The 72,089-nt window shown below is 34.7% G+C and overlaps 1 protein-coding gene across 1 annotated transcript; it reads right to left on the bottom strand.

Annotated features, from left to right (window-relative positions):
• Positions 1 to 55,227: 55,227 nt before the first annotated feature.
• LOC149246936 (putative F-box protein PP2-B12) lies at positions 55,228 to 56,976 on the bottom strand. The gene is made up of 3 exons (XM_089455796.1): positions 56,631 to 56,976; positions 56,088 to 56,206; positions 55,228 to 55,826 (listed from the first exon to the last, which is right to left on the bottom strand). The coding sequence occupies exons 1-3, from the start codon at positions 56,919 to 56,921 to the stop codon at positions 55,418 to 55,420; spliced, it is 819 nt and encodes a 272-aa protein (XP_089311922.1). The 5' UTR covers positions 56,922 to 56,976; the 3' UTR covers positions 55,228 to 55,417.
• Positions 56,977 to 72,089: the final 15,113 nt, after the last annotated feature.

The raw sequence follows: 72,089 nt of genomic DNA, 5'->3' as shown, positions 1-72,089 counted from the left end.
TTGTTAGAGAAGCATCAGCAATGTTTGTGAAGACACAGCCAATGCCACTGTTCCATTTTTGAGGCTCTGTCTCTGCGTTAATCTCCGCAAAACAACAATAGTAGCACTGTCATATCATAGCAATTCATGGTAAAAAGAAACTGTTTGCAGCTTGCAATCTTCAGTCAAACAGTATCAACAAGAGAGGAGAATATTTTAGTCCCACATCGGCAACTGTTTCTAGACCAAAGCTAAGGGAAATACATCAGTTCTTATCTATGTTTTGGATCTATTTCAAAGGCAATGCTCAAGCAACATTGTATATAATATCAAGCACGCAGAAGAAAGCAGGCAATGCTATGTATTTTACATTATTTCAGTTAAGGAGAGAGCTACTCATATTTCAAAATTTCACACTTCTAGCAGCAAGTACAAAGAAAAGTTTCAATCTACAACAACCATAGAAGATCAAGGTAGTCTAATCTGTTGTTCTTGGCTTTTCACAAGGAAAAGCCATCCCCAAGTGGAGCCACTGTTAGCCTCCTCTTGCAACAGGGGTTCATATTTCATGATTGACATTTTTACATGCCAAATATGTCATACTTTGCATGCTGCAATGCTCCATATTTCCAGAAAAGGGCCAAAGAAGAAGCCATGAAAGTGTGCCAGTCTAAATGCCACTGCTGTATTCCAATTTTGATTACTTAACCATTTTTGAAGAATGTTCTGTTAAGGGAAGGTCCAAACAACTTAATCTTGGCTTCCCTAGGTTTCAATTTCTTGTTTTAGAATATAGAGAATCATTATCTGTACAAACAGCTTAACCTTGGCAAACTTGTAGATAGGTAGAGAAACAAAGGAGCCACCCTGCTTAATCTGGGCCCTTGGAAGAAATAAGTATAGATTTAGATAGGAGGGCAGTCAAAAGAAAAATTGTAAAGCAGGGTCTGCAAGTCTAAGTGCACCCAAACCAAAAAGAAGAAAAAATGCTAGGTAAGTAGGCTGGGTAGGTAGTTTTTGAGGTTGCAGAATGTTGATATGTGATCAATTTTGTGTTTTAAAGTGATATTGTACTTCAGATCACAAGTTGGAGGCAGTTTTCCATTTGGAGGAGCTCAAACTGGACATCTCTAACCTCCCCTTCTTCCTCTTCCCCCAAATCACTTACTAACTTCCCTGAAGAGGTCAAGATCTGCTTGATAACTCTTGAGTTCATCATCTCCCATTATATTTGCCTAAGTAAAGGTCCTCTTTGCTTAGGAGCACTATTGTTTCACTCTGTGAGTCCTGTTCCCCTTCAAATAGCCTAAGGTCCCTCACCTTAGCGCTTTCTTGTCATTTTCACATTAACTCCTAACTCTATTATTTAGCTCCCTAAATCATTTCCCTATCCCCTAATATGTAAAGATATATAAAAAATCCCAAAAAAAATAATAAATACCCCCTTCCCGGCATTATAGCCATATTTTCCTAAGTCCAGGAAATAACAGTCCATCCGGGGCTGTTTTTAGCCCATCCATGTCCTAGCTGGAATTAGTCTGATATCTGGTTAGACTAACAACCTTTTCCTCTAACCCTAGCCCTACAAAACCCATGTTTCGCCCTTATTTCAAAGTCTCAAACGTAAAATATTTAACCCGCTCGCTCATAAATCCATAAAACCCACATTTCCTAAGTTTTAAACCCCCCGTAACACTATATAAAAATTCGGATATTCGCCATGGGCCCGGTCCCTTATTCCTGCACCGCCTTGTTTGTTCCGCTAGCCATCCGATTGCTCGCGCCGCAGATCAACGGTTGGCGGGTCTTTCCATCAACCGATCTGCTGATGGTTAGCACCTGGGAGATGGGCGGTTTTTCCATCGTACTCCCGCCACGCGTCACCTCCTCGGCTGTGGCAGAGCCCCCTCCTCCGAAACCCCTTCTGCTCTACGGCGGTGCGCTCGAAACTGTAAACTGCCTTCCCCCCTCCTGCATCAGCACCACGTCACCGCTGACGTCACAATCCTGTGTCAGCCTCTTGCCACCATGTCCTTGCGACGTAGTTGCCACCGTACTACCACTTCACCCGGCCGTACTGCTGACGTCACCCCGCTGACATCACCCTGCCACGTCACCATCGTACTGGGACCCGCATGCTGACATCACCGTCAAAAAGTGCGAAAGGCGCAAATCGCAGCCTAGGAAGCCCGGAATCAGAATCTGACGCATGACTACAGGAAATAGGCCAAAATGGAAAGCCCCTTCATGACTCGGCCTCCAGCATGCCCGAAAGGCGCAAAATGACCTGATTTTCTTCGTGAAGCATTCAGAAAGGGGCGAAACAGTTTTTAAAGCAACAGAGGGCCGAAAAGCTTCCATAAAGGTCGATGGGACAGTCTAAGCACTCAGAAGATATTAAAGAGGCCAAGTTCAGTGCCAAAGAGTATCAAGAAGTGGCAAAGAGTATCAGTTCAGCAACATCAAAGCAGGTGAAAATTAAAAACCTTCATCAAAGTTAGCAAAGCAATTAAGGCCATTTAAAAGCTTATCTGGTCGGGATTAGTGCACATTAATGGCACCAAGCAGCAGCAGAACCAAGTTAGAGGTGGAGGTAAAAGACAAATCACAGTTATTACAGGAGGACTGCACCGAGCCACCCAGGACAGACATTAACTCACTTTGATACAACTGCCCTCAGCACAGCTCAAAGATATTTTCATGCATTTATTTCTGGATAAGATTAGGTTAAAGTAATCATTTTCTTTCAGACCCATTTAGGTCGGTTGTAATAGATTAATCTTAGAGAATTTTCCCTATTTATATGACTCTCTGCATTGTTAAGAGGGTTGGTTGGTTGATAATCTTCATTAGAGACTCGCTCTGGATATCTGAGATATTTTACTTAATCAAAGATTGCTGAAAAGCTTTGGAGGAATGACTGTCTGCTCTTTGTCTAATGGTTTGAAGAATTGAATGCGGAATTCTTGTGCTGCAATATGAATCATTAAGTGTTCCTTACCTCTGTTATTTCGATTTCACATATGCTCAAGCCACAGAACAAAGGATTGGTTTAGAATTTGCTTAGCTGCACTCTATGCTCAGTTTCTGTGGTTTCTTAATGTTTTCCTCTTGAATTAGGCATAAATATGAATTCTGTTATGGCTCATGTTTGACCTATTTCACATATGAATGACTGTTATCTAGGAATTCTTAACTGCTCCCAGATAGGGCTCATTTATCTTCTTTATGCTAACCTGAATGAGAGATTCTTAATTTTCCCTCATTCCTTAGCCTTTAATCCATCTCTTTTAGCTTGAATGATTGTTTCATAGGCAACTAGCTTGCTCCATATTTCTTCTTATGACGAAGAAAACGCACCAGCAGTCCTACTCCTTGACTCCACGCCCAATGGTTCTAAAACTTTCATGCTATCCCTGCCTCTTTACGAGAAAGCATCATCCTTCCCACCAAAACACAAACAAAACCCCTTGAACTTAATAACTAGCCTAAAAACCTTATCAACAAAGCTAAATCAGAAAGAGAGAGCCCTCTCTGATTGCAGGTGGGCTAGAACCTGCAGTCCAAAGATTGGTTTGTGGTTACCTCGGCCGTATCCTTTAGGAGCTTAAGGACAACCTGAGTGATAACAGGTAGCAAAAGGTTATTCCCAGGTGTCGGGAATTGATTTTGGTGATATTTTTTTCTCCTGTTGCCAAGGTAACTTCTATTAGATTACTTTTATCTGTTGCTGCTGCTTTTGATTTTGAGGTAGAACAGATGGATGTGAAGACAGCACTTCTTCACGGGGATCTGGAAGAGGAAATCCACATGAAGCAACCTGAAGGCTTTGCGGCGAACAGTAAGAAAGAACTGGTATGAAAGTTAAAGAAGTCTCTGTATGGGTTAAAACAATCACCAAGGATGTGGTATCAGAAATTTAATACATTTATACGGGGACTTGGCTTCACCAGAAGCAAAGCAGATCACTGTGTTTATTTTAAATTAATTGGTGACTGTGTTATTTATCTGGTCTTGTATGTGGATGATATGTTGCTGGTTGGAAATGACAAAGAAATTATCTAGGATTTGAAGACCCAATTGTCCTCCAAATTCGACATGAAAGATCTTGGTGCTACAAACTATATTTTGGGCATGAAATTAAAAGAGATCGGGCAAAGAGGAAGCTCTGGTTAAACCAGAGGAAGCATGTCAAGACAATACTGCAGAGGTTTAATATGCAAGATAGTAAACCGATGAAGGTTTCTATTCCCGTAGGTGTGAGGTTATCTGCTGAGAAGTGTCCCAAGACACAAGAAGAGGAAGAGGACATGTCCCGTGTTCCATATGCAAATGCAGTTGTTAGCCTGATGTATGCAATGGTCTATACTAGACCAAAAATTGCACATGCACTGGGAGTATTGAGCCGGTGTATGTCAAAACCAGGAAAGAAGCATTGGACAGTAGTGAAGTGGGTTTTCAGGTATTTGCATTGCACCGGTGATTATGGTTTGTGCTACCAAGGAAGAACAGGATTGGACAGAGTGTTGGATATTCATGGCTTTGTTAATGCAGACTGGGCTAGAGATCTGGATCAGAGAAGATCTACAAGTGGGTATGTGTTTAACCTATTTGGAGGTGCAGTTAGTTGGATGAGTAAGAAAAAATCTGTAGTGGCGCTATCAACTACAGAGGTAGAATACATGGCAGCCACTCATGCAAGCAAGGAAGCAGTTTGGTTGCAGAGATTGTGTTCAAGTATGGGGTTAGTACATGAAGCTATAAGGATATACTGTGATAGCCAAAGTGCAATTTTCTTGGCAAAGAACCCTACATATCATTCAAAGACAAGGCACATTGATGTTCAATATCACTTTGTGAGAGATATGATAGAAGACAAAAAGGTGTTGCTGGTAAAGGTGGACACTTTGAAGAATACTGCAGATGCATTGACAAAATCTGTGAGCTCTAAGAAGTTCTCTTGGTGTAGAAAGACAATGGGAATTTCGGGGCTGGGAAAATGACTAAGCTCTCTTGCGGCCCCCTGTGGAAAGAAAACAACAAGTGGGAGAATGTTGGGTTGTGTTATATTCTTTCCACGTAGTTGACAGGGGGTTTGAAGGGCACCCATAACCTGACTTTATGGGGTCTGGGGCAGCACCCTAAAAAATTTTGGTTTTGGACCCTAAGTTAGGTTGGGCGGACCCACCTATGGTTTTGTGCATGATTTTCGCACATGGTTTTGGACGCGATGGTTTTCGGTCCATGGTATTGGATGCTTTGGCATGTATAAATATGTATTGTAACATTGAAAGGAACATAATGAAAAATCAAGCTGGTAGTCCTAGTTTTGGGATCCAGGGAAAAATCTCTGTGTATATGTGTTTTATGTGTTATGATATCGCATTGTTTATTTTCTATGTTTTAGAATTCGTATGCAGGTAATTTCTGTACGGGGTTAAAACCTACACATCTATCTAATGTGCACAAAGGGGATCAGTCATGAATTGACTCAATGTGTGTACTAATAGCATATATCTAGATGGGCATTCAGAAGGAACATCAGATCCCCAATCAATTGTCTATACTTGGATGAATTTTCCAAATCAGGACCTACAACTTGAATATATATCTTCTTGAATCTTGTTTAGTCTATTTAGAGATCCTTAAGGAATAACTATTTTTTAGGAGAAAAGTTAGATATCGATGTCTATCCTCATGTTGACTAATCAACAAATGTTATTTTTAGTTTGACCTCAATTTGATTATTGACATTATTCAATTATATTGGACAATCAATCCATGTTATTGTTAGTTTTGCCCCATTTTGATTATTGACATTATTCAACAATGGTTCTTTCTAGAAATTTCAATTCTTTTATTTTAATTTGGTCTGATTTTAATAGAAGCATGACCTCATGCTTAGGGACAACGTTTCTAATACATGTAACCTTTAGATGCAATGTTCTCATAAGCTGAACCAAGGTTCATTTAAAATTTATTCAATTCAGAATCATTTTGTGTAGAATACTTTTACTAAGTCTATCTCAACACAAATATATGTATAGATGCAAAATCCTACTATAACTCACTCAAGATGTGGTTTTATGTATGTTCCCAAAGCATCTTTGCTATTCCCCCAAAACTTATAAACACTAAAAAAATAGTGTCAAATTTGGGAAGTAAATGCACACCATCATTGAATTAACTGGCATAGAGTTAAGATTAAATTGTAGAAACCAAAGAGTTATAAAAAGCCATATAATTCCCAAAATTAGGGATCTTCCTCAAACATTTTAAAGGAACAATTAAAAAAATCCTTTAAATAATGATAACATTTCTATATCCATGTGAAGTGTATCCATAGGTACAAAGTTGTTGCAAGAGGCCAACACTCACTAAATATGTAAATAATCACATTTATCTCAAAAACCAAATGTAGACATGATCAACCGTTGACATTGTAATCTCCACTAACAACACCTCTTTATCTTGTCATATTATATAGGTACCAGAAAGAGGAAAAGGCTACAAATCAATTGGAATGGTAGAATCTTTTTCAATTACATCCCTAAAAGACACATGTTTCAAAATAAATTGGAAACATCCCGTACCCACTTCTCCTCCCAAGAAACACATTTTGAATATTCAACTACTTTTTAGTCAAACAAAGTAATTAGCTCCCACTCAAATTTAATTCCCCACAAAATTAAAATTGTTGATCTATTAGAAATTATGCTAATACTTATTGTTTCTTAATAACTACCACATAATTAGTAGAATTCACCCACAAAATTAAAGAAATATGAAGAAGAGTATTTATCAATATTTGAAATTTATAGGGTTGCAAGAGATGTAAGGCTTTTGTATGGACTTGAGCATGTTAAAGTTGCAAAGTATTCATGGGGCTTAGGATGCATGACAAACAACCCAGTTGAAGCTTATGCCCTCTACCAGGGATTTAATTAACCAAAGGAAAACAAGTAACTTATCTTATTGTCTTGGGAGACTCCCTCCTTCTTATTGAACATTTGTTGAAGAGTTCCTCTCTAAGGGACAATTCATTAGAAGGTCTTATGAAAAATCAAGGAGCCTAATGGTTCTACTCAATAGAATATTTCCATGTTCTTTGTGATCTCAGTGGAGATTTATATGCTAATTAAGGATGTAAAATAAGATTAGGAGATTTAAAAATTAGAGTACTATTAGACCCTCTCCTATTCTTTATAGCTAAATAGATTGGCATTACACAATTATGAAGGACTACATTATCAATCAGTGATAGTATGACATGTTTTGTAAGGTATATACCTACAAAACCTATTGTCTAGTTTTGAGTCTCTATGAAAAGTTTGTAGTTTTCCTAGATAAAATGGGCTAAGAATTCTTATTGAATATATAATTATGTACTACCACTACTACACCAAGGGCACTTTTAAGACATTTTTTAAGACAAAATAAATCTTGTCTTAAAAAATCACTCTTTTATTTTAGTTATTTTACATTAAAATTAAATATCAATTGAATTGTCTTAAATATAAACTTTAAGACAAAAATAGTTTGAGAAAAAAATATTTTAAGACAACTTTATAGTTAAGATAAAAATATTTTAAGACAAATGAAGTTTGAGACAAAAATATTTTAAGACAAAACTTTATATTTAAGACAAAAGTAATTTAAGACAAAAATATTTTGAGACAAAACTTTATATTTAAGACAAAAGTAGTGTTATGAAACCAGCTCACAAAAAGATAGAAAAGAGAGATAAACGCCTTATAATTCAGCCTCTTCGAGGGGGAAACGTCATTTACATTACACAAATGAACAATTCTTTGATGATACAAATGACAATACCTCATTTCTATATATAGGAGTCTAAGGGGTCATAATATAATCAGAGCCGACATAACTATAATAATGTAAGGGCACAATAAGAACAATAGTGGGCTTCTATGGGGCACAATAATAACAATATGGGGACTACATGGGTATAACAATATAATAAAGGGGTTGTACTAATGACAATAAGGGGTTACACTAGTAGTATAGGGGCCTAACATGCCCCTCCCCTTCAAAAAGTGTTGTCCTCAATGCTTGAGTAGCATTTGATGCTTTTGTATAAAATTATTTTTGATTCCATGTGGAATCTTCAGCGGGTAAGTTCTTCCACTTGATGAGATACTCTGAAATTGGTTGATTTCATAGCCGTCAGATTCTTGTTTCTGTGATTGCTCTAGGTTCCAATATGATTTTTCCTTCATCTTCAAGTTCTAGCAATATTGCTTGAATTGGGATCTTCTGCAACTTTTGAATGAGTGACCACACTTCTTCGTCCTTCTTCCATTCATCCCTTGCTTCATTTATCCAATCTAGTTGGATAATAGAAATAGAAAAAAACACTGCTTCCATATCCGCATCCTTTCTTGAGAGTGCATTTGCACCAAAATTTTGTTTCCCTTTTCTGTAGATGATGTCATAGTCATAACCCAACATATTTGTGACCCATTTTTTCTATTCTTCTAAAGATAATATTTGTTCTAAAAATTATTTAAGGCTATCACGGTCCATTTCTACCTTGAAGTGTCTTCCCATGGGTAAGGTCACCATTTCTTAAGTGCATGTAGTATTGCTAACATTTCCTTCTCATAAATAGCTTGCTTGAGATGTAGCCGTAAAAATACCCAATCACCTACATACAAATTTTTTTCATTGTGATGTTGATCTTCCTATCGTTTCATTCGATTCTACACCAAAGTGGCATTATCCTTTAAAAGTTGGGGAAATTGTTGTTGATGCTCGATGTGATCTCCCACTGCTTGAAACTTTTTCTTCTTGATATGTCCTTCTATCTTGAGAGTTTGAGGAGTGGTAATTTCTTCCAATGCTTTACAAGATATGGTCGGATTCATTTCTTGATGCTCGATGTGATCTTTCACTTCTTGAACATTTTTCTTCCTAATATGTCCTTCTATATTGATAGTTTGACGAGTGGTAATTCCTTCCAATGCATTACAAGATATGGTTAGATTCATTTCTTCTTTATCAATGTGATCTTTCACTTCTTGAACCTTTTTATTCTTGATATGTGCTTCTATCTTGAGAGTTTGAGGAGTCGTAATTCTTTCCAATGATTTATAAGATATGGTCAGATTCATTTCTTCTTTCTCTGGGGTGGGTTCTTGGTGTATATCCTCTTCTTTTGATGTTTCTTGATCCTTTTCTTCCTCCTCTTCATAATATATGTAAAATAATTTCTTCTCAACACACTTATGACCTTCCGTGTATTTTCTATCACAATTGTAACAAAGCCCTTTTTCTCTTTTTTCTTCCAATTGTTGTGGTGTAAACCTTGTAGGTTGTGGAAGGCTAGGAGGAAAAGCACTTCCATAATTATAGTCATGAGTGGTGGGATTCCTTTTTTCCATAATTTCACTTTCAATTTTTCTTGCTAACCTGAATGCCTTCTCCAATGAATCAAGTTCCTAAAGACGAACCTCGTGTTGAATGTTATCCTTTAAAGTCCCTATGAAGACATCAACCATTTTCTTCTGTGGAATATAATTTACCCTTATATTCAATTTTTGGAAGTCTTCAATGTGCTCTGCCATTGAACCCTTTTGTTTGAGATTTATAAACTGGATAAAGGAGGTTTCCCCCTCAAAGAGGTTGAATTCTAAGGCGTTTATCTCTCTTTTCTATCTTTTTCTGAGTTGGTTTCATAACATTTGGTATCAGAGCTTTGAATTCTAAGGTTTCGCTACTCCAAACAAGTCATCATGTAATTTTCGCTATAACTTTTTTCTGCGATGTTTCAGAAGCTAACAAAAGAATCCGTTTGAGAAGAAATCTATCTGAACCTAGGGCTGGAATTTCAGATCTTGTCTCGCTTCATTTTCAGAGATATGATCTGAGGAAGTTAAGGTTTTTGCAAGCTCCAAAATTTCATCTAAAATAGGTCATCGTGGAAGTTTCACTATAAATTGTTTGCTATGAAGTTTCAGAAGCCAAAAAAGGAAACCATTTGAGAAGAAAGTGATATGAACCTCGGGTCTGAATTTCAGATCTTGTCTCACTATATTTTCAGATATATGATCTGAGGAAGTTAGGGTTTTTGCAGAATCTCGAATTACATATTAAAGAGGTGACCTTGGGAAAATCGTCATAACCTTCTCTCTGGGTGTCAGATTGAAATTTCGTAAGAAGTTATAGAAAGAGGATGAACTTCAGTTTTCGGTGCATATTTTTCATATCCGAAGGTCAAAAAAGTGACACATGGTACTTCATACAATTTCGATCTTTTGAAATGGTATATAATCAAGTCATCTTGGGAGATTGTGCATAACTCTTCCTTGGAAAATCTAATTTCGATCAGACTGCTGGCATTGAAAAGGGGATGCAGAGGACTACTGCAGGTCATGATTTCAGAACTGGAAGATATAAAATTTCAGATTTATAGCCATTTCAAGATCGATCTCCTAAAATCAAGAAAAAGTGAGATGAGGAATTTTGATGGCAAGGATCTGGTAAATTGGATACTACAGATGGAGAAATATTTTGATCTACATGGTGTACCATTATTACAAAAGGTATGTATTGCATCTAATTATTTAGAACCGAATCAATTTTTATGGTATAAAGGGCTTTGTTCTCATAAACCACTTGTCATGTGCTCAATTTTCACGAAGGAAATTATAGCACATTATGAGGATACAAGGAGAAACACCTCCTTTAGCCAATTGATAAATCTAAAAAAGAAGGGTTTAATGGCAGAGCACATTGAGGACTTCCAAAAATTGAATATAAGGGTAAATGATATTCCAGTGAAGAAAATGGTTGATGTCTTCATAGGGACTTTAAAGGATAACATTCAACACAAGGTTCATCTTTGGGAACATGATTCATTGGAGAAGGCATTCAGGTTGGAAAGAAAAATTGAAAGCGAAATTATGGAAACAAGGAATCCCACCACTTACGACTATAATTATGGAAGTGTTTTTTCTCCTAGCGTTCCACAACCTACAAGTTTAACACCACAAAAATTGGAAGAAAAAAGAGAAAAAGGGCTTTGTTACAATTGTGATAGCGAATACACTAAAGGTCATAAGTGTGTTGAGAAGAAATTATTTTACATAGATTATGAAGAGGAGGAAGAAAAGGATCAAGAAACATCAAAAGAAGAGGATATACACCAAGAACCCACCCCAGAGAAAGAAGAAATGAATCCGACCATATCTTATAAAGCATTGGAAAAAATTACCACTCCTCAAACTCTCAAGATAGAAGCACATATCAAGAAGAAAAAGGTTCAAGAAGTGAAAGATCACATCGATAAAGAAGAAATGAATCCGACCATATCTTGTAATGCGTTGGATGGAATTACCACTCCTCAATGTTATGGAACCAACTCACAAAAAGATAGAAAAGATAGATCAACGCCTTAGAGATAAGCCTCTTCGAGGGGGAAACCTCCTTTACATTACATAGATGAACAGTTCTTAGATGATACAAATGACAAGACGTCCTTTCTATATATAGGAGTCTAAGGGGCCATAATATAATCAAAGCCGACATAACAATAATAATGTAAGGGCACAATAATAACAATAGTGGGCTTCAGTGGGGCACAATAATAACAATATGGGGACTACATGTGTACAACAATATAATAAGGGGGTTGTACTAATAACAATAAGGGGTTACACTAGTAGTATAGGGGCCTAAGAAGTAGTTTGGGACAAACATTTAAAGACAAAACTTTATATTTAAGACAAAATTATTTTAAGACAACTTTATATTTAAGACAAAAAGAGTTTGAGATAAACATATTTTAAGAAAAAAAATTATATTTAAGACAATGGCCACTTTAGATGAAACCTATTTAAGAAAATTAACAATTAGGACATAAAAATATCAATTTAATACAATATTATCTAACAACTGCAAAATTGACTCTGACAATGCACCTTAAGTCCACCAGCTTATAGGCAACTACTGTCTTGTGTCTATATCAAGGTTGTTATTTTACGTACCATTCATGTTATCTTATATAAAGACAACGATTTGTTGGTCTCTTTGTTTTGTGGGGGTAGTCGACTAAGAGGAACACGACAACTTTTACTAACAAGATTTATCGGACATCAATTCCACTTTTGTCCCCTTCATATCTACTGCTACGATTAGATACAACTTGTCTATCGTTGCATTTGGCACTGCTACACGGAGGGGGATTTTAAGACAATTTTTTAAGAGAAAAAAAATATTTTGTCTTCAAATTTTCAATACGAGGCACTAATAAAAAAAGGTAAAGGTAAAGGATTAGGGGTCCATCTTTACATTGTTGATGGGTTCTTCAGGAAGTGGATTGATGGAGGTCAACAAAAATTGATGGGATTTAGGGAGATGGAGGTCGACAACAGAGGTGTGCTTCATGAGAGGAGCAATGGAGGAACTTTTGCTAAATGTGGATAAGCAGTATCATAGTTGGAGTACTTTTCGGGGTCTCCATCAATTTTGTTTTAATATGTATTTTTTGACTATTTCATTTATTTTGAATGCTACTTCTATCTATTGGTTGCTATTATCAGTACATTATTGCGCTGGAAATGTTGACTGTCGTCGACAAAATGGATTAGATTCACCTGAGGGATTGTTGAAAAATGCAGTAATAAATTCTTAATTTGACTTTTCCTTTATTAAATTGAGAAAAAATGAATTTCCACATCAGCATACAACTTGGATGTAATTAACTTATGTGACATGCGTTGTGTCACCCAGTTTACTGAGTAAATTCGAGTTAGAGTTAGAGTTTAGTTAAGCATTTGTGATTGCTAATTTGTATCAATCAAAGTCAGTTATCTTGAGTTGTATTCAAGTAAACTAGTTATAATTGTTGGAGGAACTCATGGAAGCTTAGTTGTACAGTGGGGCTTTAGTCAAACTCAATGATCATCTAGTTAACTGATCAATCATCCCAAAATAACTAGTGCATGCAAAGAATTTGAGTGCCCCAGTTGTGGTGGAGATTCCAAGGCAGTGTAACATTAGTTGTAGACTAGTATTGAGTGTACAAGTGTTGCATGCAATCAGATGATCAACCTTGGGAATTGTAAAATCCATTTTGGAAAATTTCCTAAATAATAGGGGAATAATTTCTCGAGGAATTGTGCAAGGAAATAGGGGCTCAAGAAAAGGCATAAATTGACTATGATCTGGATTTATACAAGAATGAAACAAATTACAGAGATAACCATAAACACAGATATGCAGCAGAAATAATACTTCATTTCATTACTGTAAAATACTGAAATGTGCTAGAAAATAGAAATGGAAATAAACCAGCTAGGGCAATGGTAGCTTATCTCTGAGAAGAGATGTGGTGGCTACATGCCTTTGAGCTATGTTACAATGAGGCTCGAAGGCCTATTTATTGTTGATAAACAATGGAAAACCCTAAACATCCAAAAACCTAACCCTAGGAGATGAAACACCACAATATGGGCCCATTTTTGGGTAAATTGGTACATCAACTTCCCGGGGTCGTAACTTTGGCATACGATCCCCGTTTGATGTGCACCATAGCTCATTAGAAAGATCTATCTGAGTACTACAACTTTCGGAAGAGAAAAATTGGTCCATGGACCCATGTTGCTCTCATATTTCCAAAAAAATGTCTTTTAGGGCCTCAAAACAGCTTTGAAAGTTCAAGACTTGAAAAACTGCTAAAATCAGTAAATTGTGCTACAAATAAGGAAACTGAAAAACTGATAGAGACAGTTGAGGGGATCCAAGTCAGATAAATGGGTGGCCACCAAAATCCACCTAGATTAGACTAAGTCTGGGTGAGAGCTTTTGAATGGGTAGGGAGAGAGGTTATTCACTTGCAGGTTGTGCTAGTTGAGAAAAGAAATTGTAATACATCTATCTTCATCATATTAATGCAAGCATACATTGGGGTTTTTATTAGATTTCTTTCCCCAAGAAAGATATTGTGTGCATGTGTGTTATTTCTTATTGTGTGTTTGAATTTTTTGTTCTAATTTGGGAATTAACTTCCATATTGTAGTATACTAGGTTTTTGTCTTGTAATTTTGATTAAAACTTCATGAGAAGTTGAAAATCTACACCATAATTTCTACATGGTATTAGAGAAAGATTCACATTAGAGCAGTAATTTCAAACTTGTTTCTCAGGAGGTTCAAATTTGCAGATCAATGTAGCAGGATCTCTTTAGAGATGAGAAGATGACCATCAATGGGTTGAGGCTAGAGTATGCCTTGGAATGAAACTCTAGTTTCATCGCATGGAAGGATCACATGGAGGATGTATTCGATGACAATGGATTTCTAGAATACATCAAGGGAGATGTTGCAAAAGTAGTGAAATATGATGCCGAAAACCTTGCTCAGTGGAAGAAAGATGTAACCAAGGCGAGGAGAATAATATTGGAGGGAGTACACGTGAGACCTATTGGAGGGAGTACGAGACCACATTGTCACCAATCTCCATGGGAAAGAAAATACTTATGCAATGTGGTAGACACTGAAAAATCTATTCCAGAATAGTAGTGACCACAGGAAGCTAGAGCTCAAGGATAAACTTTGAAATATCAAGATGTAGAAGAATGACAATATCCCGTAGTATCTGAGTAGGTTCACACAAGTTTGTTATGAGCTTGCAATAGTTGGTGTTATTGTTTCAAAGGATGACTTGGTAAGCCTAGCCCTTTTGGGCCTTCCCAAGAGCTAGCATAATTATAAAGATTCAATAAATGGAAGGGGGAAACTACCAAATTGGGAACACTTATGGTCTGATTTGGTATAGGAGGAAATAAGGTGGAATACTAGAGATAGGACCTCATCCAAGGGCGAGGATAAGGAAAACTTTGGATTGGTTTGAAAGGAAAAGAAGGGAAAGGGAATAAATCTCAAACCAAACTAGAATCCATTCAAGGGGGAAAGAAGAAAGAGCTTTCAAAATTTAAATGCTTCCATTGTCATGAATGCGGGCACTATGCTATGAAGCATCCACACAAAAATGCAAGCAAGAAGTCCTTAGGAGGAGGAGCATGTTAAACCTTGACTTCATAGTTCGATATTGACTTTACCCTTATCGTATGCATGTCCAGCATAATGATGGGGAGCATGTGGTACTTGGACTCAAGTGCATCATTCGACATGACAAGGTGTAAATGTTTTTTAGTGACTCGAAGGAGAAAGATCTATAGATGAACATTAAGCTAGGGGATGAAAAAAGGTACAATTTGATTGGTATTAGTACATTCACCTTTCAAAGGGAGTTAGGCTCCCCTCTTAGGCTCAAGGATGTCATGTTTATTCTAGGCCTAAAGAAAAATCTCATCTCTGTTGCAGTTTTGGAAGACGATGGTTGTGAAGTGATATTCATCAAAGGAAAAGCATTCCTAAGACACATATCCATGGGACAAGTGAAGCAGATCAGGGTTCATGTGAAGAACTTGTATAAGATAGATGTGGAAGACTATGCCACATTAGGCACTAAGGCGAAGAAAGTGCAGGTTGCAATGTTGATGAAATTTGGCACAAAATACTTGGTCGTTTGCATCATGGTACCTCGAATATTGTACAACAAATAACCATTGGCCTCCCTCAAGGAGAACTTAAGTAGTAGGGTGTATGCAAAGGATGTAAGTTGTAGAAGTACATAAAATCCACATTCCATGATCGGGACAACAAAGCACATGTAGTCCTAGAAAGGATCCACTATCATGTTTATGGACCTTTCTCGACAACCTCCACTGTCAGACACAAATATTTTGTCCTTTTTGTTGATGAATTCTCACATAAGTGTTGGATCTTCTTCATGTGGAAGAAAGATGGGACATTCTCCAAGTTCGTAGAATTCAAGACACAAGTTGAAAAAGAAGCTAGCAAGAAGGTCAAGGCTCTGTTGTAGCTACTGCAACACCCTCCAAAATTTTGGCTTGCACTTAAATTTCGGAGCCTACTATGGATATTGTGATCAATTGTTCCTTAGTCACTTATTGGTAGGTTGATGATCTCAAGCTCCCCTTTTTAATCTTAAGTTTTGTTCATGCTTTTATATTTATATAGAATATGTCATCTTTGGGCATGGGGGTTATTGCTTGTCATGCAAAGGGAGGTTTGTTTTGCTTCAAGGGGAAATATTTATGAGAATGGGTTGTCATCACCACATAGACATGTTTCACACTCATTTCACACACTCTTACACAAGTGTCACCTTTATCCTCCCAAAGTCTATCATTGGAGCCACACTTGTTGTAAGCTGCCACAAAGGTTGTTGCATTAAGTAAAGTATGTGTTATATGTTATGGATGGTCTATGTTGTATCGCTAAGTTTTTAAGTGTGTGATCATAGTCAAGTTTTATCATTGTTCACATCAATTCCATTGATCCCACACTTAGCCAAATTTCAGAGTTTCCTTAGCAACCTAGCCTCATCCAACTTTCCTGAACTGCACACTTCACATATGTAACCCTCAAGATTTTCCATTTCCTATTGGAACTGTGCAATGCGTAGAAATCCCAACTTCCCTTAACATTCAAAACTATGCAGTGGTTTCCTCCAATCTCCTTCCGTCTGTCGTAACCCACTGTCTGCAGAAACTATGCAGGATTGTCCCTTGACTACCCAATCTACCTTGCATCCTGAAACTGTGTAGATGTGTCTTCCCAGGGCCTCATCTTATAGCAGTGCCTTGCATCCTAAAACTGTGTAAATGTGTCCTCCTAGGGCCTCATCTCGCAACAGTCACTGCCTGCTGAAACTACACAATTATGTCTCTCAGGGGCCACGAAGAAGGATGACATGATAGATGACTCTCAAGGAGCTAAGGAGAAAAATAAGTAGACCAAGGAACCCAAGGTATGATAGAATATCAGTACCGCGTAAAGACTCCATCAGATGCATAACCCTTTGGAGGCTAGGTATGGAAAAAAAAGCACATGTTTTAAAATACACCTCTTCGTGTAGATTAAAAGATTGCTTATCATTGTCCTATCCCTTTGTCTTCAATGACATGCATGGTTGCAATAACTGAAAGTCATTCCATGTGTTTCCTCTATGTGTCTTGCTCCCTTTCACTTATTTATTACATAGCTTAAAAGATGAAGAGTATTACCACTTGTTTATTTAAGCTATGGAGGTTTTGCCCAACATGACCTTATGACTGACCAGGCACGATCCAAGGCATCCTAAGTTGGATGAAAGATGTTTGATGATATGTATATGGTCAATAAAATCCTTTGAATTACTCCTTTGCATTAATCCCTACTTTGTATCTTGCATGTACCCTCACCGCTTGTCAGATTTGGCCACCTGTTGCCAGTAGTCTCTTAGCTCTTTCCTGAAAAAGCAGGGGAAGTAAGTTCCTTCAACCTGATTTCTTCAAGGCTCTTCTTAGAAAGTATAGAGCTAAGAGAAGGAGATGTGGAATCTCATTGTCAAACAATTGAAAATACTTTGCATGTTCGAATATATCCAAATGATTAAGCTGCCACTCAACAACATTGCCAATCTTGGAAGACTTAAGAAAGATAACATCTCTAGATATTATAAACTTCTTATTCACTTCATCATATAGATGGTATTCTTTGGAGGTATGAGTACCCAAAGGATATACATTTGTGACTCCTTGCACTGAGTTTTTTTATTTGTTCGTTAGGTATGAAGGCATAACAGGAGGAACCAAAAACCTTGAGATGCCTCACTGAAGGAATGTGAACATACCACATTTCATAGGGAGTCTTGTTTCGAATAGCATGAGATGGACACCTATTCTTTATATACACAACACATAGAACCACATCAGCCCAAAACCTTATGAACTTAACATGTGAACTATGCCAAGTTCATAGTGAAAGTAATACATTCTAGTGAACTATGTGTTGAAAAATGCAACAAGAAATTCTCAATTTGATTTTTCCTTGATTAAATTGAAAAAATTCGAATTTCCACATTAACAAACAACTTGGATGATGTTAACTTGTGTGACATGGCTTGTGTCACCTAGTTTACTCAGTAAATTCGAGTTGGAGGAGTTAGAGTTCAGTTCTGCATATGTGATTGCTAATTTGTAGCAATAAAGGTTAATTATCTCAGGTTGTTGTTAGTTAAACTAGTTCTAACTTTTGGAGGAACTAGTGGAAGGTAATTTAAGCAATCGGACTTCAGTCAAACTCAATGATCATCTAGTTAATCTAGTGATGATTGGAAGGAGAGCAAGTAACACTCTTAGCTAACTTGCAATTAGAACTCAAGTTCTAAATTTGGAACCGGGCCTCCTTGCATGTTCGAACTGGGCCTATGAAGGAAGGATGAAGGCATAGGGATTAATAGATTACGAATTAGCAAATTACCTTGAACTAGTAGTGGAAATCTGGTGGTCGGTTTGTTACTGAACCGATCGAGCCAGTCATTGACTCGGTCAGTTCGGTAACAAACCAGGTGGCTCAGGGGATTCTGAGTTAAACCAGCCATATCGACCAGTGGTATCTTACAAGGTTTGGTTACTTTACTAAGACTGATACTTTCACTACAACTGACTGATATAAATGAGTAGTGGTTTGATCTAGCATAACAGTGGTGTCTTGAATTGTTCTTGAGAACTAGCCTTGGATATTAGGCATTGCTACCTTTCTTTTGCATCTCGGGTGATTAATCTCATAAACTGCTTTGCAATTATCAACTGATACATGCATAAGAATAAGCTACAACAATTCACAAATTTTTTGGTAGTGGCATTTTCATAGTATGGTGACTAGTGATGTTTTATAGTTTACTTTTGTGGTATAGGCCATTTGGAACCTCCTTGGTTATGTGTTTTTGTTTTGATCTCTAAATCATGTATGTACTAAATTCTAATTAGTCATAACTATGTATTGGATAGTGCACTGGGTGCCATTTTGATATAATGGATATATTCATGAGCCTACTTTGATCTATGTTATCTTCTCTTTATATTAGTATATTCTAATGCTTTGAGTTTGGAAACATGAATTTTATTCAGGACTTCATTGGTCATGTTGCCTCATTTCTTCAAAAGTGACAACATCAAGAATAAAGTATAATGTGAATGCATACAAGCAACAACAAAGAAACTTCGTTTTATTAAACATGACATGTTCCCCAAGACCTACGTGTATTTACGCCACATGTTGGAAAAGTACCCTAACATTTCATAGGGGAAGATGGAAGTATTTAGAACGACATATCAAGACAAAGCATCCCTTGATGGGGTGGAGGAGGGCTCAAATAGTATCCATTGGCACTAGTAGATTCATAAGCTATGATGTTCTTAGAGATAGGGGAATTAAAAATCCCTATGATCAATGGGGAACCCTTAAGTTAGTGTGTTTTATTTTATAGTAGTTAACTATGACGGTCTCCTCTCATGTTAATTTATCCTCTTATTATAAGAAGAATTGGAGGACATAAATGAATTTTCACACTTTGAATAACAACAAACCTGAGAAATCCATATCTAAAACAATGTTGTAAGTGCATGCCAATCTCTTCCTTTGTATTTAGAAAATACAAAGGTGTGAGATGTATTTTCTAATGATATGTTTTTGTATAGCAACATTGAGTTAGTATTAGCCATCTTGGATCTTAAAGATCCAATGCTAAAGCCGGTTGATTTTGATGATGATGATGATCCTCTTTAGATGTCATCGTCCACACCAACAAATGTAGACTTTGGATTGGATATAGAGGAGGAAGAGGATGGGGGAGAGCATAGTGGCAGTGGTGGTGATCTTGATTATTGTAACATGAACGATGGCTATTTACGAGCTATCAAATTCTTCCATCTATGGTTCTAGTATCCACCATATTTTGTATTTCCCATTTGTTTCCCATTTACAGTATCAGTGCTTATGTAATATACTTTGATTTTGGTGACATAAAATCAGATGAGAAAATTATAATTAGTGTTTCTTACTACTAACCTCTATTTTTTGTATTGAATATTCTAACTTCATGTGCGTGTCATATCGTAACTAGTTGTAACAATACTTTGTAAATGTATTTAAAAACTCAGATCTTAATGGCTATATTTCATTTTTGTATTTGTAATTCATTGAGTGTGTATAGAGAGAGAGTGAGAGAGGCCCTCACTTAGGCATCAACATTCTTACTCTAGTCATGAAATTGAATCGCATGGTCAAAGGGAGCAGAAGGAAAAAGAAGATTTTGGATAACACCAAGACAAATAATTGAGATGGCATGTCCAAATATTCTCATTTCAAACTAATCCCACAAGGGTTTCTTCCAAATTTGTTGAGATTATGAAAAAGTTAAGCGAACTCTTGATACCAAGGTTAGCCTAGAAACTGCAACCAAATGATTGGGATTAATCTAGAATGGGTAAAGGTTCTCATATGGTTGACAAGTACAAAGAAGCATATGAAAAGGTTGAAATCCCCAAATTCATAGAGAAAGTTACTCCTAAATACAAGCCAAAGTTTGATGCCCTAAATTATCTCTTGCACCTAGAGGGCTCTGACAGTATGGACATGATGCAAACTTGTGCACAAGAGCTAGGGTAGACATAGATTGAAGATTTCAGGGTGATTGGTCTCTATGGCACGACTCTTAATCTATGCCCCAGGTTGCCCTCTTTTAAGCATCTAATCACTCTGGTAAGCTTTGCTAACAACTCCATGGTGGCAGATCCTATACAAGAAGTATTTAAATAAAAAATGGCATCTCGAAAAATGTTTAAAAAAATTCCTATGCACAACCGAATGAAGCCATTGTGTATATTTGATGTTATATGCCAAGTGTATGATGGTTTGAGTGCAGGCCATGTATTTGAAGAAATGTTAGACCATCAACCATGGTTTCAAAATATGTTGCACAGCAATGCCCACCCCCCCCCCCCCCCCCTCACAAGGCAGTGCAACATAGGTTTCAAAACATCACCAAATCACACTCAAGTAAAACTTTGATGATGTGGATGCATTATAGATAGTTTTTGGTCGATATAAACCTAAAGTTAAATCATATGCAAAAGACTGGTAGAACAACAAGAACTTTTGTTTGAAGGGAAACATATTGAGGATCAAGCACTATTATCACTATAACATATACAAGGATTACTCTCTGGTTTTACTCATGCATCGAAGGGCAATGGGCAACAATGCATCTTCTTCCTCCATTTTTTTTTTAAATATGTGGTCAAAAATAATCCACCCACTCCATATGCATCAAAATTTCCCATGCCTAGTGCATATACTATGGAGAAGTCAGAAGAGGTGGACTGCTACTGGTGGAGGTCTCAACATCGAAGGTTACATAACTCTACTCAATCTTTACAACAACAACAAGCATAAGAAGATTTAATGGTATTGCCCCCCTTCATCAGATTTAATGGGTATTTTCCTCTTCATCAGACTGTGAATATGTTAAGTCAACACATATAAATATTAATATATTAATGTCATGTAATGTATTAAAAATCGTCATGTAAACTTGCATGGATGCAATGTATTCAATGTTCATAAGCCAGCAAAGGAAATATGTATCGAACATGATAGTTTAGAAAAGGAAATATGTATCAAACAGGACAATTTAAGGTTAAAATATTGTAGCATATCTCTTCTAGAGATTGGTCGGACAACACTGTCTTGGAGGATCCATATCATCTGATCGTAACCTTCTATTGTTCCTGGTGTTTTTCTGTCCAATCGGGCGGCAAGAAAAAAGGGTCAATTCCCTATGCCAATTCATTCCTCCCATGAAGTGAAAGAAAAGAAAAGCAAGGCTGATTCGTTGTGCCAATTCATTCCACCCGTGAAGTGAATATAAATATGATCCTTTGCATCAGTCTTCTAGCATTTACATCAATCTTTTAGTTTTATGGCGAAGGCACCCCACATTGTTTTTCAAAAAATCGCAAATTGTAAACCCACAACATAACTACTAATTGCATATGTTGTTTGAGCAAAATCCAAAAAATTAACTCAAAAAAAGCCTAAATGTGACGAATTTTGGCTGAAATGGCCACAAAATGTTGTCGTCCATACCGTACAGATTTTCAGAATCATGAAACACTATAAGGTATGGCCAGTAGGATTTCTGGCCCATTTCAATTGCATTTAAGCATTTCCAGCACTAATATGGCCCCGACTAGGCATTTTGTACAACATAGTCTAAACCTCTATTTTATGTGCACTGTTTTTGAATAATCTAAGTTCTTTTGTGTTTGATATAGTAACCAGTTGTATCAGTACCTTGTAAATATTCTAAAAAGTTTGGATCTTTATGTTTACATTTTATTTTCAATATCTAATATATATATCTATATCTATATATATATATATATGTATATATGTACATATGTACATATGTATATATATATGTATATATACATATATATGTATATATATATATATATATATATATATATATATATATATATATATATATATATATATATATATATATATACATATATATATATACATATATATATATACATATATATATATACATATATATATATACATATATATATATACATATATATATATATACATATATATATATATACATATATATATATACATATATATATATATACATATATATATATATACATATATATATCTTGAAAAGTGTATTTTGGCATATTGGGATTATCCTAGAGGATAGATACAAAACAGCCTTTGTAGTACCAGGAGGATAATATCAATGGACTGTCATGCCTTTTGGTTTGAAAAATGCTCCCTCAGAGTTCCAGAAAAGAATGGAAGACATATTTAAAGATTGTTCTTTTGTTATTGTATATATTGATGACCTTCTTGTGTATAGTAGAGATATTGCAGAACATAAAATCCATTTGGAAAGTTTTTATCAAACAGTCCAGCAACATGGACTCGCTCTCTCTGATTCATCTTATAAGTTCATTATTGCCAAAACTTGTATTGAGTATTTGGGGCTATTTATATCTCAAGGGAAAGTAAAATTACAACCTCATGTTTTGCATTCCCTAGCCAATTTTCCTAATATACTCCCAGACATTAAGACTGTACAAAGATTCTTGGGATGCTTGAATTATATAAGGTAGTTCTATCCTGAATAAGCAAAAGATACAAAAGCTCTACAATAGTGACTAAAAAGGGAAGCATTTTCACTGATAAAATGACTCAAGAAGTCAAAAATATCAAACAAAAGATTGATCAACTGCCACCTCTCACTCTTCGTCAAGAAGATCTTCCTTTTATACTAGAAACAGATGCATTAGATTTCTGTTGGGGGGGAATTCTTTTATAGAGACATGGGAAAAGAGAAGAAGTTTGTACTTATACTTGAGGCACATTTTCCGGTCCAGAACTAAATTATCCATCTTCACACAAAGAAATACTTGTTGTTAAGAAAGAAATTAAGAAATTCAGGCTATTTCTTAAGAGCACTCATTTTACAGTCAAGACTGACCTCAGGCATATGAAAGGAATGCTCCAGAACAAAAGACTTCAAGAACAAGGTAATTGTAGAATCATGAGGTGGGCTCTTTGGCTAGATGGCTATGACTTTTATATAATCTATAAAGTAGGCAAAGAAAATTATCTTGCTGATCTTATGACAAGAGAAGGGTCTGAGAAATCAGAGGAAATGATGATCAAGAAAATTGAGTTTGGAGAAAGCTCATCCTCCTCAAAAATATCTTGTGTTGAATTATGTCCCCAGTGTCATTATTCATTTTTCACAGATTTCCTTTTATTTAAAATCGAAAGACTACCTACTGAAATTCAAAAGGTAATTATCGAAAAATGGTTCTGCACCATTGATGCAAAGATGGGTTATAGTCTTCCTCTTGCCAATGTAAATAATGTTCATATTTATTTTGGTTCAGTTATGCATCCATATAGAAGAATTGTATATATTTTTGATCCAGCTTTGAATTGGTCATATTAGTACTGTATTCTTCAAACTGCCCGAATCTATGAGAGAGTATATGTAATTATGTATTGTGAAGACGTTGCTTCTCCATTTTCTTTATGGAGCAACTGGATGAATTTATTAATGGCTTCATTCGTCCCGAGAAACTAAGACCAGGGAAGGCTAACTCAGTTTATAGCTCTATCAATACTCCACTAGGACATGAAAGATGGGGCTGAGAGACATGACATATTTCAGTTTGATTTGCTATACAAAGGAATAGATCTAATAGAACTTGAAGATGGTTCTTTTAGAATGCAGTTAAATTATTTTGGAGAAGTTGGCATCCCTCCAAGTTTTTTAGATCTGCACATGGGATTCTCTGCTTTTTCTACCAGCTTTGGTAGCAAACCCCCATGGTTGCAAAATCTACCAGGATTAGATTTAGATAGTTTTGTAGAAGAATATGATTATAGTCCTGACAACAGTGATTATGACATAGACTGAATTCCTAAAGGTGAATGGTAACATTTGAAGATCTCTTTTATATAACTTAATAAATTTAGGCTTTTGTGGGTTCCCCTTGTCAAGAATCTTCACTTTGTATCCTATTAGTTTAATTTTTGTAAATATGGTACAGGCTTTCATGGGATCCCCTTGTCAGGAATCTCCACTTTGTATCACATCAGCTTAATTTCTGTAAATAATCTACTTTATGGTACAGGCTTTCGTGGGTTCCCCTTATTAGGAATCTCCACTTTGTATCATATCATTTTACTTTCCGCCAATAATCTACTTTATTGTACAGGATTTCGTGGGTTCCCCTTATCAAGAATTTCCACTTTATCTCATATCATATTACTATTGAAATCATTATGAAAGATCGGGAAGAGAAAAAGGATGATTGGGAGACCTCTTTGTTTCATACATATGGAAGTGGGAGCCTTTTTCCAAGATATCTTTTGTTTCACCAAGATTTTCATATAATAGATTCTGCATCTGCACTTTGCATTTTGGATTTTAGTCTTGTGGTTATCTATCTGTTTTGTTGGGTTGGTTATCTATCTTCGCATGTGCATTTCTCATTCTGTTATCTATCTCCACTGCATCTACATTTCTTGTTCTATTATCTATCATTATGGTATCAGAGCCAAGTTACATATTCTTTCAGAGTGAAGTAAAAGAAGAATCAGTGCGTAAGAGAACACTCAGGAGCTCGTAAGTCCGCGATAAGTCCCACTATTGCCCAAGGATAAGTGTTAGGGCATTAGGCAGATTACTCCTACTATTTCTCTATCACCAGGTGTTTCTATTTCCTTTATTCTCATCGATATGGTTAGTAGTTCAAATTTTGATTTCTCCTCTGAATCACGGAAAGCAGCTCATGAGAAAAGATGGTCATGGTTAACTAAGTACACTAGTAATGATCAGAAATATGTTTTGTTTGATGATAAAGTAGTTGAGCAAGAGTTCAATCCTCAACCCAATTAGGAATTACCTTCAATTGAAACCTGATAAAATTTACAAACTACCCATCTTCTAGTTTCGTACTGCTACTCTTTTCAAGTTTTTTTTTGTAAATTTTCCTGTTTCAGTAGGAGAGAGTGTCTATCAAATTCCTTTGATAAAAAAAGATGATATTGAATGGGGATTGTGTCATGGATATAAATACATTCATACTGGACTCATCCAATTTGGTATCAACCCTTTATTCAGACCAGGTTTGAATAATTCATGTGTTCTTGACACGAGACACAATAAGTTTGAAGATGCTTTAATTAGTGGGTTTCAAAGCCCCTTAAATAATGGTCCTGTCTGGTCTTCAGTGGTTCCTCGATACCAGGTGTCATTGACTGACCCATATATAAATGATTTTCTGGAAGCATATATTCAGTTTCATGGTTATGACACTGCCCCTTAGTCTTAGATCACACAGTTATAGTCACATGTATGTATCCGATTTGTTTCTTCAAGTATGCCTCCTCCAAATCCTAGTTTGTCTCGAAGAGCTTTAAAAGAAGGAGTTATTATTGGCTCTGGAAACACAACTCCCTTGCAGGTAGGGTTTTGTGATTTAAGTCTACCATCAGAATGGAATATTCAATACACCTCGATGTCACAGAAATATACTCAATTGGTTGATACTTCCTCCTCCAGATTACCTCGCCAAGTGAATATTTCAGCACCCGTTTCTAAGTATTTGGATAAGTATAAAAATAATCCATTAGTAGACTGAATTTACTGTGATGGAGATAAATAAGATAAGACAAGAAAGAAATACCAAATAGTGGTGACAACTCAACATTTAGGACAACATCCAAATTTTCCTGAATGTATCATGCCTCCAGCAAGAGATCTGTGCATGATCTCCCTTCCCAGACAAAAGCCAGGAAATAGGATGGAGTTACGAGAAAGAAGATTAGAGCCAAATAATAGCACACCTAAATTCAAGGATGGTGTCATTTAGAGTGATCTTCAGTTTTTGCATTACAGAACAGTTATATATCCAAAACTCTTCGAATTCACTAAAATGAAAAACTATGGTAATTATTAGTTAGTTTGTATAGCCCATAACATAGATGACTTAGCCAGGGAAGTGGTTGAAGTCAAGTAACATGTCAGGAAAATTCACCATAGCATTGATACAATGCATGCTTCTCAAGACATATATGAAAAATAGCTCAGGATAATCAATGATCAGTTAGGAGTAATAAGTAGAGTTGTAAATAGATTTGAAGCATCGATGAAGATCTTAATCAAGAGACTACTCTAGCCAATCTAAGTAAAATTCAGAAAATTGTTAAGCATGCTGATACTCATGGTGTTAGTGTTCTTGTAGATATCACTTAGAAAATCAAGGAAAATTGTACTTCTGACCACCCTGATGCATTTTGGTCCAGATAAAAATATTTTGTCTCTCTTCCATTTAAGAAAGAAGGCACAATTATGGCATAGAAAGCATCTGCAAATCATATGATCCCTTCAGAGTAGGAATTATGCAATAAAGAGATTCAAGATCTACTGCTCATAACACTTATTAAACCTTGCAAAAGCTCATGGGCTTGTCCTGCATTCTATGTCAATAAACACTCTGAGAAAAAACGAGGGAAAAAGAGACTGGTTATAAATTACAAGGCGTTAAATGAGGCATTAATGCCAATCAGGTATCCTCTTCCAAATAAAGAATTTCTCTTATCTAAAATTGCTAAAGCAAATGTTTTTAGCAAATTTGATTTGAAAAGTGGATTTTGGAAAATTGGGATTTCCCAGAGGATAGATACAAAACAACCTTTGTAGTATTAAACTGATAGGATACAAAGTGGAGATTCCTGACAAGGGGAACCCATGAAAGCCTAAATTTATTAAGTTATATACAAAAGATACAAAATTTCTACAACAACGGCTAAAAAAGGGAAGCATTTGGACTAATAAAATGACTCAAGCAGTAAAAAATATGAAACAAAAGTTTGAGCAACTACTGCCTCTCACTCTTCCTCAAGAAGATCTTCCATTTATACTAGAAACAGATGCATCAGATTGCCGTTGGCAGGAAATTATTTTACAGAGACATGGGAAAAGAGAAGAAGTTTGTGCTTATACTTCAGGTACATTTTATGGTCCATAACTAAATTATCCCTCACACAAAGAAATACTTGTTGTTAAGAAAGGAATTAAGAGATTCATGTTATTTCTTAAGAGCACTCGTTTTACTGTCAAGACTGACCTCAGGCATATGAAAGGAATGCTCCAGAACAAAATAATTCTAGAACAAGGTAACTCTAGAATCATGAGGTGGGCTCTTTGGCTAGATGGCTATGACTTTGATATAATCTATAAAGCAGGCAAAGAAAATTATCTTGCTAATCTTATGACAAGAGAAGGGTTTGAGAAATCAGAGGAAATGATGATCATGAAATTTTAGTTTGGAGAAAGCTCATCCTCCTCAAAAATATCTTGTGTTGAATTATGTACCCAATGTCATTACTCATTTTGCATAGATTGCCTTTTATTTAAAATCAAAAGATTACCTATTGAAATTCAAAAGGTAATTATCGAAAAATGGTTTTGCACCATTGATGCCAAGATGGGTTATAGTCTTCCTCTTACCAATGTAAATAATGTTCATATTTATTTTGGTTCAGTTATGCATCCATATAGAAGAATTATATATATTTTTGATCCAGCTTTGAATTGGTCAGGTTACTACTATATTATTCAAACTACCCGAATCTATGAGAGAGTATATGTAATTATGTATTGTGAAGATGTTTCTTCTCCATTTTCTTTATGGATCAAGTAGACGAATTTATTAATGGCTTCATTTGCCCCGAGAAAATAAGACTAGGGAAGGCTAACTCAGTTTACAACTTTATCAATACTCCACCAGGACATGAAATATGGGGCTGAGAGATATGACATATTTGAGTTTGATTTGTTGTACAAAGGAATAAATCTAATAGAGCTTGAAGATGGTTCTTTTAGAATGCAATTAAATTATTTTGGAGAAGTTGGCATCCCTCCAAGTTATTTAGATCTGCACATGGCATTCTCTGCTTTTTCTGCCAGCTTTGGTAGCGAACCTCCATGGTTGCAAAATGTACCAGGATTAGATTTAGATAGGTTTGTAGAAGAATATGATTTTAGTCCTGACAACAGTGATTATGACAAAGATTGAAGTCCTAAAGATAAATGGTAACATTTGAAGATCTTTTGTATATAACATAATAAATTTATGCTTTCGTGGGTTCCCCTTGTCAAGAATATCCACTTTGTATCCTATTAGTTTACTTTCCATAAATATGGTACAAGATCTCGTGGGTTCCCCTTGTCAGAAATCTCCACTTTGTATCATATCACCTTATTTTCCGTAAATAATATACTTTATGATACAGGATTTCTTGGGTTCCCCTTGTCATGAATCTCCACTTTGTATCATATCATTTTACTTTATGTAAATAATCTACTTTATGGTACAGGCTTTCGTGGGTTCCCTTTGTCAGGAATGTCCACTTTGTATCATATTAGTTTACTTTTCATCAATAATCTTCTTTATTGTACAGGCTTTCGTGGGTTCCCCTTATCAGGAATCTCCACTTTATCTCATATCATATTCCTATTGAAATCTTTAGAAAAGATCGGGAAGAGAAAAACGATGATTGGGAGACCTCTTTGTTTCCTATATAAGGAAGTGGGAGCCTTTGTCCAAGACATATTTTTTTTCACCAAGATTTTCATATAATAGAATCTGCATCTGCATTCTGTGTTTTGGATTTTAATCTTGTGATTATCTATCTGTTTTGTTGGGTTGATTATCTATCTCCGCATCTACATTTCTCATTCTGTTATCTATCTCCATCACATGTGCATTTCTCATTCTGTTATCTACCATTCTAGTATCAGAGCCAAGTTCCATACTCTTTCGGAGTGAAGGAAAAGAAGAATTAGTGCATAAGAGAACCCCCAGGAGCTTGTAAGTCCACAATAAGTCCCATTGTTGCCAAAGGATAGGCGTTAGGGCGTTGGGCATATTAATACTACTATTGCTCTACCACCAGGTGTTTCTATTTCCTTTATTCTCATCAATATGGCTAATAGTTCAAATTTTGATTTATCCTCTGAATCACGGAAAGAAACTCATAAGAAAAGATGGTCATGGTTAACTAAGTACACTAGTAATGATCAGAAAGATGTTTTGTTTTATGATAAAGTAGTTGAGCAAGAGTTCAATCCCCAACCCAATTGGGAATTACCTTCAATTGAAACTGATAAAATTTACAAACTACCTATCTTCCAGTTTCGCGTTGCTACTCTTTTCAGGTTTTCATCTGTCAAATGTTCCCGTTTTAGTGGGGAAAAGTGTCTCTCAAATTCCTTTGATTAGAAAAGATGATATTGAATGGGGATTGCATCATGGATATAAATACATTCATATTGGACTCATCCAATTTGGTATCAACCCTTTAGTCAGACCAGGTTTGAATAATTCATGCCTTACATGTGTTCTTGACACCAGACATGATAAGTTTGAAGATAATTTAATTGGTTGGTTTCAAAACCCGTTAAATAATGGTCTTGTATGGTCTTTAGTGGTTCCTCGATACCAATTGTCATTGACTGACCCATATATAAATGATTTTCTGCAAGCATATATTCAGTTTCATGGGTATGACACTGCTCCCCAGTCTTAGATCGCACAGTTACAGTCACATGTATGTATCCAATTTGTTTCTCCAAGTATGCCTCCTCCAAATCCCAGTTTTTCTCAAAGAGCTTTAAAAGAAGGAGTTATTGTTGGCCTTGGAAACACAACTCGCTTGCAGGTAGGGTTTTTTGATTTAAGTCTACCATCAGAATGGAATAGTCGATACGCCTCGATGTCACTGAAATATCCTAATTGGCTGATACTTCCTCCAAACAGTTAAAAACTATAAAAAAATCAGATGGTATCACAAGTCTCGGGTTTCAACTAGATTCCTCACAAGAAAAGTTAGTTAGAAGTCAGTCCTCCAGATTACCTCTCCAAGTGAATATTTCAGCACATGTTTCTAAGTATTTGGATATGTTTAAAAATAATCCATTAGCAGACCACATTTACTGTGATGGAGATAAAGAAGATAAGACAAAAAATCAATACTAAATAGTGGTGACAACTCAACATTTAGGACAACATCAAAATTATCCTGAATGTATCATGCCTCCAGCAAGAGATCTATGCATGATCTCCCTTCCCAGAGAAAAGCCTGGAAATAGGATGGAATTACTAGAAAGAAGATTAGAGCCAAATAATAGCACACCTAAATTCAAGGATGGTGTCATTCAGAGTGATCTTTATTTTTTGCATTACAGAATAGCTATAGATCCAGAACCCTCTGAATTCACTAAAATGCAAAACTATGGTAAATATGTGTCAGTTTGTATAGCCCAAAACATAGATGACTTAGCCATGGAAGTGGTTGAAGTCAAAGAACATGTTAGGAAAATTCACCAGAGCATTGATACAATGCATGCTTCTCAAGACATATATGAAAATTAGCTCAAGATAATTAATGATCAATTAGGAGTAATAAGTAGAGACGTAACTAGCTTTGAAGCGTCTATAGTTAAGTCTGACAGTCCTCCCCATTACTCTGAGATAGAAGAAGAAGGCCCAAAATTCACATTGGCTAAAGCTATTGGATATTCACAACAACTTTCACTTAAAATGATGGATAAAAATGATAGCACGCTATCTGCTTTAGTTCAAGGCACTAGCTTAGCTCGTGAAAAGCTAGATCTATTAAAGCAAAAAAATGAAAATTTATGTGTTATATAAATCAAGATGGCAAGTCAGTTAGGAGATGAAAGATCATAAAATCCTCCAAAAAACAAAAGAAATGAAAAATTTAATTTTTCAAATAAAAATACAAGAACAATAGGATTTGATATTGGATCACAATCAAAGAATAGTCATTTTGATACATGGAAAGAAAATCTTGCTTCCACAGAATTCAGCTATGATCCATCTTCTACACTCAAGTCTAATAAGCAGTGGAATACTTTCTTCATAAATTTTGATTGTATGACAAGGGATCAAACCCTTATTCTTTTACAGCAAATAAATGCTTGGGCCTCACAAAAAAAAGCTGATACAAAAGATTCGTGGAAATCTATTGTAATCCTCATCACATGGAATTTGATTGGAAATGCAAGGTTGTGGTGGGAAAGAGTTAAAAAGGATGAACATGATGAAATCCCAGAAAGTGATGATCCACTCCAAGCAATACTCATGGCCCTCTCCCATGAATTTTCGGGAGTCATATATTCTGATAATGAGCACTTTGCACAAGTGTTTATGAGTCAAAGATTGTGTAGCTTAGATCTCTTTTCAGAATATTATTGCATCACGCAAAATCTGTATTATAAAATTCCTGATCATCATAACTCTGCATATCTCAGACATTATATAACATCCATGCCAGGTCAGATTCCAGAATTAGTTCATCAATCACTCACTACCAAGCATATTTCTATGGATACATTATCATTAGCAGCTTTGCATCAACATATCCTCACAACATTGAAGAATGAATGTGCATCTTATAAGATGAAGAAAAATATCAAAAAATAGTTACATTTTAGTCCTGCTATTTGTGATTCATTATCAGAGACATATCATTTTCGATGTTATAATAACACCTCCAAGAAGTGTTCTCAAAGAAACCAAATTGATAAATGTCAATGCAAAACCAAGCAATATTCCTCTACATCAAAGAAATGATACTCATCACCAAGGTGAAGATCTAGATTTGTTTTAAGAAGAAGGAATAAACCAGCCAAACAAACGAAATGTTTATCTGTGGTAAGCTTGGTCATTGGGAAAATAATTGTCCCAATAGTGAAAATAAAAAGACTCGAAAGAAAATTTCTTCTATATTTAAGTCATCACATGATCCAACAGAATGGGATCTAGTTTCTCAATCTGATTCTGATTTTGAATGCTTTTCTGTTACTCAGATAGATAGTTCATCAGATCTGGATGAAGATTTCAGACAACTCTGTTTAGATTATAATCAGAGTGATTGTACATATATTTCTGATTGTTTGATGTTCATCCTCTCTACTCTTAAACAACAATTGGAAGAATTAGAAAGAGATAAAGCATCTCTACACCCTAGTTTACTCATACCTAGAAGAAGAATACAAGAAAAGATAGATCATTTGAAAAATGGTCTCCCTCAAACTTCTATTCAAATAGAAGATTTCCAGGATTGGGATCCTCCTCTGTCCACTAATACCACAGAGGAAATATTGGATAAGATTCACCAAGTGGAAAAAATCTTAAGAGAAGATAGAACGCAAATGAAAAATCTTGCACAAAAAATTAGAACTCAAATGCAAGAATTAGATGATTTAAACTCCAAATTTGTTTTTCTCCCTTTTGCAGATTCTCAAACAACTTTGACTACAAAAATTCAAGACAACAATAAAAATATCCAAGATATTAGTGGGATTAATGACAGGATGGTAATCCCTATAAAAATAAAAACCCCTGGATATAAAGAATATACTTTGGATGCTCAGATTGATATAGGTGCTATGAGTAGCTGTTGTAAATGCAAAGAAATTCTTGCCTACTACTGGAAGCTCACTCAAATCCAATTCTGGGCAGTCAATAAATAGCTTATCCAGATTCCATACATTGCTCCGGATTTTCCTCTACTATTGGGAGGAACATAATTTTTTGTGACTCTGTTTAATTATGACACAGGGGAAGACATATTGCTTGGACAAGATTTTATGAAAAAGTTCATGCCCATTACGATTGACAAAAATCTAATCATTTTTAATGTGCAGGGGAGTAAAATTCTAGTTCCAGCCAAAAAAAAATATACTCTAAGGATTAAGCCAGACGAAGCTCTTAATCAAGAGACTACTCTAGCTGATCTAAGCAAAATTTAGAAAATTGTTAAGCATGCTGATACTCATGGTGCTACTGTTCTTGCAGATATCAGTGAGAAAATCAAAGAAAATTGTACTTCTGACCACCCTGATGCATTTTGGTCCAGAGAAGAATATTTTGTCTCTCTTCCATTTAAGAAAGAAGGAAAAATTATGGCATAGAAAGCATTTGCAAATCATATGAGCCCTTCAGAGAAGGAATTATGCAATAAAGAGATTCAAGATCTACTACTCAAAAACTTATTGAAAATTGCAAAAGTTCATGGGCTTGTCTAGCATTCTATGTCAATAAACACTTTGAGAAAAAATGAGGGAAAAAGAGATTGTTTATAAATTACAAGGTGTTAAATGAGGCATTAATTCCAATCAGGTATCCTCTTCCCAATAAAGAATTGCTCTTATCTAAAATTGCTAAAGCAAATGTTTTCAGCAAATTTGATTTGAAATGTGGATTTTGGAAAACTAGGATTATACCAGAGGATAGATACAAAACAACCTTTGTAGTACCAAGAGGACAATATCAATGGATAGTCATGCCTTTTGGTTTGAAAAATGCTCCCTCAATGTTCCAGAAAAGAATGGAAGACATATTTAAAGATTGTTCTTTTGTTATTGTATATATTGATGACCTTCTTGTGTATAGTAGAGATATTACAAAACACAAAATCCATTTAGAAAGTTTTTATCAAACAACCCATCAACATGGACTCGCTCTCTCAGATTCATATGATAAGTTCATTATTTCCAAAACTCGTATTGAGTATTTGGGGCTATTTATATCTCAAGGGAAAGTAGAATGACAACCTCATGTTTTGCATTCCCTAGCCAATTTTCCTGATATACTCCCAGACATTAAGACTATACAAAGATTCTTGGGATGCTTGAATTATATAAGGCAGTTCTATCTTGAATAAGCAAAACCCCATGTTTTGTTTAAAAGGCCAACAACGTCCCATATCAAACACTTGTATCTGTGTGTTGCCTGTCCCTCTGTCATATGACTTAGCATCTAACCAATATGCAACCACCAAAGGTAAGGTTAATGCTAGGTGGTTAAACCAACCATTACATTAGGAATTCTATGGCACTATTTGAATCGTATGAGATGTATTTGTGTGTAGTATATACGCCTACATATCACAAGCCTACCTCAGGTTGGCCTTCTATTGTGCATTCACTATAGCAATAATATAATGTTGTCTTGTATTTTCTCTCCACTCTCTCTTGTTTACTATAAACATGCTTGTACTCTTCATAACTTGGAAATTTAATGCTCATATCCATATCATTTAGCAATTTTACAAGTTGTGGTGGGAATATTTATCAAATAATACATGATGCATTGGTGCACCTTTTGACTTATTCTTTCTTATATAACTTCACGCAATCACTAAATAGTAAAAATATAGAATTAAATACAAATTCTGCCCCATAGTTTATAGCGGTAAGATTCCAACTTAAATCTTGCATAGGATGAGGGTGATTAAACACATTAAATAAGAATAATAGAGATATTGAAATAAGAAACTTCATATATTGTCAGAACAATCCAAGTAGATAATATTATGCTTTTAGCATCTAAAAGCAGACCACAAGAAAGAATATTCAACAAATTAAATTTCTACCCACTCAGGCATCTCTTTTGCTCTTTGATTTGGTACCTGCAAGAATATAACCATTAAAATTTTAGTATTTTTCATGAGGTAAGAAACATGATATATCAAATGATCACACTATTCTAAATCTTTAAACATGTCAATTAAGGGTACAACTTTAGTGAGCCTAAGGGCTATGAACATGTGTTTCCTTCTACCAGGTTATAGGTCTAAATCAACAATGAATCAGAGTATGTACACCTCCGTAGATTTTAGCAGTCAAATCACTACACGGAAGAGGATCCCTCGTCCCAGAAACAAAGGGGTCTCATATACCAATTTATTGTCTGGCTTTGCTGTGACCTTAAAATTAAACTATTATTATCGTTGTTGTTATAATTATGTCTACAATTAAAACTTAGATATAGGTCCTGATCACTCCTTTATTCTCCTTAAATTGGGGAAACTGGATGCAAAGCTGGACATTCATTTCAAACTCAATCCCATATGGTTCGATGAAGATGATTTTTAGGAATTAATCAATGAAGAGTGGGTGGGGTGGGGTATGATAGGATTGCTAGCAAAAATGTTGATGTTAGCTTTCAGTTTGCAACTTCACTAAAGAAGCTAAAAGATGTTGCAGCTTCCTTAGCCTTTATCAAAAACGAAAGAATGGACAAGGAACTAAAGTGTGTTGACAAAGAAATTGCAAAGATCTTTGAGAAGAATGAGGAACACATTCTCAGGGAGAAGAAGTATGCAAGATAATAGAGGCGGAGAGAAAGAAGAACATGATGTTAGAATGGAGAGAGGCTGAATGGAGAATGAAAAGCAGAGTTGTGTGGCTTGAAAAAGATAATAAAAATATAAAACTCTTTTATAACTTTACTAATCATAGAAAGTGAGCAAATATTATTTGGGAAATGCAGAATGAAGAGTGTATCATAGTCAGAAAGTTCACTAATAAAGAATACATTAGATTCAAGCCCATTCAGCTAATTTACGAGCTAAAGAGGGTAAATCTAGATGAATCTTGTAGTTATCTATATATTTCCCCAGATATGTGACAGAGGAGGATAATCTGATATCAACGGAGGAAGTTTCAAAAAAGGAATTCAAAGGCATTTTGGTTTCTTTAAAGAAAGATAAAATCTGGGGTCGAGATGGTTGACCTATGGAGATAGATTAACATATAATGGCAAATTACCTTGAACTAGTAGTGGTCTCCCACCTCAAATGTTGTTCTCTTTGCAGGAAGACGAAACATCATTTGATATCCAAACAAATAATTTGTTAGAAAATTATATATTACAGAGCAATGAAACACATAAAATATATTACAGAAATACAAACACAGAAAACATATAAAACAAGAGAGACATAGATATACGTGGTTCACCCAATTTCGGTTATGTCCACGGAGAAACAGCCAGTCCTTCCTTTTATATTATCCATCAAACTGAAGAGATACAACCTACAACAAATCTGTTGTAATTCCCTCTTCTCTCTCACTCAATATCCTCTCTCTTATCGCTCAGACTACAGATCTACGTAGAGACAATACAATTCTCTCATATATAGCGAGGGGTTTCCTTCTAGGGAAAAAAGCCCTAAATTAAACATAACTTCTACTGTCAGATCTCTGCCTAATGAATGGCCCAGATTGAGTACAAAATTACAAAATTTTACAAGGCAATTTTACATCTATTTTTAGCTTTGGGGGTGCTACCCCTGATCCCCGCACCAGGGGGGCCTCCCAAAGATTGCAACCACCCCCCGGACCCCCCCTGCAGCGTATATTTTATGGGTTTTGTTGCCGCTGGTGGTGGGGGGCTCCCAAAGGTTGCAGCCATGCCCCGGACCCCCCCTGCAGCGTATATTTTACGGGTTTTGTTGTCGCCACATTAAGAACTAGGGTCCAATGTGGAGATACCTCTAAATAAAGAAGAGAATGAGGCTCCACACCTAATAGAATTCAACTTTTGCATGCCTTGAGGCATTTAGCCAAAGTTCTTAGGTAAACTTTGCTACCAAAAAATTCCATCTGCACCATCTTTGATCTCATTATTGGGTTTTCACATGCATCTAACTTTATGAAATTCCCCGCCAATCACCTAATCTGTGCTCCCCTTGATTAATTTTATGTGATTCTTCCACCTCGATATAAATCCTAGAAAAATTCTGTTAAACTATAGGTGAATAAGGCAAGAGACATTGAAGGCTTATAATTTGAGTGTTTGACTCATGGCGTGAAACCTCTTGCCTCAACCACAGCTAAGCTATTTTCCTTTTCTCCCCCATCTTGGAGAAATGATATTATTCATCCCATCCATAAGTTCAATGATGCATTAAACACAAGTACCTACACATTGCAAAACCATTATAATAGGACATATATTAGGCGAGCTTCACTCCACTCTCTTAAACGCTCATATATCAACGTATGCAGATATAGATAAGTTTTAGGGAATTATTATTGATTTTTTCTTGAGATTATCAAATCCTTGACTACATTCTCACTTTGAGGAGTGTTATTTTGGGTATGGAGCATTACCACACAAAAGCATGTTGTTTTTTTGTGGGTTTTAGGAAGGTTTTGATATTCCTCAACATTTGTTGATAGAGTGGCAACTGGCTTTAATAGTTGGGTTTTTCTAGAGATGTTCTTTGGGTAGTTATGGCCTATATTCCCAACACTATGAGTTCTACATTGACGAACTATTTTATTTGTAACATTGATACAAAGGATGGATGTTTTTTATTTGTAGTCTTGATGTTTATACTTGTAAGTCTGCAACTAATGTAGAGAATATTGATTTTTGTTGGAAAACGAGTTCAACGGTATTATTAAGAATGGTATGAAAAATAATGTACATAGTAGATATAAATATGCATTATATACAATAGGTAAACTGTTGATTCATTTTCCTAAGTTTAAACGATAAATAACTATCCACAAGAACCCTAACTGAATAAGGGTTAACAATTTTACCCAAATTCACTTCATTCATTGTTTGTAATTTTCTCATCCCTTCATGTTTTTATCGCAGTGCTAGGAACTACATTTGCTCTTAACATGTTGTTCCATATACCTACATGGTCTGGTGTTCTTCTAACTGGATTCAGCACACTCACTCTCATTGGAGTGCAGAGATTCGGGGTGCTCCATCTAATCCTTTTGACTATACTCTATGCATCTATTTCAAGACAAAATGAAAATTCATTTTTCTTATGTAACCTGGTTACTTCAAACTCTTGCTTTGCTCTATGTTGCAGAGATGTTGTACTAGGCAACAACGTTGAATTTATTTCAAATTCTATGGTGTTGTCTCTATTAATTTGCAGTGATTTGTTATAGCTTCAGCCTCAAAGATGAAGGTGAACTCGATGTTTGATGTTTTCTTTTGCAGTTTAAAAGCTTTAAGATCAAGGTGGTCAGTGCAAAATCATCTTTGTTAAAGTAGTTCCAATATTTTCTAGATTGTTTCAATCAAGGAGAGATATAATCCCAGTTTTTTTTTTTTTTTTTTTCCTCCTATAAAAGAAACTTTTGTAATTAGAAATGTTTGTGATCTCTAATCAAACCATAAGATAAAATAGTTGGTTGGCGTTATGTTTTTTTGATGCACTAGGCTTTGGATAATTTATACTCTTATATGCAAGGTGGGTAAAATGTGAGGAAAACAGTCACTGCCAATGTTGACTTGTGTGTCCTTGGGGACAATTTCCTTTTACAGACTTGTGAGCCTTTACATTTATTATTAGTTCAAAGGAATTACAAAGGAAATTTTTTAGGCATGATATGATCATGTTCTTGTCATGAAATCGGGACATGAGTTTGCTTCTTTTTCACATTTATTGGTAATCGGCTAGCTGTTGATTCTGTATTCAATTTAGATTTATTTTGTTACAATGCATCCTTTTGTTTCCCAGTAATAAAACTTGATGCGCACATGGCTTTCTATATCATGGAAATTGAATACTTTTGCAGTGGGACTAGGAAATGTACAAAGTTGGCTATATGGAATTAGTATGAAGAATATAGACAAACACCTACAAGGTAGCATCAACATCAAGGATTTGTAATTGCATAGAGAAATCACATAAGCAACAGGAACATAGCCATAACCCAATATTGTGGAATGTAGAAAATTTTCATTCTAAAGTTGCAGAAGATGGGCGAACTGCAAAACATGCCATCCAATATTGTGGAATTTAGAAATTTTTCATTGTAAAGTTGCAGGTTATGGGAGAACTTCTAAACCTATCTTTCTGAAAGATGCCTATAACCTACCATTATGCAATTCAAATGCTCACAAGCACAACACCCTGAATTGCAGAATACAATGGCCTGCGTTAAGGAGTTGCATAACAAGAATGCATAGACAGGCATCATAGAAAGCAACATTCTAAATTGTAGAATACAACACCCTTCAATACGGATTTGCATTTCCAGTCAGCAATGGCCTTGAGAAGCTTGGAAATAAGCTTAACCAAGTCATTCACTATAGAAGGGAAATTGAAATTCCTCACAGTTGTGATCTTGTCACCAATGTATATACTCATCCAATAGGGGATTAATTTTGGGTAGTCACTGAAACTTGAATTGTATTTAGGATATTGTGTGCATTAAGCTTGGTAAAATCACTATAATCTAAAGAATATAATCTAAAGAAGTATGATAGTATAACTGCTATATTTTTGTCTAATGACTCTTAAAAATGTTTCTATAGATTTCTACCTACATTTATGAAATAGCACAATAGGTACACTAGTGTTAGAGGTTTATTATGCATTAGTAAAATATGGAAGTGAAAAATAGAGGCAACATCCCACATCTATTGGGCATTGAGCAATGAAGATGACAAGAAAATCCCTACAAGGTAGCATCCACAACAAGAGCTCATAAGGCGATGAACATCCCTATAACCAGATATTGTAGAATTTAGAAGATTTTCTTTCTTAAGTTGCAGAATCCAAGAAAACTGCTACCTACATTTCTAAAAGCAATAACCCTATAATCTAGCATCATGGAATTCAAATGCTTACAAATAGAGATTGTGTAGATGGAAAGACCATAAAGGCATTGCAGAATATAATAGCCTGAATTGTAGAACACAACACTTTGCAATAACGAGTGGTATTACCATTGAATGATGACCATGAGAATCCTATAAAGAAGCTTAACCAATTTATTCATTATGGATGGCGAGTTGATATTCTTTGCAGTAGTAACAAACATATCGTGTAACTGATGCACATGAATATTTCTATGTTCCACCAAGTTTCCAGGATGGGGGGGTGTGGAAGTGGGGGGAATTAAAAGGGAGATATGTGGGAGCATCCCTAAATTTTAAAGACATTCAGGGAGGATAGGGGGACGTTAGGGTCCCTAGCATAGGGGTCCCCATCTCCAAAATTTAAAAAAAAATATATATATATATATATATATATATATATATATATATATATATATATATATATATATATATATATATATATATAAAATCTCAACAATAACAATTCATCCCATGCAAATTCATCATTGTGCAATCTAGTGGAAACACTATAATGTTTCCAATCCTGAAATCTATTTAGTCTGCTGAATTCTGAATGGGATATAAAATTCTACATTCTCCATATGATGTCTGATGAGGTTGGAATCACCCTCAAACATCTCGAAACAGTTTAAAGTAGACTGTGAGATAAAGGAGTGTCACTTGAAAATTTTCACCTTACTTCAAGAATGTAATATTACTATTAATTACTAAAGTCACAGAGTCCTCAAAGCTCAATCTCCTATTTTTTCGTATCTTCATTTTATTGAACAAAAAATTTGATGCGAGGGGGTCTAGGCATTCCTGTTCTGGGGGAGGGGCCACCAAACATCCCCTTTTTGGTAAAATGCTTCTCTCACACCAGGGAAATGTTGCCCCAAGTTTCCCCAAAAGGGGGATGTGGTGAAATGTTTTTCCAGGAACCCCCATCTCTGGAGTGTGTGGTAAATGTTGGGGGTGTGCTCTCCAATCTGGGGGATGCATCCCCATGTAACACTGGAATATTCAATAGGGGGATTAATTTGGGTAATGACTAAAACTTAAATTGTATTTAGGATATTGAATGCGTTGTGCCTTGACATTCACTATAATCTAAAAACGTATGATATTGTTATTACTGCTATATGTTTGTCCAATGATTTTTTGAAATTGTCCATGTGGATTTCTACCTGCGTTTGTAAGCATAGCACAATAAATACGGTAGTGTTAAAAGTGTTAGTATGCAAAGTTCAAAGCCTTTTATCCTGTGTTATATCATGGGACATTGTATATGAGAAATTTGGAGGTGATCATTTCCTTTCTTGTACTTACAATGTTTGGTTGTTTCGTTGGAGAGCTGGCATAGGCAAAGCCTAAAGCCAATGAGGTGTTAAAGGGAATGTTCGTTCCTAGTTTAAGAGGAGGTGGAGCAACTGGTATTTCCATTTCTCTTATTGGAGCTTTTCTCACACTGTAAGCCTGTATCACTTGTCCGTTTCGTTAATTCAATTCAATGAATATGTTTCATCAGTGCAAAGTAGTAATGATTAGAAAATCTAGCCAAACATTTTCCCCTATGATTTAGATGAGGCGTTTAGAATTTAGTTGCACAATAATAAATGGATTAGTTTTAAGTGTGATTTTTTTGGAGTTTCTAGTAGTTTTCTGGTCAAAATTTTGTGAAAACATTTGTGGCCAAATTTTGATTTGTGTTGTTTAAACTAGTTTTTTTGACTACATATATGGATTCAACACCCTCAAAAACTTTTGAATCACTTCGATTGTGAAGAGTTCACCTGTCACACTTGTGATTTCAATATATTCCAGCCAAAACAAACAAGATAGAAAAATAAACTAGAAAAATTTCCAAAAAGCACTGGAAAACTACTAGGTCATAAATCCCTCAAATGATGTGTATCTTATCATGTACAAAATTTAGTACGATGGTACCGAGTGTTTATTAATTACTTTCATAAAATGTAACTGATCATGTCATCCACCATATCCAGATACAATTTATTTCTTCAATCTACCTTGGTTCTCTCCCGGAAAGTACCATCCACTGTTTCTGGAGTTAATGTAATTACTCTTCCATAGTTTAGAGAATTCTTAAAATAACTGGAATAGATTATTTGTGTACTTTTCGTTGTGCTTTATTTACAAATTAGATCGATTTTCAATTGGTTATTGAAATTACAAGTTTTCATTACGGAAATTACGAAATGTAGTTATTCCACTCAGAATAAGGTTTAATAGTCCCATCTATAAGAAGAAAATTTGTAAAAGTACATCGAAAAACATGCTTCTTCAACCCAAACTATCATAGTAATATAGTAATATATAGTAATATTGGATTCTTCTGTATTGGTCTATACTTGATTCTATATCATCAAGTATGTGAAGCAACTACAGGATAGGATCAAGGCACTCAAGGAGTGAGGTCCCAAATAAAATTGTGTAGTTAGTTGTGTATGTGAAGAACACGGAGCTCTACACTGATGATCAGGATGCAATCATACTTTCCTCTTCTTCCATTAATTCCTCTTATCAAATCAACAATTCTTCCTCACACAGATTCTTTTTGTATTACAGAAAGAGATTTTGTGTATTACAGTTACAGTTTGTTGGAATTACAGTTAAAAATTAAATCATAAATTGAAAGGACAATGAATTATAACAGTTCCAAATAATACTTAGCTTAGCTTATCCTATTTTTATCTTCCAATGACTTTGGAAAGGAAAACACCCCCCTCCCCCATAATTTAGTGGTAACATTAGTTTCTATTTTCTATATATATTTCCACTTCATTGAAATTTCTTTAGTGATTGGATTGAATTCTTCGAGGAGTACAAAACCTGATCTAACAACATTGATTGCGTCTTCCTTTGATAGCCATAAATATATAACCTTCTCTATGTGCTTCTACGTCTGCAAATGCAATGGAAAACACACCTCTAAAACTTTCTTATGTGTACCAATGTATTGGATGTGATTCATTCCATTTGCAACCTCTAGCATGAACTGTCAACATGGTATGCTTAACTTGCCATTTTAAAAAGATGATGATACCTCTTCAATTTTTTTAGGCACAAAATAAACTGCACAGAAGGTTCAGATCTTCAAATGTTTTTAGAAACCCATTTTAACAATGTACACCAAAGTAATGAAATCATTTTTTTTAAAACTATGTTGTAAAATATATGCAAGTTTAGTCTTGCTTCAAATTTAGTTTATACTTGCAACCCATGGCCTTGGCATGCTCAAGAATAATAGTGTACGATATGCACCTGTTGTGGCCCAGCTGTTCCTCAAGAATGCAACGATTGTGGCAAGAAATTTAATATGGTTGGGACCATATGGTCTACCCCAATTCATGATCCTGACTGGGTTTCATCCATATTATCAAATGTTGTTGCCCTCAAATCTTGCTATCCTACATACGAAAAAATATATGATGTCTTGACCTCGATTTCTAAGGTAAGGATCTTTTCAGTAAGCAATGAAGCATAACATGAAAAAGTTAATATTGATTTTCCACCGCATACAATGGTATAATGCATACAACTTACAATGATGTGATAAATGTGGGGAATTAATTTTGAGTAGCAACATTTCATGAACATAGCAAGATAACATTCCCTTTGTTTGCATTTTATTTGGAAGGTTCATTTCTTAAGTACATGTGATCATATCACAGAGTATTTATCCTACTGTATCTGGATGGAATTTGGTGCTTTCTATTTGCCATTTCTTTTTTATACATTATATTAAGTATCAACTAGATAGACAAATTATTGCTAGGGGCCTTTATTGAGAGGGGCTAGTACGAGCACTCAAACAGATAAAGATCTTAGCTGCCTCAATCAATCCTTAAGCATGGGTTTACTTTGCACAAGAGATTCTCCTGAAGGATGACCTACTATGATGGACATTGTGGGCACACTCCAATCCATTAGAGACACTTTTCAAGGCATTGGTGGCATTCCAAAACCGTAATCAGATTTCACATGTTTGTTGGGTGATGCAAGTACAACTCACAACAACAACGCTAGCAGAGGCCAAAGCTCTTCTACATTCTAGAGTGTTGTAAGAGAGCAGTGACTGTGTCACTAGACTATATAATATTTTGAGTCCATTTCCATTAGCTACATGTAGTGTGAGTTTTATTTTCCTCTTTATTGTTGCAAAACTAGTCTTATTCCCCTCTCCTTTTCTATGGATGTCTATTGTTGAGCACATGTGGGTCTAAATATAAAGTTACATTATCCATCCCTTGTTGACTTGTCTCAACTTGCCTTTTACTGCCCCATGAAACATTGGGAATTGACATCCTGTATACATCAATGGCTGAGCTATGAATGTCTTGGAATATAGTCACTAATGTTCTTCTTTTCAACAAGTAGACATTATAATTTTGTAACTTTATCTTCCAAACCTATTGACAGTGCGAGTATATCATTTTTTTTTTTGCAACTAGAACATCCCTCTGATTTAGATTTTCATATACATCACATACATTATTGGTAGTAAATTGGATCGATATATAACCTTCACTATTGGTTTTACATTGTAGAAAATTGATAGGTTTGCTATCCTGAGATTTATTGTCTTTTACTGAAGAATTCAACTCTGCAATTTTCTCGCAATGGCATGGGCACAAAGATCTTTTTGGAAGGAAAACACGTGCCACATCTAAGATGCCGATTCTTTCCCATGGAGCCTTTTAATGTATAACCATACAAACTATCACTTCAAACGACAACACCGAATTCCCTGAAATAACAAATGAATCAAACCTAAATTAGAATGAAGCGTGTGGTTGTTGGGTGATGATATTCAACTCCTATCCATGCAAGCTCATTTATCCTTCATCTAAACTCAATCTGATTTAGATACTTCATTCATCCTTTAGTTTAGTGTATGAGTTGAGACTGTTTTCATTGAATTTAGCCTTCTATTTTCCCTTATGGTGTGCCTTTTTATGGGCCAATTCAATTATGTGGGGATGCATTATGTGATTTTGTAAGAATAACAATGAGATTTTTTATAGTGGAAGTTTTGAAATAGTTTTATGAATATCTATTTTTAATTAACTTTGTATCACAATATTGATAAATTTGAAAGTCGTGCTTTCTTCAATCAAGCTTGCCACTTTAAGATAACAATTATAAATTTATTATGCAATTTGCACTTTAGAAAAAATGTAAGCTTTATTGTTTTATCTATGATTTTTGTTTATTCTTGTAGTGTGTTTTGGTTCCTTTTCTTATTGCATTAACGAATCCATTGTCTCTCTTTGACTTTCCAAAATATGTAAGCTTTATGTTTTTATCTATGTTTTTTGTTTCTTTTTGTAGTGTGTTTTGTTCCTTTTCCTATTTCATTATCAAGTCCAATATCTCTGTAGTGTGTTTTGGTTTCTTTTCCTATTGTATTATCAATTCCAATATCTCTCTACTAGTGAAACCCCTTTACAATCAATATCTCTCTAGATTTTCTACTTCTCCAATGCTTAATGCATGATAACTTTGGCATAATTGCATATGAAAAGTACATCTTTCCACTTAAGTTTTTAACAAATTACTTTGATGTGAAGCAAATTCTCAACTGATGTCACTCATCATAAAAAATTCAAAACAATTTATAAATCCTTCATAATCCAATGGGATAACTCAAAATAATATAAATGGGGTCTACATTAGAGTTTCTTTTCTTGGGATAGAGCTTTTAATTCTCTCTTATGAGATCCTCCCCTCTTTTGGCACTACCAACCTGCCTCTTAGTGTGGCCTAAATCTTTAGCGATGCACTCAATATAGAGTCTATCTTTATAGATGCCTGTATACATGAACATTTAATTGTATATTAATATAAGATTTTGAATTTTTTGCTAGAGATATAATCTGCCTCTACACATTTTGGGGCAATTTCTAGTTTTAGTAAGTTAAAAATATGGTCTCCATGATTATAGTTTTTATAAAGATTATAGATCATGTGTTAGATTTTTTTATTTTATTTTTTGTTGTTGTTTAAATTAATGGTCGTAAATGTAGTTTTCAGGATTGCCATAACTCTTCACATAATTCTTTAAATTGTGCTATCTCAATGGAAGAGTGTCTGCCTTACAAGTAGGAGGTTGGTGGTTCTATTCCATTGTGCTAACATGAATTAATCAACGATTTTATAGTTTATTTTTAATTAAATGTTTTTTTATATTGATTTATTTCAATGGTGAGATATTTTCCGATTCATTGTTTTATATAGTCTCTAGAAAGACAAAACTGATCTTTAAATAAAAAAATTATAGCTAGTATTAAAGACATAGTGTCTCTAATCCGAGTGTTGTCTCTAGAGATACAAAAATGAAATTGTCTCCTAAGAGACAATAATGCTTGTGTTATGTATTGTACAATTTTTTAAGACAATAATCTTTAAGACAATATTTTTAAGACAATAATTTTTGAGACACCCGCTTAAAGACAATACACAAGATTTTTTTGTCTCAAGTTAAGACAATTTACCCAAAATTTGTCTCAAATATTGTCTTAAAACCCCCCTTTTTGTAGTAGTGTACCTATATATTTCTTACAATCCAGGCAGAGATTTTCATATAAACACAAAATTCTCACGAGATTACATCTAACAATTGATAAAAAAACCTATCTTCAAGTAATCAATCATCTATTAAAATTGTTACTTCTAACATTTAATACTAAAAATGAAATCTACACATACTTGATGATTAAAACTTTCACCAAACACTTAACATTCAATATATATTATCATTTTTTTTACACAAAAATAAGTGAGCAAAAATTTCATTCCATATTTAACCAGAAACCTTCAAATCTAATTTTTTAAGTATTTGGCACTCACATGTCGCAAATCAAATTGGAATGTTATAATTGTTTTCAATTAGAAACTTAATATAAAGGCTTTTTTTTTTATCCATTGAAATTGAAAACATTTAATGCCCACCATTCCTCCAATAAAATAAGGGTTAAATCTTATAATATATTCAAACGTTGAATTGCTCTCTTTCATATATATAACTCTCATTATTGATTCACAAGAATTTTGTGATGAAATAGGAACCACGTATCGAGTGAAATTCAGCCACAAAATTAATGACTTCTCGAAAAGAGTATGTATAACTGAAGACATTTTAGTGCCCACCATTCCTCAAATAATATAAGGTTAAATCTTTCGGTATCATGTATTCAAACAAAGTAATTAGGTCGTTGAATTGTTGTTATATATATATATATATCATTATTGATTTACAAGATTTTTGTGGTGATAGTATTTATTTTTTATTAATATCCACCACGTATCTAGTGAAATTCAGCCAAAAAAAAGTTAATGACTTCTCGAAAAGAGTCTCTATTACTATCTGGAAATTAATAACTAATATCAACGAATGCATTTGACTGTGGATGAAACAACGTATCTTTGGCCATGAAACCTCTACTAAAATTTGGTGCGTTTGACCTTCAATGAAAAATAACTCTTCAAACATTTCGACGAACAAAACTTTTAACAAACAATTGGCCTGCAATATCTCTTAACGTGTCTTCTACAAACAAAAGGAAAGCAAGAATTTCATCAAATGTTTGTAAAGAAAATCTTTGATATTCGATGTAGTGTGAACATCTGAAGCATTTGACAACTGACACTTCACAAATGGGAAATTGTCAAGCACTTAACTAACATGTCCTTCGAGAAGGAAACCCAAATTGACTTCTTACCAATAATTAGCCCATAGGTTACTCATATCTAGACATCCACCTATAGTTTGAGAACTCACAAAACATCTGATCTACAAACTATGCGTAAACCAACATTTCTTCAATCCCAAGAAATTACAAAACTTTTGCGATCAATATCAAAACCTCCATCATTTATCATTCTGTCTATAATCAAATCCACCACCCAATTAAAAAAAAATTAGGAACCCTTTTTCTCATTTGCAATCTATAAGAATACTTTCTAAAAGCTCTAATAGTTTTCCTTTGGTTAGGGAGTGGGAGTACCACAAATAGTGTAATATCATTACAAAATAGACAAAAATGAACATTCTTTGCATGAACCTACTAAAATGGGCCTTATTGTCAAATTTGTTACTTGCATTTAATAGTTCATGGGAAACGAAAATCATTAGTGTCCTCTTTTGCATTATAATTCTTTATAGTATTGATGTGTTACCTGCTGTCAAAATGAAGCTATCCTTAACTAGCTAGAATATGCATTCGAGGTCTTTGTTTATTTTTGGCTATTTTTTGTTTTCTAGAACTTAAACTTGGCATACATTGTATTCATGATGGTGATATATGATGCTATTAATTATCAACCTATTTATTTTAATTTTGGTTTTTCTAATGTTAAATGAATTATTTTTTTATGAATGCACAAAAGTTGCACACATTTTTATGGTGAGATATTTGAGAAAGAATTTGATCTCAAAATATTTATTCCTAAATGCTTATTAAATCTAAAATTAAGTATACACAATTACATTTATTTATTATTATTTTATCAAATCAATTTCTTTTATTTTAATTTTGCCCACAGAAGCATATATGGGCTTGATGTTACAATCTCCTCAATAGTAATTAATAACTAGAAAAGATCCATCCTAACTCTAAGTCTACCAAACTCTGAGAGGGATCAATTATCTCAAGATGCAAACCTCTTTTTAAGTGTAAAAGATTTGGAATTAAGATAGATCTATTCTAGTTCTTAATAATAATATTCAGTTTTATATAAATTTTGTATCTCTAAAAATATTTTTATTTTTAACTTTATTAAAACCCTAAAACATTTTTCTTTGACTTGTTTATAAATTTTCTAATTTTATTTTCTAATATTATATATAGAGATATTTATGTTTCTATTAAATATGAAATTCATAATTAAAATAGATCTTATTTTATAGCTACAATTTATATTTTACATGTATTTCACATCTCTTGATATAAACATTATTATTTCTAATTATATGTTATTAGTTAATTTATTAAGATTTTATTTGTTTATTGATTAAATTGATGAGCTTCATCATTGCAACAAGATTGTTACAACTACCAAGACTACTAACTTTAATTATCAACTCGGGGTTCTTACAAACTTAAGAGATGATAGTGTTGTATGCACAGTAGGCTAAGATCTACTCAAGTCACTTTGAAGCAATGGACAAGAACAAGGTATACATATACCACTCTATCAATTGAATCTAGATTTACAAGGAAAGAAATTGCATGAAAGGAAAGTCCTAATCTACTTTGCAGAAATGAAAATGTTACGCTAATTGCAAAAATGGGAATTTTATTTGCTCAAATGTAAGGGCTAACCTATTTGCAGAGATATAAAGGCCCCACTATTAAATTTTCCAATTGTTTTATGTTGTATCAATTACTTTAGCCCAATTTACTTCTTTATTAATAATGCATCCAATTATTAGCAATATAACCAATCATAAACGTAACTGAAGAAAGAACAATATATGCAGTGACAAAGAAGACATCATCACAACCATAAGAGACAACAGCTTGGTCCAAGACTAGCGAAAAACCCCACAAGGGTGAACCCTCTCAAATCTTCTTCTTTAATAGATCGTTAAAAAACATTTCCAACAAAGAGTACAATGAGCCTAATACATATGTTTGCAGTGGATATCTACAAATCATCTCTACACGTCTATATAACAGCAGAGACAAACCTAGATCCACTAGATCACTGAAGCCAACTGAAGACAAATGTCAAACCCTAGATCAGAACCCTCGACGCTCTCATCAAAACTGAATGTGTTCATCTAAAACTCCCTCAACACTCTTTGAGATACTTTGTGAGGGTGTTTGTAACTGCTCGGACGCTCTCAGGAAGATTTTGTGCATGCGTTCAGGGTAAAACACACCAACAAACATTATAGACTCCCTTACAATTATTGTGTGTGCATCTAGGAAGGTGTGGACACTCTCAGGACTACTCTGTGCGGGTGTCCAGGGACTAATGCAACCCAATCTATCTCTGAATCTCTGGACACTCCCATAAGCCCATGTGTGAGTGTTTAGGGCTCTTTGGATGCTTTCTTTTCCACTATGTTCCAATGTTTAGGGAATAAAATGTCTAGTTCTGTGCCAATTTCCAGGAAACGTAATGCCCTAAGTTTGAGTGAGCCTCACATCTATAACTTTGAACCCTTACACGAACTCCTTCCATTGAACTTGTGCGAACGAAGACAAAAGGGAAGAATATAAAATGGCTTGATCATTGTGATGAAATGAGATTGAGGCCACTTCTATTTATTTGCTTTCTTGAGGGTCCACTTGGGGTAGAGTTCAACCTAAGAAGTTACACATGTGGTTAGGGTTGAACCATTCCATAATGCATGTATGAATAAAATAATTCAAAACTCAAATTTTGCTTGACCAAGTTGGGTGATATTTAGGTTGATTTTGGTTCTCTCGAAAAGAGGAATTTAATGAAAGCATCATCTCAGTCATCTTGGTTGTCCAATGTGGAATTTGTCCCTAGTTGCAAAAATTAACACTCATTCTCAACTAGGAAGAATTCCGCCTACCAATATATGGTAGTTGATCTTCACATCATTGTGTCATGTTGTTGTAATACTTTGATTGTCTCTACTCAAACTTTCTCGTATCTAAAAGAACAAGAATCGGGGAGAAATAACTTACACGCATACCGAGAAATATGATAACTCATCATATAGCAGAGCACATCTTCGACCCTGGAATCTCATCGGGGAGCTTATCCTCAACTCGGAATCTCAAAAGGGGAGAACCATCTCAACCCAGTCTTATTTCCTACCGATCTTCCCAATAATGAATCTCAATAGTCATGTGGTAGAACACTTGCATCATAATCGAATTAGGTTGTACAACCCAAGTACACTCTCAACCCGTTGGCCAAACGAGGAGTAGTATTCCCAACAAGCCCTACCTATGAGTATGATGCCAACTGGGGTATACTCTGCAAAGACCAGACAGGGGAGCAACATTCTCTTCCCCTATGAAGTTAGGGGAGAAACATCTTCAACCATATGGGTAACAGATAGGGGAGTACCCTATTGTCTAGAGATCCCTCTGCCCCAGGAGTTCTCTATCTCAATTCCTCACCCTAGGAGCTCAAACAGTGTAGGAAGAGTTGGCTTAGTGTGCTTGATCAGCATTGCCCCTTATCTGAAGGGGCCACATCCATTAGTCCAAGCTACTCTTTGAAGACCAAGAACTTTACTTTCAGTAATTCCTTGGTGAGAGTATATGCAATACATTCATTTGTCGATATGTGATGGAGTCTAACAACTCCTCTTTGCACCATGTCACGAATAGAGTGATATCGAATCTCAATGTGTTTGGACTTGTCATGGAACACAAGATTCTCTGCCAAATGGATTCCACTCTTGTTGTCATAAAATATCATTGTATTCTCTAGGACCTGCTGAAATAGCTCTCCAGAGAGCTTTCTCAATAAAATTGCTTTGCAGCTAGCCATATTAGCGTTGATGTATTCTGCTTCGGTAGTGCTCAATGCTCCAAACTTTTGTTTCCTACTCATCCAGGATATCATGGCAGATCCAAGCCTAAGACAACATTTAGATGTACTCTTCTTGTTGATAAAATTTCTAGCCCAGTCAACATCAGTGTATCCATGAAGTTGAACATCTCTGACAGAATATTTGATGCCAAGTGTGATCAACCCATGCAAATATCTCAATATATGTTTAGCAACTATCCAATGTGTGTGGATGGGATCGGCCATGAATTGAGTCAATGTGTTTACTGCATAGCATATATATGGACGGACGTTCACAAGGAACATCAAAGCCCCAATCAGTTGTCTATACTCGGATGGAATTTTCAAATCAGGACTTGCAACTTCACTACATAACTTCTTGAAGTTCATTTTCATCAGTGTAACCATGGATTTTCATTCAGTCATTCCCAATCTTTCCAGCAGCTTCACAACATATTTTCCTTGTGAAAGGAAAATCTCATCAGGCCTTTTCCACACCTCAAGACCTAAAAAGTAGTGCATGAGACCAAGTTCTTTCATCTCAAATTCAGAGGCTAGATTCCTCTTACACTCGATCATCAGAGGCTCACTACCTGTCAAGAATAGATTGTCATGTATAAAACCAAAATCAATGGAATATCTTGGAGAACCTTGAAGTAGAGGTTGGGATCGACATTGCTTCTTGTGAATCCCAACTTCACTAAGTAACTATCAATGCATGCATACCAAGCTCGAGGAGCATGCTTTAAACCATATAATGCCTTTTTCAACCTACAAACATGTGTTCTTTGATCTTCCACTTCAAGTCCCTATGGCCTAGCATTTCTGCAACCATACATTCAATTTCAATCTTTTGGGCATAAGGATATCTGTAAGGCCTGATGTTTGGAGGAACACTTTCTAGAATCAAATGAATAGCATGATCATGATCACGAATAGGTGGGAGCTCTTTGGGAGTCTCAAATGCCATGGAATGATTGTCCAAGACTTTTTGGAGATTTGCAGAAATAGATGATTTCGGTGTGGGAACCTCTAGCGAACATAATTGTGCAATTATGCCACGTTTTTATTTCTTTAGAATCTTTGTCATTCTATTAGAGTTGATTATATTTCTTGGTTTCCCTGTCATACCCCTTAATTAAACTTCATTTCCTTCTGAAGAAAATTTTATGAAAAGTTCTTGAAAATTAAAAGCTATTGTACCCAAGGATTGTAGCCATTGGATTCTTAGTACAACACTAGCACCACCCATTGGAATGGAAAGAATTGGGCTATTCAATACATATTCTCCCATGGATAGCTTGATATTATGGCACTTTCTAAAGAAATTTATGGTTCCTCCACTTGCAACCATCACTTAACACTCTGGTGTTGGATATAGGAAGCAATTCAATTCCTTGGATATCTTACAATGAATAAAATTATGGGTACTGCTCGAATCAATCAACACTATTATCTTTTTCTTCTTGATATGTCCTTCTATCTTAATAGTTTGAGGAGTGGTAATTATGGCCAATGCATTACAAGATATGGTTGGATTCATTTCTTCTTTCTCTAGGGTTTGTTCCTAGTGTATGTACTCTTCTTTTGACATTTCTTGTTCATTTTCTTCCTCCTCTTCAAAATCTATGTAAAATAATTTCTTCTCAACACACTTATGACCTTTAGTGTATTTGCTATCACAACTATAACAAAGCCCTTTTTCTCTTTTTTCTTCTGATTGTTGTGGTGTCAACCTTGTAGGTTGTGGAAGGTTAGGGGAAACAACACCTCCATCTTTATGATTGTGAGTGGTAGGCTTCCTTGTTGCCATAATTTTTCTTTCCAACTTGAATGTCTTCTCCAATGAATTAAGTTCCCAAAGGCAAACCTCATGTTGGATGTTATCCTTTAAAGTCCCTATGAACACATCAATCCTATGCTCTTTTGGAATATCTTTTACCCTTATATTTAATTTTTGGAAGTCCTCAATGTGGTTCATCATTGAACCCTTTTGTTTGAGATTTATCAATTGGTTAAAAAAGGTGTTGCTTTTGTATCCTCATAATGTGCTATCACTTAATCAGTAAAAATTGCCAAAGTGACAATTTATTTATGAGAGCAAAGCCATTGATACCATACAAACTGATTTGGTTCCAAACATAAAGTTGCAATGCATATCTTTTGTGTGTTTTACACATTATAGAGATCGACATATTGCTCTATTTGTAGTATCCATGTTACGAGATCCTTGCCATCAAAATTCCTCATATTGATCTTTGGAACACAGTGGATCTTTGATCCAATGTTAGAGTCTATGATATCATGACTAACATTTATTTTGTTCTCATCGTGAGTTTCCTTTACTACTCTTTCACCATTAGTAAGAATTTATTGTAGAAAATTTGTCAAATCTGTCTTCAGATCTTCCGTGTTGCCTTTAATTTTTTCTTCTAAACCATCCATCTTAGCTTCCACATCATTTATCTTAGCTTTCACATCATTCATCTTAGCTTCTACGTCTTTCTTTAAACCATCCATCTTAATTTCTACGCCTTTTTTTAAATCATCAATCTTAGCTTCCACTCCATCCATCTCAGTTTCCACTTCTTTCTTTAACCATCCATCTTAGATTATGTTACTTTTTGTGAGAGTGAATTTTGTTGCACTTGGCCTCATAATATTGATATATCTTATTGTATTTCTTCCTTTTCTTCATAAGTCATGCTAGAGCTTTCATGTTTTTTACTAGGGGTTTCCATTTTCTTTTTTTGGGGCATCAATTAATGATAATTATGCTTCACTATGCCCTTTGAATTCCTTTAAACTAAATTTTCAAGCAAACTTATGCAAAATTTTAAAAAACCTACACACCTTTTTTCACTTTGTAGGAGCTCGATACTGCATTTAATGTATCTCCCAAAATTTCGGATCTCCAAGTTTTGAAATTGCAAACTATAGTAGCCCTACGAGTCCTCTTTCTAATGCCACAAGTATGATCAAAATTAGATTCTCCAAGAAAGAGTTATGCCCAATCTCCCAAAATGACTCGATTATACACTTTTTCAGTAAAGCAAACTTGTACAAAGTGCCATGTGTCACTGTTTCAACCTTTGGACCTGAAAACGATGTACGAAAAACTATATTATGTTCTCTTTCTATAACGTCTTACGAAATTTCAATATGATACTCAAATAACATAATGACGATATTCCCAAGGTCACCTATTTGTGATGTAATTCTGGAGTCTGCAAAAACCCTAACTTCCTTGGATCATATCTATGAAAATATAACGAGATAAGCCCTGAAATTCAGACTTGAGGATCACTGAGATTTCGGCGCAAATGGATTTTTTTTTTAGCTTATGAAACGTCGCAGAAAAAACGTTATAGTGAAAATGCCATGATGACCTGCTTTGGAGCACCGAAATCGTAGAATCCAAAGCTCTCATACCAAATGTTATGAAACCAGTTCACAAAAAAATAGAAAACACAGATCAACAACTTAGAATATTCTATTGAACTCAAATCCCAACCATCCACTTAATAATTATTGATAATCAAAACAAAATTCTAGAATAGATAGACATATCGACATTATTATTATGGAGGTTTTCGATTACACCAAAACTCGCAGGTGTTGATAAACGTTAACTAAAATCCCCAAAGTGGAAATTACTTTCATTGTTACAATCTTAAATGCCATTTCTAACCAATATGCCAATCAACCAACCAACCAATCAACCTGAACCAATCAACGAATTTTGACTATTATCGAGATTACGGATTCGTACAAAAAGGGCTATTTTGACTAATTTGCCCTGTTCCTCGGTTTCATCCCGGCTCCAAATTTGTTTAAAGTATACAGTTAAAATCCTGCATAATTTACGTCAGTGGAAAAAATACGAGAAAGATCTCTGCAATCCGCTGGGCGGAACAAAAAGAAGACAAAAAGAAAGATCTACCAAATAAATAAATGCAACTAAGAAGTCAAAGGTTCAATTGTCACACCATCTATAAGAAGTCCACTTTTCCACCAATTCAATTTCTCGTCATTCATAGCAAATCTGACGACAGAAAAATTTTCATCACCGTTATCTTCCCCCGCACGCACTGTGAATTCTCCTGCAACCACTTCCATCCATCCGCTCGCATTTACACGCTTCCTTTCCTCTACTCCTTCCATCAAAAACTCCTCCAATTCCATCTGATTTCCATCTGGCGTTATAACCGAAAACCTAATGGGCACTTCATTCCACCCACACGATTCTTCACCAAATTTGAGAAGAAACACCACTTTGTACAAGGTATTAGCTGACAAAAGCCTGCAGTCGATTCCACCTCGGACCTCCAACCAGCAAACCATTAACGATTCCGCAACCTCTTCAAATCTGAACACAATTTATATCAACATTATACTAACTTCAACAAAATCCAGCTGGATCTCTAGTATGAAGCTTAAAGCCTTCCATTATGCGAAATAATATGTGAATCATCTAAACCAAAATCCTTTTTCATATTAGACATCAGCAATTAAATCATATTGTGAGAAGGTTAGTATTTTCTCTATAATATCTGGTATAATGATATTTTAAAAATAAATTATTGTAGTCAATAATAGAAAAATAACAAAATTGGTAATAAAATCTCACCCGGAGTCCTCTCTAAATGGCCAATGCCAATAGCGTTGATCTTCTCCACAAATGATGTCTAAGTGCCTTGCAGATAGCATGTAACCTATTTTCCCTGTGGATCTTTCCAGCCAAAATCTCTATTGCAACATCAATGAAGAATATGAAAAAATGAATGGTCAATTTTATAAACCAAAATCAATCAATCATCATGTATGAGTAATAATAGAGTTTTTGCGCATTTAAATGTTCAGCGTTTCATCATGCCTATTTATTTCTTAATTTCTGGAGATAAAGTGTTTGTAGGAGTAGGTTTTTATTATTTTTTGTTTTGTTTTAATTTGAATGTGGTTTATAGTTTAATGGCCATTAAGGAAACAATTCTGGTAAGTTTAAGGTAAAGAATCACTTACAATTTTAGTAAGTTTAAGGTAAATATTTGACTAACTTAATCTTAAGTAAAGAGAATTGACCCATAATTTATACCACTAAACTCTACCAATTAAACCCAATTAAAATAAGCCATTGGGCTACATTATATGGCACTTATGTATGTATAAATACCTTTGTTCCTCCATCTATGAGAATCGATTTGCAGAGGCGAAAGTAGAGTTCTCTCTTTGAAGAGTGTGCAACGGGGATAACGGCCCTGAGCAGGACCTGGTAGCATTTCTGAGGAATGAATTTGTTCCAGAGCGAGTCGTCATAGGTCGCAGATCTGAACACTTTGGAGACGGCTGAGAGTCTACAGGTATCACGTGGGGTAGTGAAGGAAAGAATAGCAGATATACAACTTTCTGGTAACTCCACCAGATTTTTTTGATCCTCATGTGTACTCGATTTATCCATGCTCATGGTAGCAACTCCACCAGAATTGTCTCGGGTAGCAGAATTGTCTCGGGTAGTTAAATTGCCCATGATTGCCTCGCCACGAATCTCATGTATCTACCAACACTTTAATATTGCGGTACAGTGAAGTCGGAGGAGTATTTGTCAGCTAGAAATTTGGAACCGAGTTGTCATACAGATGTAATCATTGCGTGTGAATCGAGAGAAATCTGTGAGCTGTCAATTAGGCCATTAAAACAAAAGTGTAAACATATGTTTTGCCCATCGCCACCAACAACAATATCAAGCATTGTTACGTTTAGGTACGATTTTCCTGATATAGAGGTCTCTAATGGGGTTGACATTTTCCTTGTCCAGAAAATCAACGTGAATAGCGTTGGGTGAGGTTGGATTCGTTGAGCCACTAAGACGTGAATTAAATTCTATGGGTCATTAATTTAATGCTAAAAACAATTAGGTGTATCATGTTATTTGTATAAAATTAAACAAACTACGATTTTCCTGATATAGAGGTCTGTAATGGGGTTGACATTTTCCTTATCCAGAAAATCAACGTGAATAGCGTTGGGTGCGGTTGGATTCGTTGAGCCACTAAGACGTGAATTAATTTCTATGGGTCATTAATTTAATGCTAAAGACAATTTAGGTGTGTCATGTTATTTGTATAAAATTAAAGAAACCCTTGCAAGAGAGCATGTTTGTAATGCAGTTATATATATATATATATATAAAAGAGCATGTTTGTAATGCAGTTATATATATATATATATATAAAAGAGCATGTTTGTAATGCAGTTATATATATATATATATATATATATATATATATTTTTAGTTAGATTGATGTATTATAAATTATAAGTTTTAAAGTTAGGATTCATAGAGAATGATTTTTTTATTAAAAATATCAATTTTATGAAGCTTTTTTAATTTATTTAGATATTTTTAAGAAATAATTTATTTATTTTTCAAAGGCTTTTTTAGTCTATCTAGAGATCCTATATATATCCATGTCTATATTCATGTTGAATAATATTGTTAGTTTTATCTCAATTTGATTATGGACACTATTCAATTATATTCCATGTTATTGTTAGTTTACTTCTTTTTTATTATTGACATTATTCAATAATGTTTTTTTCTAAAAATTTCAATTTATTTTATTTTATTTTAATTTGGTCTCATTTTAATAGGACGATGACCTCATGCTTAGGGAGAAGGTTTCTAATACATGTAACCTTTAGATGCAATGTTTTCATAATCCAAAACAAGGTTCATTTAAAATTTCTTCAATTGAGAATCATTTTGTGTAGAATACTTTTACTAAATCTATCTCAATGCAAATACAAGTATAGACGCAAAATCCTACCATAACTCACTCAAGATGTGGTATAGACGCAAAATCCTACCATAACTCACTCAAGATGTGGTTTTATGTATGTTTCCAAAGCATCTTTGATATCCCCCAAATCCTATAAAAATTAAAAAAATAGTGTCAAATTGGGGAAGTGAATGCACACCAGCATCGAATTAATTAGCATAGAGTTAGGATTAAATCACAAAAACCAAAGAGTTATAAAAAGCCATATAATTCCCAAAATTAGGGATCTTCCTCAAACATTTTAAAGGAACAATTAAAAAAATCCTTTGAATAATGATAACATTTCTATATCCATAGGGACAAAGTTGTTGCAAGAGGCCAACACTCACTACATATGTAAATAATCACATCTATCTTAAAAACCAAATGTAGACATGATCAACCTTTGACATTGTAATCTCCATTAGCAATACCTCTTTATCTTCTCGGATTATATAGGTACTAGAAAATGGAAAAGACTACAAATAGATTGGAATGGTAAAAATTTTTCCAATTAGTTCCTAAAAGACATATTTTAAAATCAATTGGAAACATCTAGTACCCACTTCTCCTCCCAAAAAATAATTATTGAATATTCAACTACTTTTTAGTCAAACAAAGTAGTTAGCTCCCCCTCAAATATAATTCCCGAAAAAATTAAAATAGAAGTTACGCCAACCGTTATTTTTTTTTAATAACTACCACATAATTAGTAGAATTTACCCACAAAATTAAAGAATTCTAAAGAAGGTTCTTTATCAATATTTGAAATTTATAGGGGTTGCAAGAGATATAAGATTTTTGTATGGCCTTGAGCATGTTAAAGTTGCAAAGTATTCATGGGGCTTAGGATGCATGAAAAACAACCAAGGTGAAGCTTATGCCCTCTACCAGGGATTTAGTTAACCAAAGGAAAACAAGTAACTTATATCATTGTCTTGGGAGACTTCCTCCTTCTTATTGAATATTTGGTGAAGACTTCCTCTCTAAGGGACAATTCATTAGAAAGTCTTATGAAAAATTAGGGAAGTAGCCGAAGGGTTCTATTCAATAGTATATTTCCATGTTGTCTATGATCTCAGTGAAGACTTATATGCTGATGAAGGATGTCAATTAAGATTAGGAGATTTAAAAATTAGAGCACTATTAGACCCTCTCCTATTCTTTATAGCTAAATAGATTGGCATTACACAATTATGAAGGACTATAGTATGACATGTTTTGTAAGGTATATATGTACAAGACCCCTTGTCTAGTTTGGAGTCTCTATGAAAATTTTGTCGTTTTTCTAGATAAAATGGGTTGACAATTTTTTTTGAAGATATAGTTATGTCTACCTATATATTTCTTACAATCCCCGTAGAGACTTGCATGTAAATACAAAATTCTCACTGGACTACGTCTAACAATTGACAAAACAACCTATCTTGAAGTAGTGAATCATCTACTAAAATTGTTACTTCTAACATTCAATGGTAGAAATGAAATCTACAAATAGTTGATGAATAAAACCTTCATCAAACACTTAAAATTTAATATATATTATCATGTTTTTTTTACACAAAAATAGATGAGCAAGAATTTCATCCAATAATTAGCAAGAAACCCTGAAATTTGATACCTAATATAGCCTAAACATTTGAAGTATTTGGCTCTCACATTTCGCAAATCAAATTGGAATGTTATAATTGTTTTCAAATACAAATTTAATACAAAGGGTTTTTTTAATCATCCATTGGAATTGAAAGCATTTTAATGCCTACTCTTCCTCCAATAAAAAAAAAATTAAATCTTATATATATATATATATATATATATATATATATATATATATATATATATATATATATATATATATATATATATATATATATATATATATATATATATATATATGTGCCCTAAGGGTTAGCTCAATTGGTCAAGTTGGGGCCTCGCCAGATGGGAGGTCACAGGGTCAATTCCTGAAAGCTCTTGGGGTCAAGGCTTGCAGTAGGCCGATGGGCATCATCCCAGATTTTTCCCGTGGACGTAGTGTCACCCGCTGAATTTTTCCCATGGACGTAGTGCCACCCGCTGACCAGAAGCGTCCGTGAACCACTTAAAAGAATTTTGTGGTGATAATATTTATTTTTTTATTAATATCCACCACGTATCGAGTGAAATTCAGCCACAAAATTAATGACTTCTCGAAAAGAGTCTCTATTAGTATTTGGAAATTAATGATTGATATCAATGAATACATTTGACTATTGATGAATGATTGATATCAATGAATGCATTTGACTGTTGATGAAATTTGGCGCGTTTGACCTTCAATGAAAAATAACTCTACAAACAATTGGCCTGGAATATCTCTTAACATGTCTTTTACAAACAAAAGGAAAGAAAGAATTTCATCAAACATTTGGAAATAAAATCTTTTATATTCAATGTAGAGTGAACATTTGAAGCATTTGACAACTATCACTTCACAAATGGGAAATTGTCAAGCACTTAACTAACATGTCCTTCCAGAAGGAAACCCAAACTAACTTCATACCAATAATTAGACCATAGGGTTACTCATATCTAGACATCCACCTATAGTTTGAGAACCCACAAAAACATCTATTAGCAAACCAACATTTCTTCAATCGCAAGAAATTACAAAACTTTTTGAAATCAATATCAAAACCTCCATCATTTATCATCTCATCTATAATCAAATCCACTACCGAATAAAAAAAATAGGAACCTTTTTTCTCATGTGCAATTTATCAGAGTACTTTCTAAATGCTTTGATACTTTTCCTTTGGTGAAGATAATAGTGACTATCACAAATAGTGTAATATCATTACAAAATAGGCATACATTAACATTCTTTTGAAGAACCTACTAAAATGGGCCTTATTGTCAGACTTTTTATTTATTTAATAGTTTAGGGCAAACAAGAATCATTAGCGTCCTCTTTTGCAGTATAATTCTTTATAGTATTGATGTGTTAGCTGCTGTCAAAGTGAAGCCATCCTTAACTAGCTAGAATATGCATTCCAGGTCTTTGTTTCTCTTTAGGCAATTTTTTTTTGTTTTCTAGAACTTAAACTTGGCATGTATTGTATTTGTGATGTTATTGATTATCAACTTATTTATTTTAATTTTGGATTTTTTCAATTTTTTTTTTTTTTAATTTTTAATTTTTTTTTTGAATAATGAATGCACATATTTTATAGTGAGATATTTGATTTCAAAATATCTAATTCTTAGATGCTTATTAAATCTAAAATTAAGCATACACAATTGCATTTATTTATTATTATTTTATCAAATAAAATTTTCTGTTTTTTCCCACATAAGCATATATGTGTTTGATGTTACAATCTCTTCAATACTAATTAATAACCATCAAAGATTCATCTTAAGTCTAAGTCTGCTAAACTCTCAGAGAGATCAAATATCTCAAGATGCAAATCTCTTTATAAGTGCAAAATATTTTAAATTAAGATAGATTTATGCTAGTTCTTAATAATAATATTTTGCTTTATATAAATTTCATATCTCTAAAAATATATTCATTTCTAATTTATTAAAACCCTAAAACATTTTTCTTTTACATGTTTATAAATATTTTAATTTTATTTTCTAATGTTATATATAGGGAGATATTTATGTTTCTATTAAATATGAAATTCAGAATTAAAATGGATCTTAATTTATAGCTACAATTTATATCTACAATTTATATTTTATATGTATTTCGCATCTCTTGATATGGATATTCTTATTTCTAATAATATGATTATTAGTTAATTTACTAAGATTTTGTTTGTTTATTGATTAAATTGATGAGCCTCAGCATTGCAACAAGATTGTTGCAACTCCCAAGACTACTAATTATCAACCTGGGGTTCTTACAAACTTAAGAGGTGATAGGGTTGCATGCACAATAGGCTAAGATATACTCAAGTCACTTTGAAGAAACGTACCAGACCAAGGTATACAGATACCACTCTATCAATTGAATCTAGATTTGTAAGGAAAGAAATTAATTGAAAGGAAAGTCCTAATCTATTTTGTAGAAATGGAAATGTTACATTATTTGCAAAATTGGAAATGCTACTTGCTCAAATGTAAATGATAACCTATTTGTAGAAATGTAAAGGCCACACTATTAAATTTTTTTTATTGTTTTATGTTGTATGAGTTACTTTAGCTCAATTTACTTCTTCATTAATAATGCATCCAATTATTAGCGATATAACCAATCATAAATGTAAATCAAGAAAGAACAATATATGCAGTGACAAAGAAGACAACATCACAACCATAAGAGAGAGTAGATTGGTCCAAGACCAAGGAAAAACCTCACAAGGGGGAAACCCTTTCAAATCTTCTTCTTTAATAGATCGTCAAAAAACATTTTTAGCAGAGAGTACAATGAGACCAATACATATGTTTGCAGTGGATATTTACAAATCAAATCTATAGATCTATATAAAAAAAGAGAGAAACCTAGATCCATTAGATCACTGAAGCCAGCTGAAGTTAAAATGTCAAACCCTAGATCAGAAACCTAGACGCTCTCAGCAAAACTGAATGTGTGTGTCTGAAACTCCATGGACGCTCTCTTAGACACTATGTGAGGGTGTCTGTGACTACTAAGACTCTCTCAGGAAGATTGTGTGCATGCATCTAGGGCAAAACACATAAAAAACCCTTAGATACTCCCTTAAAGTTACTGTGCTTGTGTCTGGGATGACCTGGACGCTTTTAAGACTACTCTGTGTAAGTGCCTGGGGACTAATGCAACTTGATCTGTCACTGAACCCCTGAATGCTCCTATAAGCCTACGTGTCAATGTCTAGGGATCTATGGACATTGTCTTGTCCACTATGTGCTAGCATACAGGGACTAAAATGCCCAGTTCTGTGCTAGCGTCTAGGAACCCAAAAACCCTAAGTTAGAGAGAGCCTCACGCCTGCAATTTGAGACCCTTACGTGAACTCCTTCCATCGAACCTGTGCAAACCAAGACAAAAGAGGAGAATAGAAGATGACTTGATCATTGTGATGAAATGAGCTTGAGCCCACTTCTATTTATTAGCTTTCCTGAGGGTCCACTTGCGGTTAAGGCTTACCTAAGAATTTACACATGTGGTTAGGGCTAACCCATTCCATAATACATGTATGAATAAAATAATTCAAAACTCAACTCCCACTTCACTAAATTGGGTGATCTTTAGGTTGATTTTGGTCCTCTCAAAAAGAGGAATTTAATGCAAGTGTCATCTCGATCATCTGGGATGTTCGATTTGGAATTTTTCCCTAGTTGCAAAAATTAACACTCCTTCTCAACTAGGAAGAATTCAACCTGCCAATATATGTCAGTCGATCTTCACATCATCATGTCATGTTGTTGTAATGCATTCAATGTCTCTATTAAACTCTATCTACTGAAATTGTCTTGTGTCTAAAAGAAGAATAATAAGGGAGAAATAACTTCCACCCATAACGAGCAATAGGATAACTCATCATACAAGGGAGCATATCTTCGACCCTAGAATCTCATAAGGGAGCTCATCCTCAGCCCGAAATCTCAAAAGGGGAGCACAATCTCAAACCAGTCCTATTTCCTACTGATGTTTCCAATAATGACTCTCAATAGTCATGTGGTACAATACCTACATCATAATCGACTTGGGTTGTACAGCCCAAGTACTCTCTCAGTTCGTTGGCCAAATGAGGAGCAATATTCCCAACAATCCCTACTTTTGGGTATGATGCCAACTAGGGTATACTCTACAAAGACCACACATGGTAGCAACATTATCCAGCCCTATCAAGATAGGGGAGCAACATATTCAACCCTATTGTAATATATAGGGGAGTACCTTATTTTCCAGAGATCCATCAACCTCAGGAGTCCTTTATCTCAATTTCTCACCCTAAGAGGTCGAACAAGGTAGGAAGAGTTGGGTTAGTTTCCACGATCAAAACTACCCCTTATCCATAGGGGCCCCATCCATCAGCCCAAGCTTCTCTCTAAATAGAAAGAAATTTATTTCTCGTAATGCCTTGGTGAGAATATTTGTAATATGTTCGTCTATCGATATGTGATGGATTCTAACATCTCATCTATGCGCCATGTCATAAATAAAGTGATATCGAATCTCAATGTGTTTGCACTTTTCATGGAACACGGGATTCTCTACCAAATGGATCCCTCTCTTGTTGTCACAATATATCACTATAGTGTCTAGGACCTACTTAAATAGCTCTCCAAAGAGCTTTCTCAATCAAACTTCTTCGTAGCTAGCCATGTTAGCTTCTATGTATTCTTCTTCAGCAATGCTCAATGATGCAGAATTTTGTTTCATTCACATCGAGGGTATCATGGCAGATCCAAGACTAAAACAACATCTAGATGTACTCTTCTTGTTGATAACATTTCTAGCCTAGTCAACATCAGTGTATCCATGAAGTTGAACATCTCTGACAGAATATCTTAGGCAAAGTGTGATCGACCCATGCAAATATCTCAATATGTGTTTAGCAGCTATCCAATGTGCGCGAAGGGCATCGGTTATGAATTGACTCAATGTGTTGACTACATAGCATATATCTAGACAGGTGTTCACAAGGAACATCAGATCCCTAATCAATTGTCTATACTTGGATGAATTTTCCAAATCAGGACCTATAACTTGACTACATAACTTCTTGAAGCTCTTTTAGTCTATTTAGAGATCTTTAAGGATTAACTATTTTTTTAGGAGAAAAGTTAGATATCGATGTCTATACTCATATTGAATAATCAACACATGTTATTGTTAGTTTTACCTCAATTTGATTATTGACATTATTCAATTATATTGGACAATAAATCCATGTTATTGTTAGTTTTACCCCATTTTGATTATTGACATTATTCAACAATGGTTCTTTCTAAAAATTTCAATTCTTTTATTTTAATTTCGTCTCATTTTAATAGGATCATGACCTCATGCCTAGGGACAAGGTTTCTAATACATGTAACCTTTAGATACAATGTTCTCATAAGCCGAACCAAGGTTCATCTAAAATTTCTTCCATTGAGAATCATTTTGTGTAGAATACTTTTACTATGTTTATCTCAACACAAATACAAGTATAGATGAAAAATCCTACTATAACTTACTCAAGATGTGATTTTATGTATGTTCCCAAAGCATCTTTGCTATCCACTAAAACTTATAAACACTAAAAAGATAGTGTAAAATTGGGGAAGTAAATGCACACCATCATTGAATTAATTGGCATAGAGTTAAGATTAAATTATAGAAACCGAAGAGTTATAAAAAGCCATATAATTCCCAAAATTAGGGATCTTCCTCAAACATTTTAAAAGAACAATTAAAAAAATCCTTTGAATAATGATAACATTTCTATATCCATGTGAAGTGTATCCATAGGTACAAAGTTGTTGCAAAAGGCAAACACTCACTAAATATGTAAATAATCACATTTATCTCAAAAACCAAATGTAGACATGATCAATCGTTGACATTGTAATCTCCACTAACAACACCTATTTATATTTTCGTATTATATAGGTACCAGAAATAGGAAAAGACTACAAATCAATTGGAATGGTAGATTTTTTTTCAATTACATCCCTAAAAGACACATGTTTTAAAATAAATTGGAAACATCCTGTACCCACTTCTCCTCCCAAGGAACAAATTTTTAATATTCAACTACTTTTTAGTGAAACAAAGTAATTAACTCCTCATCAAATTTAATTCCCCCAAAAATCAAAATTGTTGATCTATTAGAAATTATGCTAATACTTATTGCTTCTTAATAGCTACCACACAATTAGTACAATTCACCCACAAAATTAAAGAATTCTAAAGAAGAGTCTCTATCAATATTTGAAATTTATAGGGGTTGCAAGAGATGTAGGGCTTTTGTATGGACTTGAGCATGTTAAAGTTGCAAAGTATTCATGGGGCTTAGGATGCATGACAAACAACCCAGTTGAAGCTTATGCCCTCTACCAGGGATTTAATTAACCAAAGGAAAACAAGTGACCTATCTCATTGTCTTGGGAGACTTCCTCCTTCTTATTGAACATTTGGTGAAGAGTTCCTCTCTAAGGGACAATTCATTAGAAGGTCTTATGAAAAGATAGGGAAGCAGCCTAAGGGTTCTATTCAATTGAATATTTCCATGTTCTCTGTGATCTCAGTGGAGATTTATATGCTAATTAAGGATGTAAATTAATATTTGGAGATTTAAAAATTAGATCACTATTAGACCCTCTCCTATTCTTTATAGCTAAATAGATTGGCATTACACAATTATGAAGGAATGCATTATCAATCAGTGATAGTATGCCATCTTTTGTAAGGTATATACCTACAAAACCTCTTGTCTAGTTTGAAGTCTCTATGAAAAGTTTGTAGTTTTGCTAGATAAAATGGGTTGAGAATTCTTATTGAATATATAATTATGTACTACCACTACTACATCAAGGGAACTTTTAAGAGATTTTTTTAAGACAAAAGAAATCTTTTGCCTTAAAAAATCACTTTTTTATTTTAGTTATTTTACATTAAAATTTAATATCAATTGAATTGTCTTAAATATAAACTTTAAGACAAAAATAGTTTGAGACAAAAATATTTCAAGACAAAGCTTTATATTTAAGACAAAAATAGTTTAAGAAAAAAACAATTTGAGACAAAAATATTTGAAGACAAAACTTTATATTTAAGACAAAAATAATTTAAGACAAAAATATTTTGAAACAAAGCTTTATATTTAAGACAAAAGTAGTTTGAGACAAACATTTAAAGACAAAACTTTATATATAAGACAAAATTATTTTAAGTCAAAAACAATTTAAGACAAAAATATTTTAAGGCAAAACTTTATATTTAAGACAAAAAGAGTTTGAGACAAACATATTTTAAGACAAAACTTTATATTTAAGAAAATGGCCACTTTAGATGAAACCTATTTAAGACAGTTAACAATTAAGACACAAAAATATCAATTTAAGACAATATTATCTAACAACTGCAAAATCGACTCTGACAATGCACCATAAGTCCGCCAGCTTGTAGGCAACTACTGTCTTGCGTCTATACTGAGGTTGTTATTTTACTTACCATTCATGTTATCTTATAGACAATGATTTGTTGGCTCTTTGTTTTGTGGGGGTAGTCGACTAAGAAGAACATGACGACTTTTATTGATAAGATTTATCAGACATCAATTCCTCTTTTGTCCCTTTCATATCTATTGATACGATTAGAGACAACTTGTTTATCGTTGCATTCGACACTGCTACACGGAGGGGGATTTTAAGACAATTTTTTAAGAGAAAAGAAATATTTTGTCTTCAAATTTTCAATATGAGGCACTAATAAAAAAGGGTAAAGGTAAAGGATTAGGGGTCCGTCTTTACATTGTTGATGGGATCTTCAGGAAGTTGATTGATTGAGGTCGAAAAAAATTGATGGCATTTAGGGGGATGGAGGTCGAAAACAGAGGTGTGATTCATGAGAGGAGCGATGGAGGAACTTTTGTTGAACATGGATATGCAGTATCATAGTTGGACTACTTTTCAGGGTCTCCATCAATTTTGTTTTAATATGTGTTTTTTGGCTGTTTCATTTATTTTGAATGCTACTTCTATCTGTTGGTTTCTATTATCAGCACATTATTGTGCTGGAAATATTCACTGTCATAGACAACATGGATTAGATTCACTTGAGGGATTGTTGAAAAGTGCATAAATAAATTTTTAATTTGATTTTTCCTTTATTAAATTGAGAAAAAATGAATTTCCACATCAACATACAACTGGGATGCAATTAACTTGTGTGACATGCCCTGTGTCACCCAGTTTACTGAGTAAATTCGAGTAAGAGGAGTTAGAGTTTAGTTAAGCATTTGTGATTGCTAATTTGTATCAATCAAAGTCATTTATCTTGAGTTGTATTCAAGTAAAATAGTTATAATTGTTGGAGGAACTCGTGGAAGGTCAGTTGTGCAATGGGACTTCAGTCAAACTCAGTGATCATCTAGTTAAATGATCAATCATCCCAAAATAACTAGTGCATTCAAAAAATTCGAGTTCCACAATTATGGTGGAGATTCCAAGGCAGTGTAACATCAGTTGTAGACTAGTCTTTAGTGTACAAGTGTAGCATGCAATCAGATGATCAACCTTGGGAATTGTGCAATCCATTTTGAGAAATTTCCTAAATAATAGGGGAATAATTTATCGAGGAATTGCACAAGGAAATACGGGCTCAATAAAAGGCATAAATTGACTGTGATCCAAATTTATATAAGAACGCAACAAATTACATAGATAACCATAAACACAGATATGCAGCGAAAATAATACTTCATTTCATTACTGTAAAATATTGAAATGTGCTTACAAATAGAAATGCAAATAAACCAGCTAAGGCGATGAGAGCTTATCTCTCAGAATAGATGTGGTGGCTATATGCCACTGAACTATGCTACAATGAGGCTCGAAGGCATATTTATTGTTGATAAACAATGGAAAACCCTAAAAATCCAAAAATATAACCCTAGGAGATGAAACACCACAATATGGCCCCGTTTTGGGTAATTGGTACATTAACCTTCCGGGGTTGCAACTTTGGCATACGATCTTCATTTTATGTGCACCATAGCTCATGAGAAAGATCTATTTGAGTACTACAACTTTGGGAAGAGAAACATCGGTCCACAGACCCATGTTACTCCGATATTTCCCAAAAAATGTCGTTTAGGGCCTCAAAACGGCTCCGGAAGTTCAGGACCCGAAAATCTACTAAAAATAGTAAATTGTGCTACAAATAAGGAAATTGAAAAATTGACAGAGACAGTTGTGGGGGTCCAAGTGGGATATATGTGTGGCCACCAACATCGACCTCGATCAAACTAAGTCTGGGTGAGAGCTTCTAAATGAGTAGGGAGATAGGTTATTCACTTGCAGGTTGTGCTAGTTGAGCAAAGCAATTGTAGTACATCCATCTTCATCATATTAATGCAAGCATACATCGGGGTTTTTACCAGATTTCTTTCCCCAAGAAAGATATTGTGTGCATGTGTCTTATTTCTTATTGTGTGTCTGAAATTTTTGTTCGAAGTTGGGAATTAACTTCCATAGTGTAGTAGAATAGGTTTTTGTCTTGTAATTTTGATTAAAACTTCATGAGCAGTTGAAAATCTACACCATAATTTCTACATGGTATTAGCGCAATATTCACATTAGAGCAGGAATTTCAAAGTTGTTTCTCAGGAGGTTCAAATTTGCAGTTCAGTGTAGCAGGATCTCTTCAGAGCTGAGAAGATGACCTTCAATGGGTTGAGGCTAGAGTATGCCTTGGAATGCAACTCTAATTTCATCGCATGGAGGAAGTATTCGATGATAATGGATTTCTAGAATACATCAAGGGAGATGTTGCAAAACTAGTGAAATATGATGCTGGACATCTTGCTCAGTGGAAGAAAGATGTAACCAAGGCGAGAAGAGTAATATTGGAGAGAGTAAACGCGAGACCTATTGGAGGGAGTACGAGACCACATTTTCACCAATCTCTAATGGAAAGAAAATACTTAAGCAATGTGGTATACATTGACAAATCTATTCTAGAATAGTAGTTAGGATAGAAAGCTGGAGCTCAAGGATAAAATTTGAAATATCAAGATATAGAAGAATGACATTATCCTACAGTATTTGAGTAGGTTCACACAAGTTTGTTATGAGCTTGCAATAGTTGGTGTTATTGTTTCAAATGATGACTTGGTAAGCCTAGCCCTTCTGGGCCTTCCCAAGAGCTGGCATAGCTATCAAGATTCAGTGAATGGAAGGGAGAAACTACCGAATTGGGAACACTTATGGTTTGATTTGGTACAGGAGGAAATAAGGTGGAATACTAGATATGGGACCTCATCCAAGGGAGAGGATAAAGAAAAATTTGGATTGGTTTGAAAGGGAAAGAAGGGAAAGGGAATAAATCTCAAACCAAACTAGAATCCAATTAAGGGGGAAAGAAGAAAGATCTATCAAAAATAAAATGCTTCCATTGTCATGAATGTGGGCACTATGCCATGAAGTGTCCACACAAAAATGCAAGAAAGAAGACCTTAGGAGGAGGAGGATGTTAAACCTTGGCTTCATAGTTCGATCTTGACTTTACCCTTATCGTATGCATGTCCAATGCAATGACTAGGAGCATGTGGTACTTGGACTCAAGTGCATCATTCCACATGACAAGATGTAAATGTTTTTAAGTGACTTGGAGGAGAAATATCTATAGATGCACATTAAGCTAGGGGATCAAAAAAGGTACAATTTGATTGGTATTAGTACAGTCACCTTTCAGAGGGAGTCAGGCTCCCCTCTTAGGCTCAAGGATGTCATGTTTGTTCTAGGCCTAAAAAAAATCTCATCTTTGTTGCAGTTTTGGAAGACCATGGTTGTGAAGTGATATTCGTCAAAGGAAAAGTGTTCCTGAGACACATATCCACATGATAGGTGAAGAAGATCAGGGTTCATGTGAAGAACTTGTATAAGATAGATGTGGAAGACTGTGCCACATTAATCACTAAGGCGGAGAAAGTGTAGGTCGCAATGTTGATGAACTTTGGCACAAAATACTTGGCCATTTGCATCATGGTACCTCAAATATTGTACAACAAATAACCACTGGCCTCCCTAAAGGAGCACTTAAGAAGTAGGATGTATGCAAAGGATGTACATTGCAGAAGTACATAAAATTCACATTCCATGATCGGGACAACAAAGCACATGCAGTCCTAGAAAGGATCCACTATCATGTTTATGGACCTTTCTCGACAACCTCCACTGTCAGACACAAATATTTTGTCATTTTTATTAATCAATTCTTACGAAAGTGTTGTATCTTCTTCATGTGGAAGAAATATGAGACATTCTCCAAGTTCGTAGAATTCAAGACACAGGTTGAAAAAGAAGCTAGCAAGAAGGTGAAGGATATGTTGTAGTTGCTGCAACACCCTCCAAAATTTTGGCCTGCACTTAAATTTTGGAGCCTACTATGGATATTGTTATCAGTCATTCCTTAGTCACTTATTGGTGAGTTGATGATCTCAAGCTCTGCCTTTCGATCTTAAGAGTTGTTCATGCTTTTATATTTACATAGAATGTGTCATCTTTGGGCATCGGGGTTATTGATTGTCATGCAAAGGGAGGTTTGTTTTGCTTCAAGGGGAAATATTTATGAGAATGGGTTGTCGTCACCACATAGACATGTTTCACACTCATTTCACACCTCTTACACAAGTGTTGCCTTAATCCTCTCAAAGTCTAGCATCGAAGTTGCACTTGTTGTACGCTGCCACAAAGATTGTTGCATTAAGCGAAGTATGTGTTATATGTTCTGGATGGTCTATGTTGTATCGCTAAGTTTTTAAGTGTGTGATCATAGTCAAGTTTTTTCATTGTTCACATCAATTCCATTGATACCACACTAAGCCAAATTTCAGAGTTTCCTTAGCAACCTAGCCTCATCCAACTTTCTTGACCTGCGCACTTCACATATGTAACCCTCAAGATTTTCCATTTCCTCTTGGAACTGTGCAATGCATAGAAATCTCAACTTCCCTTAACATTCAAAACTATGCAGTGGTTTCCTGAAATCTTCTTCCGCCCATCAGAACCCACTGTCTCCAGAAATTGTGTAGGTTTGTCCCTTGACTACCTAGTCTGCCTTGCATCCTGAAACTGCGTAGATGTGTCTTCCTAGGGCCTCATCTTATCGCATTTCCTTGCATCCTAAAACT

The sequence above is a fragment of the Pinus tabuliformis genome, chromosome 7, assembly GCF_031772625.1.
Source record: "Pinus tabuliformis cultivar Carrire ecotype Pingquan chromosome 7, CPIR1, whole genome shotgun sequence".
Lineage (NCBI taxonomy): Eukaryota > Viridiplantae > Streptophyta > Pinopsida > Pinales > Pinaceae > Pinus > Pinus tabuliformis.
Note: the sequence above shows the minus strand (reverse complement) of the source record. Positions and strands in the feature narration are given on the sequence as shown.

Excerpts from the sequence above, each read along its gene's own strand:
- LOC149246936 (XM_089455796.1), bottom strand. The coding sequence starts at position 56,921 with ATGAGCATGGATAAATCGAGTACACATGAGGATCAAAAAAATCTGGTG. Across the intron at positions 56,207-56,630 it reads TCATAGATGGAGGAACAAAG|AGATTTTGGCTGGAAAGATC; the intron begins GTATTTATACAT and ends ATGTTGCAATAG. Across the intron at positions 55,827-56,087 it reads CCATTTAGAGAGGACTCCGG|ATTTGAAGAGGTTGCGGAAT; the intron begins GTGAGATTTTAT and ends AATTGTGTTCAG.